The 72,089-nt window shown below is 41.0% G+C and overlaps 4 protein-coding genes and 1 long non-coding RNA gene across 6 annotated transcripts; 1 reads left to right on the top strand and 4 right to left on the bottom strand.

The window, feature by feature from the left end:
- Nucleotides 1–11,028: 11,028 nt before the first annotated feature.
- On the bottom strand, nt 11,029–12,922 carry LOC131681306 (short/branched chain specific acyl-CoA dehydrogenase, mitochondrial). Its single transcript, XM_058962040.1, has one exon. It carries the CDS (start codon nt 12,809–12,811, stop codon nt 11,543–11,545), a length of 1,269 nt encoding a protein of 422 aa, XP_058818023.1. The 5' UTR covers nt 12,812–12,922; the 3' UTR covers nt 11,029–11,542.
- An 11,394-nt stretch (nt 12,923–24,316) lies between these two features.
- LOC131681305 (ovarian-specific serine/threonine-protein kinase Lok) lies at nt 24,317–52,549 on the bottom strand. 2 transcript variants are annotated; one of them, XM_058962038.1, is made up of 5 exons: nt 51,783–52,549; nt 51,268–51,425; nt 50,438–50,806; nt 50,201–50,381; nt 24,317–25,644 (listed from the first exon to the last, which is right to left on the bottom strand). In XM_058962038.1, exons 1-5 carry the CDS (start codon nt 51,973–51,975, stop codon nt 25,070–25,072), a joined length of 1,476 nt encoding a protein of 491 aa, XP_058818021.1. In that variant the 5' UTR covers nt 51,976–52,549; the 3' UTR covers nt 24,317–25,069. The 2 variants fall into 2 exon arrangements, with proteins under 2 accessions (XP_058818021.1, XP_058818022.1); XM_058962039.1 differs by having other exon boundaries at nt 51,834–52,545.
- Nucleotides 52,550–53,807: 1,258 nt separating this feature from the next.
- On the bottom strand, nt 53,808–54,580 carry LOC131681319 (sodium-dependent phosphate transporter 1-A-like). Its single transcript, XM_058962062.1, has one exon. It carries the CDS (start codon nt 54,463–54,465, stop codon nt 53,950–53,952), a length of 516 nt encoding a protein of 171 aa, XP_058818045.1. The 5' UTR covers nt 54,466–54,580; the 3' UTR covers nt 53,808–53,949.
- An 800-nt stretch (nt 54,581–55,380) lies between these two features.
- On the bottom strand, nt 55,381–56,375 carry LOC131681322 (uncharacterized). The gene is made up of 3 exons (XR_009303897.1): nt 56,291–56,375; nt 55,526–56,238; nt 55,381–55,473 (listed from the first exon to the last, which is right to left on the bottom strand). It is a non-coding gene; the product is annotated as an uncharacterized LOC131681322 (long non-coding RNA).
- Nucleotides 56,376–60,176: 3,801 nt separating this feature from the next.
- LOC131681313 (GATA zinc finger domain-containing protein 10) lies at nt 60,177–62,086 on the top strand. The gene is made up of 3 exons (XM_058962054.1): nt 60,177–60,432; nt 60,831–61,174; nt 61,553–62,086. Exons 1-3 carry the CDS (start codon nt 60,376–60,378, stop codon nt 62,025–62,027), a joined length of 876 nt encoding a protein of 291 aa, XP_058818037.1. The 5' UTR covers nt 60,177–60,375; the 3' UTR covers nt 62,028–62,086.
- The last annotated feature ends 10,003 nt before the right edge of the window (nt 62,087–72,089 follow it).

Genomic DNA, 72,089 nt, shown 5'->3' with positions numbered 1-72,089 from the left:
TTCGAATAAAGGGATTAAACGACGAGTATTACGAGGTGCGAGCGATGATCCTTTGTGGTTCACAGGCATCACCTAAGACAAGACGTGACAATAGGGGGGCCGTTTTTGTTCGAATTTTACGTCAGAATGGTCCAGCTCCTGATTGGTTGATTCTGAATTTTGGACCGTACGCAATGTTACTGCAGGGATATCGAAATGATGTTTGGTAGTGTTGCATTTACCGTATACGTAGTTGATTAACTCAAAGAGAATAGGGAAAGAGACGAATAGTGTGAAGCCAAAAATACCTTATAAAGCAGACCAATCGTGCAATGTAAATAAACATTACTCATGCCTGAGTTGGAGGAGATAAGTATTGTACATCTATTAAAAAAGAAATTTCAATTTTTCGTCAGAATTTGGTTCAATCGTGATTGTGAGGTGCATTCTAGAGTATATGTATGAGTAAAAACAAGCTTTAGAATTATTTCATCTCTTTGATTCGAAATGCGCATCGTTTGATGAACAAATCCAACGATCGACATACGGTTTGTTTTCAAAATATAATAGGAGTCATTTAAAGTGCTGCCTGTGGAAGCGGTTGCCAAAATTCTAGTGTTGAAATCATCATAAAGGGAGTGTTGCCGTTTTGACTGATTTTCACTCTTCGTCTCTTTTCCTATTCTCTTTGGATTAACTTAACAAAAATAAGACAGAAGCCACACAATAATCTGAAATTATTCAGAGAATAGCTTCATTAAACCTTACTAAACACTCATGACATGGAAAAACGATGCCCTCCATCAATATAGTGGATTCAAGATACAAAACATCGTCGGAATAAAATAAATTAATAATACTCCGTTTTCATTAATAAAAATAACACTGTTTGGAAGATTTCGGCAGGGTGAAAATAGGCGAAAAGAAGAATGCCGAAAAATAAGAAGCCGATTGTCACGTCTTGTCTTAGGGCATCACTAATAACGGAAAAGGTTAGTTTGAGTTGGTGCAGAGTATGAAAAAACACAAAACATAAAAAGGAACATAAGCATCTTCGATGCACCACTATCGAGGCGTAATACTAGAACCATCTTAAAGCAATTGTCTGTCAGAGGTTCTTTAGCAGTAATGCACGAAATATGCTAGATGTTTGCAATACCGTCAAACCCATCAACGTAGGGGAGGGTAAAATGTTGCCTGGGCGCCATCTTGTGACAAAATTACATGGAAAATTATTTTTGTACTTCTTAACTAGTATCCCATTTTACACGATCTCGATTCACCTTTTTGTTTCGTTAAGAAAATTCTCGAAATATACCTACTTTTTCGTGTCCTAAAGTGGTCTAACCCCTTAACCGCTGAATCAAACATCGCATTTTGCTCTCATTTGGTTTTGGGTGCTTGGAAATTGAAATCAAAGACGATCTTGGTATCATTTCTAATGATGCAGCGTATTTGCCTTTTCAACGAACGGGCGAGCAAACTAAATTCTTTGAAAGAAGACACAAAAACATTCACAATCGGGCAAAATTCTTTATAATCGGTGATTTTAATGTTTAACATCAAATCCTGGAATAATCCTCAAAGCAATTCCAACAGTAAATTACCTTTTTATGATTGCTCTGCTGGCTATTAATTTAGTTTTCACGTTTTAACCTTAGGGTCATTCACCTCTTTTTTGGTTAGAGAAATCTCTTTTGGAAAAATCTCTAACCCTATGTGCTGGGTTGGGGATCGAACCCAGGTGAGCTGCGTACAAGGTAATCGATTTACCAACTACGCTATGCTCGGCCCCTTTCTTCACACTTTTGTAAGACTTCGTTTTTTTTTCAGCGTGAAAAAACACTTTTTTGGGAATGTTTTAGAACTTTGCGTGAAGCGAATTTCGTAGCGTATCATTTTAATAACATGCTGTAGTTTTCCTAAGCAAAAATATCGACAAACGACTCGGTGACGAAGCTTTTTGTAGAACGTCTCTGGAAAAAAAACACGATTTGCGGTGTTACCTACCATTCAAAAACTACTTATCCGATTTATTTCAAACTTTGCATACACATTCTATGTTGAAAATGCCTAACCCCTACGTTGAGTTTTGGAGATAATTCTTCTCAAACAATTTACCACTATACTGGACATTATTCACCGTTTTAAATGATTATACTTACATTCTTCGAAAGAAAAAAATAAGCATGCAATGAACTATATATTTTTATCTCTGTTTGTTATCATCTAGACCACGCGCACACAAGCGAAGCATGCGGTGATTAGCGTGTGAAATTTTTTCACAAAATGACCTTGCAATTTGTCGATGCGTATGCTGGGCAGTTGAACACGTTATCGTAGGTTTATTTTTGCAAGCTGAGCGATGTTTTAAACAAATCAAATTATCCATCTTCACAAGCGTCCTTACAATCCTGTATAGAAATGCTACAGTTTTGGGGACTGTTTTATGCTGGACAGATTCGGTATTGGGATTACTATCGATTTTGACAATCAGTTGTTACATAAATGAGCGATCGAATATAAAAGTCGCAAGGACAGTAAATGTTTCGCAAAACTCGTTTTAAATATATTAGAATGTAGTAATCGGAAATAAACTCCAAGGGTAAAAATCGGACGAGATCCTTCAGCATAAGAATCGCTCCTTGCGAAATTCAGCAAGGATGCGTATAAAATATAAAATGTAAAAACCGGCTAAAATAAATAAATCGTACGCAAGAACATCCGGTTATAGTGGCGTTCAAGAATAATAGTCGATTTAAAAAGACTACTTTGTAATATTTTTTCTGGTTTTCATACTGAAGGTTTTTTATACGAGTCTTACAGAAGAAAGCCTAAATCCGATTTTTATGCTACTGTCATAAGTTAAACATTATAGTTTCTTCTATGTTATTATAGTATTCATTTTTTGTTTGAACATTTTTAGGCTTGACAAACTGACAATCGACAGTGTTAAATCAGGTGTTTGTCACACCAGCGACTATAATATCCTTCTACTGTCAGCCGACCAGTCCCAACCCGCGAATAACTACCGTAGTCATAAAGCTAATTTTCCTTGCGTCCACCTTGTCCTACATTAAATAATCAATCACCAAGCCGAACCGGTTACGGTTGAACAACTGGAAGCTCTTCTTGGTTCACTTAACGCAGTACATATATTAAGATTAGAATGCTGAGAGATTGCCATGAGGGTGGTTCCGTATGAAATTATTAGACGATCTCCGAATTGAAACTATATTGTCACCATTTTTTTCTGCTCAATTATAAAATATTGCGAAAAAAACATTTTTTGTTAGGTTGGATTTTTGTGTTTCGACTTCATCTCGTCAGTAACTAGCACCAACTGGGAGTCTAGTTAGACGATATATTCAAACTAGTACCCAAATAACAACTAGTTAGACACAAAAAATCCAAACAGTTCACACGACACATGTGAACGCCGAAAGCAACTGGCTTATCCCGAGTGATGTGCCGGGAAGCAATTACAGAATCTTCCGGAAATTGCTGACGAGAAAGCGAAAACGAACTCTTGCTATGGTGTGTTTGGTAGAACAACTTTATGCAAAAAAATCAGCATCTCTGAAACCTCGGGATATGAAAGAATGGAATGGACTTTGCTTTTGCGACCAATATTACAATAATTCGTATGGGGGTCCAGATAAACTTTTTGTAGAAATTTTTTTCCATAACAATATCCAAAATTTTTACGTGCCATAATGGAAGTTTAAATTGTTTAGTTCGTAATTAATTGCCCCTTTTTAAATATTTGGCATTTTTGCGAAAAAAAATAATGCAATACTAAACACTAGGAGCAGTGACCATTAGAGTGGGACATGGTTATATGAGAAAAAAAATCGCTCCGAGTAACTTTTTGGGTCCCATTTAGCTCCCAGAACAACTCTGCAAATTTTTAGTTCGATCGGTGAAACTATATTTTTGCGCCCACGGTTTAAAGTTTACATGGGATTTCGAATGGGGAAAACGTCTTTTGTAAATTATATCTTCCAAGAGTCACCCGTTACCTCCTAAAAATAAATAGATGTCTGATTTTTATAGGAAATTTGTCAAGGAAACAAAGTCTAGAAGACCACGAAACGATCTGATGCTTGTGGAAAAAGTTTTTAAGCAAAAACCGATTGATGCCCTGAAGATTAATGAAAATTTTACTTTTCATAGCATCACTGCTGCTGACCGTCGAATTATAAACAAAATCTTTAATTTTCTCTTATTATGTACAAAAGAAGACTTAATTTATCCCTCAAAACTCTCGCGAAGTGGCCAAACAGTATAGAAAAATGATTAAGACACATTAACCCTTTCATGCCCAACTTTTTTCTAGTGCATGTAGGGTTTCAAAACTATTTTTCCTTGAAAACGGTGGGGTCAAGAAACAAGAAAAGCCTATTTTCATAAAGATAGGTGCTTCCATGGCAGTGCTAGAAGCTGGTCAATTTTTACCTTCAAATGCACAATACAATTCTCCTAGAATAATTACAATAGTCCAATTACGTGGAAAACGTAAACAACTAGAGTCAAAATTGCTAAGTTTCATCAGTTTTCATTAATATTGCACCATAACGAAGATATATGAAAAAATCATTTTCCGTCGTCAACGCAAACTGTCTCTGGCAGCACTGCTCCATCGGAATCCAATAAGACTAATTGCAATAATTTCAGTTCTAGAGCTGATCCTTGTAACTGTTAATACTCAAATTAAAGGCAATAATCACATTAATGAGTCTTACTTGTTTTTGTAAGCAAATCTCGATTCAATCAAAAGTTATAGCTGTTTAAAAACGTTGTTGTCCACAAACAACATGGGCATGAATGGGTTAAGAGAAGATCAAAACAAAATTGCATATAATATTATTGGATATATTGGACAACCAACAACAGTGGTGCTAGAAAAAATGAATATTTTATCAATCGTCAGAGCATCAATTGGTTTCAGCTTAATAACTTTTTTCTCAAACGTCAGATCGTTTCGTAGTTTTCGAGACTTTGTTTCTGTGTTAAATTTCCTACAAAAGCCACATAACGGTTTATTTTTAGGAAGCAGTGGGCGTTTCTTGAGGAATTATTTTGTGAAAGGTTATTTTCCCATGCAAAATCACATGTAAACTTTAAACAGCAGTGGGCGCAAAAATATAGTTTCAGGGATCAAGCTAAGAATTTGCACAGATGTTCTAGGACCCAAATGGTACCCAAAAAGTGGCTCGAAACTGGAATCTATTTTTTGTCCCACCCTAGTGACCATGTGATGACGAACAGTATGATTTGTTTATAGCTTTAGAGATAGTAAACCGCAAAGCTTCTGCCTGTTAACATCTGGTTTCACTGAAAACTGCGAATATGCGTTTGAACAAACACCAACAAATCATGCACTAACCAGCATGCGCACCGCGCTATTGCAAGGTCAATGTGACAATTTTCACACGCTTTCCACCACGCGCTTCGCTTGTGTGCACCGCGAGTAATCAAATATCGAAAAATATAGAGTTCATTGTATTCTTATCATTTTTCAGTGAAGAAAGACTGTATAATTCTTCTTAAACGGTGTCCATTTTTTGTACGAAATCTTTCTGGGTAACAAATAAAAGGTTATGACTTGAAACCGCCTTTAAAAGTTTGCAGTTGTAGTACTACACGTTAAAATCTGTTTTGTTCAACTGCAACGTGATATTTAGATGCAGGTGGGTAAATGATGGCACTTAGTGTTTATGCGATGAATCTAACATCAAACGTGACATCCGAACCATCTGTTCTTTCTGCCATACCATTCGATCCGTTAAATCTTGCAAAAGGTAAATTGTCCAGAAAAATAATGAATTTTGGAAAACTCAACCCCCCCCCCCCCCCCTCATGAATCGAGTCCTAGTCCCATCAGGAGTGCTTGCTCCAGATGTAAATCAAATTGGACAAGTCTAATTACCGGACCAATGTTCTTGAAGTTTGTATGGAAATTTTCAAAAATTTTAATAAAGAAAATCCACTAGCTCACATTTTCACCGATAGGTGCCACTGTATGCATCAGATTATTAATACAAATGAAAATTAGAAAGATAGCTTAATTGGATACAACTTTGTCGAAGACCGCAAGTCAATCCAGCCCTGTTAACAGAAATTATCAAACTTTTAACGAAGTGGTATTTGAAGCAAGCACTCCTAGTGGGACTAGAAATCGACTCAGGGGTGGGCCGATGGCTGTCATTTTTTTTCCTGTCACTATTGTTCATGCTTTTAGTGAGCTGTACACTATCAAAAATATTGACAGTAAACCAAATATTGATCAATATTTTGATGATTTTATGGCATCTTCAATTTTTTTATTCCATTGATCAAATCGGATTGATATATTGAAACAGCCTTGTAAATTTTTTATTGATGATACTCTTGTCTCGTATAGGGTCAACACCTGCAAATAATCCAATTCATCAATCCATTCACTAGTGAATGCGTCCCATTTAGGATTATTTGATACTTTTGAGGTTTCCACGCCCGTTTTCATTCAGGTTATCGGTGAGTTGTTTTGCCGCAAAAATATAAAACTTCTACGTACATGATGAACCAGAGGTGTCAAGTACGCTCTAGCCTTAGGTGATTTAGTTGGCGTACGGCGTCATTGAGTAAGGATTTAGGTGCTCAAACCCTACTTTGAATGTTGTTTTGTCGTCGCACTGATTATATATGGATTGTAGTCGTTCGTTCGTTACGTTTCGGTTCTCTTATTAGAGTAATAGGTATGATAGTATTTCATATTTTTCCACTCTCCGTATGATCCACTTCATGATGTCTTGGCAATCAGATGCTGTAATTGATATTGATCTTCCATTTACTATAAGGAAGCAAATTCTTTTTATCCTGTCGTCGTTGTTCGTCTTCTCTTCTCTGGCCCTAATACGATTGCTGTTACTCCGATGGTGGAATTAAGTAGAGCACTCTAGTTAGAGTGTGGCCAAGAGGCCATGACGTATCCAAACGAACATGAAATTTGACGTATACACAATAGAAATGCGTCAGATTTCTGCTCTTTTGGATACGTCAAACGCGTCTTGGCCGCACTCTAACTAGAGTGCTCTAGAATTAAGTCCCCTTCTGAATGTCTTTCTCAGCATACAATCCTCTTAAAAAACAATGTATTTCTCTAGTTTTTAAAACTCATTTTAATAATATGTCCTGTTAAAAATCCTATACTGTATTACTAAGCTTAAAACATATCTCTAGTTATAAGGTTCGCATGATTAGTTTTGAGGGATTCCATGAGAAACCGGAAAGAGATTATAATTACTAGAGGTCGCATGTCGCTGTTAACACTGAAAATTTATCATCTCGCTCTTACATATGCTAGGCCCATTAGTTTGACACATATTGCCCCAGGTACACACATGTCAAAGTAATGGGATACAATATCCTAGAGCGAGACCCCATGTTTCGGTCCGTGAATACATGGAGACAGTAGCGCTTTGCTCCCTCTAGTAGTTATAATCTCTTTTAAACCGGCCGACCACAAAATATGACCATCGTCGATTCGAACGAAACTTTGAAGTTGTGTTCGGTTTATGAATCTCCAATATTTTCTCTGACAATTGCAATATGTTGATAGAAGAGCAATTTTTCAAAAGGGCGTAAATATTTGTACGCGCATTAATTTCAATTTTTTTTTGTTGGATTACTGTATTTTATACAGTAAAACTTTCTAAGAACGAGTTTCAGCGAATGAATATTTATGTGCGAAAAAATATACACTGAAAAAAATGTTGTGTCACGAAAACAAAAATTTGTGTTAAAAATATAAATTGCAAAAAAAATCAGTTTTTTTTCTATTTTTTTATATTTTAGAAACAAAAACCTAAAGAGAAAAGAAATATTTTGAATGTGATTGTATTGTATGATGGAGAACTTATCGGTAAACAAGATTTTCTAACAATCAGCCTCGTTCTGCATTACGACAGATCGCTTTTTCGAACGAATGTGGTTTGCATTCTCAATAACGACAGCCAAATCAAACGGGAGCCTGATTCGATCGAAGCACATTCGTTCGAAAAATCAATCCGTCGTAATGCAGAATAAGGTAATAAAATAACAAAACTGTAATTTTATTGCAGAATATAATTCTTAGTCTTATTTTAAATAAAAATGTATTCAACAAAAATCTTCCAAAATGCGATAGTTTTCGAGATATTTGAAAATTTGTTCCAACAAAAACAGTTAATTCGTGCGATTATGCACTTTTTGAAAGTTATTCGCGTTACCCCATCATAAAATGTCAAAAATCTAATGTTTATCGTTTTAAAGACGTAAAAGAAACTTTTTCAGTGTATTCAGATCATGGAGAAGCTTTCACTAAAAAAGTTTTCCCAACAACAACTTTTGCCATATTTTTATAATTTATACCATTTGCAGTAAAAAATACAATTTTCTTTTTGAATATAATTTTAAACGCTATTTTAAATCAAAATGCTAACAACAAAAATTTTCTGAAATGTAGTAGTTTTCGAGATATTTTAAATTTTGTTTAAACAACACAATTATTTTGTTTTATTACGACCTTTTCAGAAGTTATTCGCGTTTCTCCATCAACAATAATAAGTTTTTCAAAAGGCCCATAAAATTTCCTGTAACTTGTAAACCATTTGAAAGCTATACGAAAACAACCAAAATATGATCGAACTTGGGTGAAGTGCCTATTTTCACCATACTAAGCAAGGTGTCTCACTAATTCATTAATTTCTTGGCCTACAAGCAATGGAATGCGTAAAAATTGACATCAGCCGTTTTGCTTCGTTGTTAAGAACCAAGATAATAACACAAATGCGCCGAAAACAGTGAAATGCTCGTGTTTGAGCGCAACGAAAACTCGAATCTAGTGCCCCTATTGTTGCGCTACCATTTGACTTAATGCAGAGGTTTTCAACCTTTTTCGTCCCATGTACCCCTTCCCGAATATTGATCCCCATGATGTACCCCTTTCTGAAAATTGTTTACCATCATTACCCTGTAGGGCTGCTACCCCTCCGGGTTTGACCTGGAGACTCCAGTTTTCGATGATCTCATTGCCTCCGGGTTTTGCATCTATTTCTCCGAGTATAGTGATAAGATGAATAATTTTAAATCAATATGTTCAAATGAGTTCCTTCGGTGTTAATGTTGACTGCTCCAGAAGCGGACTTTAACTGTTGGCCAGGTAGAAAAGATTTGCTACTTTGTTGGAACCTTCCTAGCGACTGTGATGACGAATATCCGAATGTTTTGTGCCCAGCAAAAATTTCGGAAGACACCGCAGTGTGCTTCACAGATGCTACCGCTTTCCTGCCTGCTTCACGGTACTTAGCTGTGGCAGAGAGCAATGGTTGTTCGGCTGCTCCTCCACAGCGTGAGTGGCCGGTGCTTTTAGATATTTGTCGTTAGCCAGGGATGTGAAATTTCACACCTATCTAAGTGGACAATACGGTTTGCAAACGCGATAAATTTACAGCTAATAAGAAAAGCTCAAAGTAGTGATGTGCATCACTCTTTGCCAAAACAAAACAACAAACGGTCAATGTGAGTCAATTTTGGAGATTGATATTTCGACGAGTTACAAAAAGAATGAGAGTTTATACTTGTCTAATTTAAACTCAGCAGATAGGTCAGATAGGTTCAAAGTGATTCTATAAAAACCTATCCCAGGTCAGTAAAAATTTCAGGGTGAAAACCTTACCAAAGGTGGTAACCCTATTACCCTGTAAAAAAAGATTTTTAATTGGATGAATGCCACAATTTTACAGTAAGAAACCCCTTCCAGGGCACTCTCAGTAAGCATCTCAATTCTTGTCATACTGAAACAATATATAAAGACAAATACCCGACGGGAATGCTTGAATAACAAGTTAAAATTTGTCCCAATTTACCCCTGGGGGTGAATTCACCCCTGGTTGAAAACCACCGACTTAATGCGTTGAACAAAGATGGCAGACACTGCTCTAATCAACGGCTTCAAATGGGTAGCGTGATAATAGAAACATGGCGAAAATGGGCTCGTCACCCTATATAGTTTAATCATAAGACCCTATGGTTGAATAGTATTTTGAATGTTTTCGTATAGCTTTCAAATGGTTTGCAATATCACCTTGATGTCAAAGAGAAAGTTACAGGAAATGTTTTTTCCTCATCAACTAAAGCAGAACTTTTCTTGCAGAACATCACTCAAGACTAGAAGTTTACTCAGAAACACATTTTCTTTTCGTTTTTGGAGCTAGCGTCATTCTTGCGCTAGTTTAATTCGGTCACTAAGTTAGTGTCGGATTCTGATGAGACGAAATCGAGAAAATGCAAAATCAAATCCAGATGGGTTGAGTGAAAAAAATGGCCGCAATATTGACATTTTAAGTTCTTAGCCCGTTTATTTAAAAAAAAAATACTACGTATGGCCTACTTGACCGATTTCAATCACCAATGAAATTGTCGTAAGACAAAACTGTTTGTGATTTTTTTCGATCGGAAAAGTTATTCTTTTGTGTATTTTTTTAACAATTGCTTATAAAAAACAGGAAATAAAAATCCACGCATACTATTTATAGCACCTAACGTTGCCGCGCATAGCAGATTGAAAGCGTAGAAAGCTTGCATTCCCACGACACCGCTTGGAGCAATATGTCTGATGCAGATTTTATCGCATTTTCAAGCGATAATGAATGGAAGCGCGACCATCAAACGTGGTAGACACTTATTCAGCCTATAACTTTAAATTCAAAGCGATGACATAGAAATATTTAGACATCAATCGATTGCAATTAATGGGCTCCAATTTATGGAAGAGATTCCAAAAAAAAAAAAATTCACGATGCCTGTCTGGGTTTGATTTTGCAATTCAAAATACTACTGAAAGATTGTATCTTCCATTAAAATTGTAATTTCGCCTAATTTGGGTAGCCCATTTGAGAAATTTTGAACCAATTTAAAAAAAAAACATACAAATTTACCGAACCTCTTCCACATCGAAAAATTTCTCGATCCGGTGTACGAATGGATATTTCTTTTTCGTGGAGTAGGAAACTTGCGGTCAAACTATTAGGTGAATTATAATAGGTTCATTATTTATTGACACATCTCGATCGTATACACTTAATAAAAATACAGCACGATCAATGTGCTCATATAGCTAGCGCAAAATTATTTGCATTTTTCACGTTGACTCAAATATTATACTGTATTTTGTTTGCAAAGTTTTATTCAAACATCTAAACCTATCAGGTGAAGGCAACAATATCTAAAAACACAGAAAAGTTCAATTTAAATGCATGATTTTTGATTGCACATTTTATGCGCAATATCTCATTCTCCTTTTCACATTCAATTCAACCTATCTTAAACCAGGTCCTGTTCTACTTCTTATTTATCACTCTTTTATCAGCTTCCTTTTCGAATCATCCGATCGTAGGGGTGTGTATGTGTGTGTGTATGAGTTCACTGTTCCGAAGGAGGCTGGGTTATGCAACGCGACTGATAAAGTGCCGCCAGTTACATAACACTCTGGAAGACTTTTTTTGGCGAGCCTGAGAATTTGGCGCACAGGGAAGACATTTTATGACTCATATTCTTTCCTCATGACCTTGGCGATGGTGCTAAGCTGCATGTTGGTAGTACCCTCGTAGATGGCACCGATCTTACAATCACGGTAGAATTTCTCCTGTGGGAAGTCCTTGGTGAATCCGACTCCTCCCATCCAATCGATACACTTGACCGTGGTACGCTGGGCCACCTCCGAAGCGTAGGTCTTTGCCATGGCCGCTTGCTTCAGGAAAGGAACTTTTGCTTCTTGCAGGCGGGCTGCATTATAGACTAACAAACGTGCAGCTTCAATTTCCATCGCAATTGTCGCGATCTGGTGCTGCATGCTTTGGAAGGAATAAACATCCGATCCGAACTGATTGCGCTCGAGTAAATATGGGATTGTTGCGTCGAAGCAGCCCTGGGCACATCCTAGCATTTGAGCTCCGATACCGATACGACCTTCATTCAGGAAACCGGCAGCATACTGATACCCTTTACCCAACTCACCCAGGATGTTCTCTTCGGGCACACGAACATTGTCCAAATGTAGCTGACAGGTTCCCGAAGCACATATGCCTAGTTTATTCTCTCGCTTGCCAACAGTGAAGCCTTCTGTGTCCCGCTCAACGATGAACGTTGTTATGCCACGATAACCTGCCGATGGGTTAGCATTGGCCATGATTAGAAACACTCCAGACATATCGGAATTGGAAATCCACATTTTGTTGCCATTTAGAATATAGTGATTGCCGTCTTTCTTGGCCGTGGTCTTGAGGGAGAAAGCATCCGATCCAGCCGAAGGTTCCGAAAGTCCAAAGCTACCACTGTACTCCTGTGATAATTTCGGCAAATATTTCTTTTTCTGCTCCTCAGTTCCAAGCTTGATCATCAGCGAATTCACTAATGTGTTGTGAATATCAACTAAAGCAGCAACAGACGGATCAACCTTGGACAGTTCCTCGACAACTAGCATCATCGTCATGAAGTTACATCCACTTCCACCGTATTCTTCGGCCACTTCCACGCCCATCAGTCCGTTGTCGAAAACGGCCTTAATCACACTAGGATCAAATTTGTGCTCTTCATCCATCTTCTTGACTAGTGGAGCAATTTGTTCCTGTGCCAGCTTGGCAACTGTCTCCTTCATCACCATCTCATCTTCAGTCAAGAAGGTAAGCGGAGCCGTTGGACCCTGCGCCGTACCAAATGAACTCGAGGACAGCTTTGCCGCAGGTTGCACAAAGCTCTTCCGACAAACTGCCACCGAGCGGAGGGTACTTTTCAGCAAATTATGCATCATGGTGAGGCGATTTGGTGGACGGAAAGAACACGCTTTAGCAGACTATCAACGATCTTCGAACTGATCACTGCCAGACTCGTAAATCAACTAAAGTGGAAAACTGGAAACGAGGTACCAGTTAACTACCAGTTATGTGTGCTGACCTAAACATGTAGATTGTGGGCACCGGTATTTCTCAAAAGTGTGGGTATAAAACGACGGTGCAAATATTTCGGGTTACTAACCCAAACCGTCTACAGGGTGGAGAGAGATAGCGATACTAGTATGTGATAGCTATTTGTACGATATGTACATAGCAAAATATGTTTGAAAATAAACCAATCATTTGTGATAATAATAACGATAACACTGCGTGTCAAGTGATCTGTTCTTAAAATATGAATTAATATCCTTCATATCATCAAACATAATTTGATATGCAAATTTTATATAATTTTCTTAAAATATCACAATGTTACCGTACCGCAACCTAGACCAGCGGCGCGCGTTTTAGAATCAGGCAAAGTATTTATCAACTACTACAAAGTAATTCCTCATCGCGGGCGATCTGTATACGAAACAGAAAGCGGCTGATGATGTGATTCTAACGAGCTCCACCTTCTGGCAGTAATGTGTGTAGTGGAGAAGCAGAAGGCCCGGCTGTTGTTGCATGGTATGACGTGGACACGCGAAAGCACCCCATACATTCATTTTTGCGCGCGATCTTTTTTTGGAGTACACTTGCCGGTGTTCGAGTGATAAGATAATAGAAAAAATACATTTTAACTCGTGTCTAAAGTGCTCAATCATAACTCATGTCGCGTCCAAATGGGAAAAAACACCACCCGGTACACATATCAATACAATAGAATAAAAAATAGAAATGTATTTGTCTCAAACGTGCTCGCGCCTCAATGTAGCGGAACATAATATATGAAAGATATTTTAACCGATGGCCTTCAAAAGTCAACTTCGATAAATAGGGTATTGTGCCTATTATAGCAGTAGAACCTATTGCTACCCTATGTCGCACCTCTTGCTTAACCATAGAACGTTGCACTTGCGTTTTCCACCCTAGAACGTTGCACTGGGGTATAAATGTATCCAACGCTTTGATCGCAATTTTCGCAGCTAAAAATGCAAACAAAAGAAATGTGTAGTACGTCATTTTCTTCGTTATTTAATTGCGAAAACAGCTGTGTAAGTGAAAGTACGGAATTTATTAAATCAATGATACATAAATTGGTTTGAACAATAAAAAAGTGAAAAAATCGCGGTTTTGACTTTTTTCACAAAAATTACTATAACTTTGCGAATTTTCAACCGATTTCAAGAAAATCAAATGTTTCTAAAAGTTGAAATAAAGACGCCGGCGTCGGCGGTAAAACATGATGATGAGTTATGTTCTACCATAGACCATGCGGTAGACTTGGGTGAAACGCCCAACTCCTACTCTGCAGAAGGCAAAAAAATTCTTCACAATTCCTTTCGGATCATGCCCATATGAGCCTGCCTAGTTCTAGTTTTCCGTTCTAAGTTTATAACTGATTCGCTCTAGAATACCTATCCGTCTTTCAATTTCATTGCTTTCGTTTCTCTTAGTCTCAAATTTGCCGAAAATAGCCAACAAAATCGATACAGTAGAACCTTGCGGCAATTAAAACATAGTAACGCATATTATACTTGCGAAAATTCAACAATAAAAATCAGAACGATTTTTTTCTACTTCAAAATTAAATTAAATTAATTGAATGAATGATTAAAAACGTTTTAATAATACTAATTGTTACTAACGTAGTAAAACAACTCGTATTTAAACTGGTATTGTCACGAGTCACACACTAACGAAACACTGCTTCCACGAAAGCTATAAGCAAACTGGCTATACCACCTTTTCCTAGAGCACTCTAGTTAGAGTGCGGTCAAGACGCGTTTGACGTATCCAACCGAGCAGAAACCTTACGTATTTCTATTGTGAAAACGTCAAATTTCATGATCGTTTGGATACGTCATGGTATCTTGGCCACACTCTAACTAGAGTGCTCTACCTTTTCCTACTCTTACTAGGAACTCTAAATTAAATTATGGTTAGGGTCCCAGGTCGAAAAATGCCGAATTATCGTCTTCACACGGCTCCAAAGAAAAGGCGTGGGGTACATTTGTACACCAGTGCAACGTTCTAAAAACCAAGTATACGAGTAATTGGCAACATCAATATTCATAATAGCAAAAGCAAATTCATGATAGCAAAAGCTTATTCATGGATTCGTTACCGAACGCTCTTTCGTTACAGTCGAGTTTGTTGTTGTAACATTACCTTGAGTTAGGCGATATCGGTGAACCCGAGCAAATACTCTTTACGCTGGAGTATCGCGTCTACATTCCTTCTCGTGATGTGGAGATCGACAGTGTGATAAATGATGCGGGTCTAACTGTCGATGATCTGATGAATGATGCGGTTGGCCGCTTTAAGGACCCTAACCTTCAATCAGTTAAGATTTTGGAGTGCAAGTAATCGCACTCAAAATCCATCGAAGATGGGAATTACTATCCATCAGACTCGTTTCGCGTAACCTTCGCCGGATCTGCACTTCCGAGCTACGTTGAAGTGGGAGGAGCTCGTCTACCTGTGCGTCTATTTGTACCGCGGGTCATGAATTGTTCCAATTGCAAGCAGCTAGGTCACATGGCCACCTACTTAGCAACAAGCAACGGTACGGTAAATGTGGGGAACGCAATGTGGATGATACTTGCAGTAAGCCCGCTAAGAAGTGTGTTTACTGTGGAGAGAATCCGCATGCACTTTTGACATGCCCTACGTACAAACTTCGCGCGGGTAAACTGAAGCGATCCGCCAAAGATCGCTCCAGACGCTCTTACGCTGAAATGCTTCAAAGAGCTGTTACACTTATCTCCGAAAACCAATTCGCTCTCTTGCCAACTGACGATAACGCCTCTAACGACCCTTGCGAGGGGCATTCTTTGGCACCGCTTGGAAACTCTAGGAAAAGACCTAATCCAAACTCACCTGATCTTCCTCGTAAGGGTCCTAGGTTATCCCAAACAAGGGTTCAAAATAAAAATAATTCATCATCTGGAAGTGTTGCTACAAATTCGAAGATAGTACCTCCTGGTTTTGGGAAATTGAGATACAACCAGGAGTTCCCAGCACTCCCCGGGGCACCAAAAATCCCAAGTGCTCCCATTTTACAGTCAGAAACTCAACCTAAAACGAGATTCTTTAAATTATCTGACATTGTGGACTAGATATTCACAGCTTTCAACATTACCGATCCTCTGAAAAGCATGCTGGTTGCTACTCTACCAATAGTAAGAACATTTTTAAAACGGCAATGGCCTCTCCTTGCAGCGATCATATCCTTCGATGGCTAACTTCCTAAACGGAATCACGAATCTGATCACTTTTTTACAGTGGGACTGCAGAAGTATTATCCCCAAAATTGATTCATTAAAACACTTGTTAGATTACATTACTTGTGATGCCTTTTCCCTATGTGAAACATGGCTTACTTCTAAAATAAACCTCAACTTCCACGATTTTAACATTATCCACTTGGATCGAGAAGACTCATATGGAGGGGTACTTTTAGGGATCAAAAAGTGCTACTCCTTCAATCGAATCAATCTCCCTTCGACGCTAGGCATTGAAGTTGTCGCTTGTCAACAAACAACAATCAAAGGCAAAGATCTTTGCATTACTTCTATTTACATTCCTCCTAGGGCCATGATGGGATATCGAAGACTCTCCAACGTGATTGAACACCTTCCCTCGCCCCGCCTGCTTCTTGGAGAATTTAACTCTCACGGTACAGAGTGGGGATGTCTGTACGACAATAATCGATCCTCGACAATTCAAAACCTTTGTGACAACTTCAATATGACAATTCTGAATACAGGGGAAATGACACGGATTCCTAGACCACCAGCGCAAGCAAGTGCACTGGACATATCTCTATGCTCGACATCACTACGGTTAGATTGCAAGTGGAAGGTAATATCTGATCCCCACGGTAGTGACCACCTGCCGATTGTAATTGCAATCACCACTCGTTCAAGGCCTTCGGAACCAATCAATGTTTCCTATGACCTCATACGAAACATTGATTGGAAGAGCTACGCTGCTGAGATATCCAAAACTATTGATTCTACTTCCCCCGTAGGAAGAGTATAAGTTTTTGTCCAACTCGATTCTCGATATCGCGATTCAAACTCAGACGAAACGAGTACCCGACGGGAACACCCAAAAACGTTCTCCAAACCCGTGGTGGGACAAAGAGTGCTCAGACGTGTACGCGGAGAAGGCTGCCGCGTATAAAGCCTTCCGGAACGACGGGTTAGTCGCTAGTTATCGTGTGTACGCGATATTAGAAAAGCGAATGAAAAATTTAATAAAAGCCAAGAAACGCAGTTACTAGTACCAGTTTGTCGACGGGTTAACAAGAGAAACATCGATGAGCACTCTTTGGGGGACGGCCCGACGTATGCGAAACCGAAACAGTACTAACGAGAGCGTGGAATATTCAAACCGTTGGATATTCGATTTCGCCAAGAATGTTGGTTTGGATTCCGACCCGTCTTTCACCAATTTTAAATAACTTTTTGCTAAACCTGTTGTCTGAAAAACAAATGCATTTCTCGCATGGTGATTTATCGACATCACGATTTAGGTACATGGGCCTTCCCCAGGGCTCATGTCTAAGCCCTCTTCTCTACAATGTTTACGTGAATGACATTGACGAATGTCTTGTCAATTCCTGCACGCTAAGGCAACTTGCAGATGATGGTGTGGTCTCTATTACAGGTCCCAAGGCCGTCGACTTGCAAGGACCACTGCAAAATACCTTGGACAATTTGTCTGCTTGGGCTCTCCAGCCGGCTATCGAGTTCTCTACGGAGAAAACTGAGCTAGTCGTATTTTCTAGAAAGCGTGAACCAGTGAAACTACAGCTTCAGTTAATGGATAAAACTATTGCTCAGGTTTCAACATTCAAATATCTCGGGGTCTGGTTCGACTCTAAAGGTACCTGTGGATGTCACATTAGGTATCTGAAACAGAAGTGCCAACAAAGGATCAACTTTCTCCATACAATAACCGGAACATGGTGGGGTGCACACCCAGGTGACCTAATCAGGCTGTACCAAACAGCGATATTATCAGTGATGGAGTACGGATGTTTCTGCTTTCACTCCGTTGCGAGCATACATTTCATCAAACTAGAGAGAATCCAGTATCGCCGTTTGCGTATTGCCTTGGGTTGCATGCACTCGACCCATACGATGAGTTTAGAAGTGCTGGCGGGCGTCCTTCCACTAAAAAATCGATTTTGGGACCTCAAGTATCGATTGCTCATTCGATGCGATATTTTGAACGCATTGGTGATTACAAATTTCGAAAGGCTTGTCGAGCTTAATTCTCAGACCCGATTCATGTCCTTGTACTTCGATTACATGGCACAGAACATCAATTTATCTTCGTATAACGTTAACCGTGCTCATTTCTTAGATACTTCTGCTCCAACTGTATTTTTCGACACATCTATGAAGGAAGAGATTTGTGGAATCCCGGATCACATTCGCCCACAAGTGCTCCCAAATATTTTCTATAATAAATAACATCAAGTCAACTGCGGCAAAATGTTCTACACTGACGGATCAATTCTCGACGGGTCCACAGATTTCGGTATCTTCAACGAAAATCTTGCTGCCTCATTCAAACTCAATGATCCTGCTTCAATTTACGTCGCAGAATTAGCTGCCATTCAGTATACTCTCGGGATCATTGACACCCTGCCCGCAGACCATTACTTCATCGTTTCGGACAGTCTCAGCTCCATGGAGGCCATCCGTGCGGCGAAGCCTGGAAAGCACTCACCGTATTTCCTGGGGAAAATACGGGAATATCTGAGTGCTTTATCTGAAAAATCTTACCAGATTACCTTGGTTTGGGTCCCATCACATTGTTCTATTGCGGGCAATGAGAAGGCGGACTCTTTGGCCAAACTGGGCGCACTAGAAGGCGACACTTACGAAAGACCAATTTGCTTCAATGAATTTTTCAGTATCTCTCGTCAGAGGACGCTCGAAAGTTGGCAAACTTCATGGAGCAATGGGTATCTGGGACGATGGCTACATTACATTATTCCGAAGGTATCAACGAATGCTTGGTTTAAGGGCTTGGATGTGAACCGGGACTTTATTCGTACGATGTCAAGGCTCATGTCTAACCATTACTCGTTTGATGCGCATCTCCGTCGTATAGGGCTTGCTGACAGTAATCATTGTGTTTGTGAGAACCGCTATCACGACATCGAGCATGTTGTTTGGCTGTGCGCAGAGTACCGTGTTGTCAGGTCCCAACTAATAGATTCCCTTCGGGCCCGAGGTAGATCACCCTATGTGCCAGTCTGGGACGTCCTGGCAAGCCGTGACCATCCCTATATTTTTCTTATCTATATCTTTTTGAAAACTATTGATGTCCAAGTTTAATACATTTTCCCCTCTCTCATTCACAGTAGAATCTCACCAACCTATCCCTGTATCTACAATATGGCATTGCTTCACGAGTCTTAGGTGCATACCCTTCTTGATAACCGTCTATCCAGAACATCATGACATACCTCACATGCAGATGATATAGAGAACATCATGACAGCATCGGAGTGCCAATAATCATCCGAAATATCGACCCTCCCCTCGCCCCTGCGATTACAGGCTGGAAACTACAACACTACAACAAAGTGTGCATATCCGCCACAATGATCAATCAGCAAACGACGATGTCAATTACACAATATGTATCCCACTTCCTACCTTTTTCCTTTACTTACATAAGAGGGGAGCAAGCCGCCCCTAAATACGGCTTTCCCTTCCCCCACTAACATGTGACATGTAATTAAAAAAAATGAAGTATCGGCCTTGTTAAGCTACAGCATTTGGGCCTAAATAAACGTATTAAAGTTAAAAAAAATAAACAAATACTATTGAGTAAATGAATTTATATTAGATACACAAAGAAATAAATATTACATGCATCTGAACTACTTTTGGGTGTTTGGTGATGCGGTTCGCGTGTATTGGACTTCTTCAAAAACTACGTGTTTCAGTTGATTATGTTGAGCTAGTTGAGCATTAGTGACTGAACAGTATGTTTAAGAAAAGGTTCCATCCATAAGAGATTATCATCACTGTTTCTGAAAACTGCGACTCTGATTCGTTATAGACGAGTGTTACTTGCCATCTTCACGATCATGAACGACAGTTCGAGCGAGTCTCTTATAGATGACAGTCCATTGATCTGAATCAAATGCCCAAGACCAAATGAGACTTCGACCAGCTGAACCAATATGTCCTCCCATTCGAAAGTAGAAAAATCCATAACAGCTGTCCGCTAAAACACTCGATCTTATGATTATTAGTCATGAGATTCAGAGATCAAAGAACCAGCATTCGCTCGGATCTCCCACTCTTATCCACTACCCAACAGTATGCGCCCTCAGCCTCATCACCGAAGCCCAGGGTTTCTTCCATAGCATCTGAACTGTACACCGAAAATTAAGTATCAGATTCGCGGTCCGCGCGCGATCATCCAAGAACACACGCGAATATGCGAATGGACACATGGTTGAAAAATAGAATTTCACACAAATTTTACATATACGTCAGCACACGTGACATCCGAATACACACGCGATCGAACACGTTAATGTACAAACGCTTGAGCCCTTTGCGATGATACACTCATTCTTGAAGTCCCTACGCCCGCACATATCTGAACCGTACAATGAACATTACATTCAGAATCGCGGCCCGCTGCAATTGGCCTTAAGCAGTGTTTTGGTGTTTTCCCGTCTCGTCTGCATTTTTAACGGGGAGCCCTGCCGAGACCCTAGCTCTACAGGTGCAGTAGGACAACTCTTAAAAAACAAAAGAAAGGACACTTAGAATCATATTCTGTAATAGAATTACAGTTTTGTCTGCCAATATGTATGAAATTTGAAAAAATGTATAAAGTTGTCATTTCACAGCCCGCACTCTGGCAGATGTTCATCCGCCCATCTAGACACTGTCAAGATGAGGACCTACAAAGCCTAACTGTTCGTATGTGCTAGTCCGTTTAGCACACCAGTTTCTTTCAAAAGCAGGCGCCGGCTGTTAACCAGTCTCACAAGTTTCAGATACATTACATAGATAATAAACTAAGGCAGAAAATGAAAAGATAGTAGAGAGATTATGGGCTACTTAAACGAGACGTCGAGCAGCCATTTCAAACAGCCCCCAAGGGCCTTTATAAGCCCGTGCCGCGTCAGACACCAACCCTTTGAGGTGGTATGACTCACAATGATCATTCTGAATGGCTATAAAGGAGCTAATGAGAGATCATTTAAATTTAATTGGTGTTGTACTTTGCTGTAAATAATATACACCATAAATTAGCTATGTTACTAATGGGAGCGGGCCATTTGGCATAATGGACATTTGGCATAACGGTTATTTGGCATAATTTGGAGAATTGATCACACTAAAGGTCATTTGGCATAATTTTGAGAATTGATCATACTGAAGGTCATTTGGCATAACAGACATTTGGCATAGTTTTGCTAAGTGATCTCACTGCAAGTCATTTGGCATAACATACGAATGTGTAGTTTATCAGGTGAATGACCCATAAGGTTAAATCTGCTCTAAGCAATAATAATAATGTGTTACCTTTTACCTAATATTGATTATATTTCGAATGAAGCGGCGGCCCCTCGCAAGCAAACCTGTGATCCACTCGTTTGCCTATATTACTCAAACATAGTGGCTATAAATTAGTTTATAGTTTAGGACAGCAGGCGACTTGAAGCGATGTGGCGTAACCACATTAGTCGTAAATGTTGTTTTATTAATTGGTAACGAAGAATAATATAATTAATTTTGGTTCAAGTTCAAGTTTAGTACTATTGATAAACCAACTCATTTAAAGTCATTTGAATATTTAGGTAGTTGCCGTTATGCTCAAACATGTGATCAACATGTCAGCTGCTTACAACTGGATAACAAACTTTTCCTCGAACGATGAACATTATTGTCAACATACAATCAAAACACATAATACATACAAGAAAGGATACTCTCAAAAACATCCTGGTAATCAATTACTTTATCACTACATATACCTATGCTAAACGACTAATAATGCTAAATTAGTGTTTTCCTTAACCTAAAAATTGTACGGAAAGACCTTCAGCAGTAGCACGGCTTAAAATTATGCCGAAATGCCTGCCTTCTCGAACAGTTTTAAATTATGTGCTTCCCCTGTAGTTGAGAAAATGGTAAATGACCTCCAGTGTGATCACTTCTCAAAATTATGCCAAATGATCGTTATGCCAAATGACCTGCACTGCCGCTAAAAGCATAATTGTCCCATATGTATAGGGATTCCCATAGCACATGGGACAGTTATGCTTCTAGCGGTAGTGCAGTGTAATCAATTCTCAAGATTATGTCAAATAACCGTTATGCCAAATGACTTTATGCTAAATGGCCTTATGACAAATGACTTTATGCCAATTGACCCAGACCCGTTACTAATTACTAATTGCTAATGCCGTTTTCGCCCGCAGCCGCTGTGCTAGGTTCTGACCCACAACCGCCGTCAGATCTTATTTTTGCGGCGACCCAGATAGAGCGCGGACCAGTATAGCCCCAAGTTAAAACCTCATAAGTAAGAAAAGCAGCGTAATGGGTAATTAGGATTCCTAATAGTATCTACTTTCAGAATAGACCCAATATGCCCTCCTAGTGTCCTCGATGTACCACTATAGAGGCGTATTGCAATCCTTATAGTTTCCTTATAGTACATTTTTGGTGTAGATCCCGTCTAATCGGCATTTCTGCCCTAGGCCAAAAATGCGTGCCCCCCTCAACCCAAATTTTTAACTAGGACGGATTAGCGCATGGGCGCCATTTAAACACCTTTTTCCATATGAAGAATATCATTTGGTACTATTTGATAACATTATTATTATTATCATTGGTTATGCATTCTTACCTTTCCGTTTTCATAATTTACCTTGACGCTAGTATTTACCGGCTATTTTTCCACTTTCCACTTTATCATTCCTTGTTCTTTTGAGAGTATAGATTCCATTTTAGATTTCACCTTCTTTCTCTGTAAAGTACGAGTGGATTAGGACATTTGATGTTACATTAATCCCCGGTTATGTCGGCGTTCTCCGCCTGTCCTGGGTCAGTTGGTGCTTCCCTTTGTTATTTCTTTCTTCTTTGTTAGTCCTTTTTCCGTTCTGTTAGTGAGTTTCTTATGTGTCCACGATTTCATGGACTATTCCGCTCGTACATGAAAGATAGATTAGACGAAGATATCTCTAATGGCGATCTTATTTATGGGAATGTTAATGTGGATTCTTTTAGCCTTCCGGTGGGGGCGCTGAATTGTGCGACACTAGCAGGACATATTTTATTTCTCAGCTTTGTGGGATCGTATATTGCTTGAGGTGTCAACACATATGGTTGCGGGTCTTCGATCAGCGATATATACTGAGTACCATCATCTTTTTGTTCACTCTAAATAATCCCATGCATGAGTTTTTGAACATCTTTAAGCCTTCATTAAGCCTTAATAAATCCTTATCCGATTACTTGTCCGCTTCTCCAAAGAAAAAAAAGCTAAAACAATAGAGAAAGGGAAAAGGATAGTGTTATGGATAAATAAAGTTATTTTGGCCACTCAGTATGGTTCAACGGACATGAAACAGGAACATGGTTAGTCATATTTTGTGATACATACACACTTGAATATTAAGTATTTTTAATTATATTATAGTTTATTGACCCGAAGCAGTTGGCAAATTATGACAATGTAAACTAAACTGCTTTTAATGAGGTACATGTTTCCATTTCAAAGTCTTCGATTGATCCTTGACAGTGATTGCCATCGGCTCAGGCACTTTTGCGCGTCAAGCATTCACTGACTTACAATCGAATTGTGCCTCGACCAACCTGGCACAACGTGCCCATTCCCCTTACTGAGCAAAAGGGCAGGGACTATAGAGGCGTATTGCAATCAACATCTTAAAGGAACTTTTTGTTAAAGGTCAATATGAAGATTTTATTGTGCAATCCTCCGAGGTTTACTAGAAAACTAGTATGAATTGTTGAAAGCTGTTGTTTATGCACAGTATTTTCAAACCGATACACGATTTTGTTCTAGCAGGTTATCGTGATCAATAAAATTACGGATTAAAAGTATTACTTGATGATGTTCGCAATATTGTCAAGCCCATCAACCTAAGGGAAAGAAAATCAGTGGAATTTCAATTGATATAATACACAACCTTAAGCTGATTTGCAATCATTTCATGCAAACAACTAAATCGGAAATTATGCATAGAGAGGTTTCTCACCCCATATAACGGTGTTGCCCCTCCCTTATACAAATGATAGATTAAAGATGGACGACATTCCTTCCCCCTGGTAACAGTCATCATAATCACAATTTAATAATTGGTAATAACAAAGGTTTTGTTTATTCTTAAAAGATAAAAAAATATAAAACTGAGTAGCATTTCAACTAGTTTTTTTTACCGATATTCACTAGCCTGTACACATAACGGTTTATTAAACTCAATTCAAATTTATATCGAGAAATTTGAACGAATTACTCGTTCGTCAACTATAACGGATTCTTACATAATTCGACTCGTCCTTCAATTCGGCTCATAGGTGTTTCTACCTTATTGTATTTCTTTTCGCTTAAAAACTACACGTCGCATGCGGTAAACGCAATTATGGTTAACGCACTTGTCAGGTGATTGCTAAGGTACTCACGGATATCTATCTACTTTAATTATTAGAATACTAATACAGGCGAGTCTATGCTCAACCGGAATGATGTGTATTTTTCACCAACTGCTTTTGTTGGTCGGCTGACGTTGCTTACCCACCTGGCTGTTAGCGGTACACTCAATCAGATTAATGTTTGGCGTTAGAATTTGAACATTTGAAGGAAGTAGGATTGTTTTTTCATTAATAGAACAGAAATATATGTGAAATGTTAACAGAAAATGCGCATACAAAATAAGGTTTGGTCCCGTATTTTTGAGCAGTAAAGTTCGTTATTAGTTCATTTGCAGATTTATCAATCTACAATCAATATTTTTACACGAAGCTTGCTTTTTACCGAATATTCAACTTGAAATTTACTCGTTCGTTCACTCTTATACGTACCGGAACATCTCTATCAGATTCGGACCCTAGTCATTTCGTCCGTTGTCGTTTTTTCGGCGGCTCCGCGAATACCTTTTCATTATTATTTTCAATGTCTGACGAGGACGACTTCTTGCTTCCCGTCAATTTCATTTGCATTAATCGCTCCGCCTTTTCAATTACTTCGGCATCCCGCATCCAGGTACTTCTCAATATGTCGTCAATCGTAGGCCGAGTGTTAGGATCCACTGTCAGGATATCGTAGATAAGTTTTTTGGCAGTCGACGATACCGATTTCCACGAGTGGTGGCGAAATTGAAATTTGGCTCGCTTGATCTGTTCCACGGCAGGGCTTCCGTACTCGTCAGCGAAAGGCAGTGTGGCGCTAAGCATCGTGAACAAAACGACGCCGAGGCTCCAAATGTCTACTTTGCGGGTGTACGAGTCTCTTCCCCCGGTCATCAACACCTCAGGTGCAACATAGAGTGGTGTTCCGCATAATGTTTGCATTACCGAGTCTTTTCGTACGAACTTGCTTAACCCGAAGTCGGACACTTTGACCAGCGTTTCATCGTCGCTGTCCCGCAAAAGGATGTTATCCGGTTTCAAGTCACGATGGGTGATACCTGTGAAACAAATTAAAACACATGTATATTAGTTTTCTTTAATCAAAGAACCGAGCGCACCTATAGAATTTAGTGCGCCGCATAAAAAATTTCAAAGATGCACTTTTTTATTTTAGATGATTTTGTGAGATAAAACTTGGCAATTTATGGTATTTATGCGTTATTATCAGGTTGACCATGAAGACGAAGAATATTCCACTTCATACCCAAACAAAGGTGTGAATTGAACAATTTACCTAACAGATAATTATTTTCTTGACGAATTTTGAAATCAGTCGAACTATGAATTAAACAGTACATGATTCATATTGAGTTTCTATTCAAGGGCCTTCGTCGACATAGCTTGTCCAACTTTGCAATGCGATCGATTGGGTTGAATGCCGGACGACAGGTGGCTGTCAACGGTGAAAATCTTTTGAAAATCACCGAGGACATTGAAAATGTTGGGTCCATTGGCTTTATTCAATCTGTAGCGGCAAATCACTACCAACCTTCTTCCATATCGAAACACAAATAATGTTTAAGCCTCAAAAAGTCAGAGTCTCAGAGGCCCAGCGGGATACAATTCTCGTGTAAACTTGTAATTAGGAATGGCAATGATCGAACCTTTTCAAGCTATCCATTCTCTCACTGATTAAACGACAAAAACCGACCTTTTAACTTCAGTAGGTCTTAGGAATGGAATTTAGTGAAGTCACGATTTTAGCTTGCCTTTTAGTTTGTTTTAGCTACACCAACAAACACCAATAGTGGTTACTTAGACTAGTTACATTTAGGGATAGATAAAAACTTTTTTATCTCTTTATGGGCAGCTTTAGTTTCATACATGCTTGATCTGTCGGACGAAGACTTGAACACAAACAACGCAGATCCAAGGCCATCAGTGGAATGATAAGTTCTCATGAAAGCGTTTCAGATGCACTTCCTCCGGTTGCCATAAAATACATGTAATTATTGCGTGACTTTGCGTATATTGTGAGTGAAAGGTGTTAATTTTAGCGTTCGAGTCCAGGGGTGCAAGTTCTTACATATCACTAGTGGATGGGTGACATTTTTATTGATCGAGCTGAAGGCATGGATCTAGGCTGCATGGTCGCACGAACACCAGTCGTCGTAGGCTCACTCTTGGGACAGCGTTTGTAAATTTATAAGTGCTAAACCGTTCACTTAGTCCCCGGGGGTTTTTCGTGTTTGTGTGATAGCTGGCGTACATGTGCGTGGATGATCGCGAATGGCTCGAGCGTTTGTATGTTGAGGGTCGAGACCGTACAGCAGAAAATCATAAGGCCGAATTTACATAAGGCTTAATCTAAGTCTGAAAAATCAAAAGGCGATATTTCAAAAGGCAAACTTTTGACAAGGTGGGTTTTCATAAGGTAAACTTTCTGGAAGGCGAAATTTCAAAAGGCAAATTTTTCGTAAGGCGAACTTTTTAAAAGACGAAGTTTCAACAGGCAAACTGATCTTAAAATCTTGTTATTTATTGGCAAATCTTGTTAACAGGTCTCAGTTACTTATAAATTATAGAATCCATTTACCATTAGTTTACCATAGTTTTTTTTAACGGGCTGATAGAACTGCAGCTCATAGCTGAGGGTCCATCCCGCGAGACAAAATTTGCAAAATCGGACGAATTGGCAACTGTCTGTCAAGTAAACACCGGTCCTCGGGAGGACTAAATTTTGCGCCTATTTGTCACGAAGTATGTAACGTCAAGTCCTCTATTTTGTCTAATTCAAAATATCAAGCTCCTAACAACGCGTGTTAAATTATCAATATTTTTTTTCGGGAGTTGTCCAACTTAACGGCGCTGAATCCTACTGGTTAAAGACTCGACACGTCAATCGTTTGTTTACCATTTATCTGTCAGTATCATTCCAATCGAGCACGAGACCTGTCAATGGACCTCGTTCCAGAAGGATTCGAAACGATTTTTTCTTCGGATTGAGTGTTTTTGACAAGCCTCGTGCTCGATTGGAATGACACATATAAATAAGAAGAATAAGATAGAGATGGCGAGTCTTTATCCAGAGGAATTCAGCGTCTTTAGTCCAACTGGAGCTGTAGAGCTAGGCTCTGAAGGGCCCCCCGTCAGAATCATACACTACAATTGCAGACGAGACAGGCAATGGCGCCCTTTAAAACACTGCTTTAGGCCAGTTGTAGCGGGCAGTGATTCTGAATGTGATATTCATTGTACGGTTCAAGTATGTGCGGGCGTAGCAACCTCGCGATCGCGTGTATCATCGCGTAGGACTCGAGCATTTGTACGTTAACGTGTTCGATTGTGCGTGTGCGTTTGTATGTCGTGTGTGCTGACATGTATGTAACTTCGCGTGTATAAATTTTATATTAAAACCGCGTGCCTTTCGCATAGTTGTGTGTGTTCTAGAATGATCGCGCGCGGACCGTGAATCTGATACTTAATTTTTCATGTACGGTTCAGATTCTAGAAGAAAGTGGGTTCTTCCATATCACTAGAGTTCCCAGTCATGTCGCCTTGGAACGTGTTGTCTAGTGGATGAGTTTTATTTTTTGATTGGGATAACTGAATGTATGGACTTAAGTTGCTTGAATGGAGGGTACAAATTTCCGGACGTGATCGATTCATGATCGCACGCGTTTGCGGGTTCGCGTTTGTAGCTTCGTAAGTACTAAAACGTTCACATTATTACTGGAGTGTTATCAAGTTTGCGCAATCGCGGGCATAGGTGTGCGAAGATGATCGCGAAGGGCTTCAGCCATTGTATGTTTGTCGCGTGTGCTCGCGTGTATGTGACTTCACGTGTATAAATTCGACTTTGTAACCCAATTGTAACATATTCGCGTGTGTTCTTGGATGGCCACGCGAACCGTCATTCTGTTATATATTTTTCGGTGTACGGATCACATTCTGACAGGGAGTGAGTTACTTCATATCACTAGAGTTCCCGATCATGTCGCCATGGAACGAGTTGTCTAGTGGATATGGAGTTATTCTTTTCTTAATTTTTCAATTTTCTTTTTTTTGTTTCTTTTTTATTAATTGTCATGGACCTAGACTGTTGATACCGAGAATAGGCTTCCGGGCGTGCCCAATTCATGATCGCGCGAGCGCGGGAGTTCTTAGGTTGACGTTTGCGATTGCGTTTGTAAGTTTATGAGTGCTGAGACGTCCACCTTATCACCGGGGTGTTATCATGTTTGCGAGATCGTGGACGTAGGTTGCTTGGATAATCGCGAGGGGCTCTAACGTTTGTATGCTGACGTGATTTTGTAACATATTTGCGTGTGTTTCTGAATGGTCGCGCGAACCGTGAGTCTGATATTAATTTTCGGTGTACGGTTCAGATTCTAGCAGAGAGTGGGTTCCCTTATATCGCTAGGGTTCCTGGTCATGTCGCCATGAGACGTGTTGCCTAATAGGTATGAGCGTATTTTCTTAATTGGTCCAGCTGAAGGCATGGACCTAGGCTTCTGGGATCGAGGACATACTTTCGGATGTGACCGATTTTCGATCACGTGCGCGGGGGCTTTTTTGTTGTTTCACTTGAGACCGCGTTTGAGAATTTATGAGTGTTAAGACGCTCACTATCATCGAGATGTAATCATGTTTACGAGATCGCAGGCGTAGGTGTGCGTGGGTGGTCGTGAAGAGCTCAACGCGTCCGTCACCGATTGCAGGAGATATTTTTTCGTCGGGGAACTCCCCGCCGAGGTAGGCTAGCTACACCGTCGGGAACTACGCCGAGTAGCACCGAACGCGACAAACCACCAATATAGGGTCGTCGGGCATAAGTGAACCGGAAGCCACCCTCCAATCGGAATCACTGGATCGACCACAGCATCCAACTGGTCAACGTAGAGAGGAGAGCATGCAGAATATCATGCCGTGCAGGACTAATATGGCGGTTATGAGACCAGCGAAATCTAGCACGACTAGCTAGACCTGGAATCAAGTAAAGCGCTTGGCACGCCTCCCCGAGGAGTAATCATTTCAAATGGAATCCGGGTTATCAGGCAAATGGCGGATTTTTTGGTGGAGTTTAGAGGAGTAGGGTTCAGAGTTATCTTCTCTGTTCACAGTCTCTCACTCTGGCACACAATGGACGAAATCGGTAGTATGGTCTAACTACTGACCGTGTACTGGGTCGGCGCTTTACCACCAAGTAAAAAAAAATACACACACACATAGAGACATTTTTCCGATCTCGCCGAGCTGAGTCGCATGGTATAAAATATTCGGCCCTGCGGGCCTCGGCTAATAAGTCAAAATTCCTACTGATTACATAACCTTTATTGTGAGAAAGGTAAAAAGGTTTTCAGTAACTTTGTTTTTATTTTCACTGACATCATGAATGCTCCCCATATCCTTTAAAGACTAGTAATTAATAATCTAAAATAAAAATATGACCATTTTATGTCCTTTGTTTGCGCATGTGCATTGACGAGGATCTATCTTTCGATAAAATTCGCTTCAGGTGATGCCCCAAAAACTAAAAGGAGGCTGCATAAAAAGAATCTTAGAACTTTGAAAATCCGCTGAAAAAAACCGCATAACTTTGAAAATCCGCATAAAAAAGTCGCATAAAAAACCGCATAAAAAACTTCAGTGTACTCCAATGAACTCTCAATCATATTTCCTACTTAACTTGAAAAATGGTTCTGATCTACTTTCCTTCCTATGCTATTTGTTTACTTATATTTCAGTCAAATTCGTCACGCTTGCAACTCATCATCGTGACCGAACAATCGGGGTACTCTGAGCTATGACCGAAAATATTTGATTTCCAGGATACTCGTCTTCAGTCTCCTCGCATGCCCTCCAGTACGCACATCTTTCTTGATTGTATACAGTAAACGATTGCGAGGGTTGCGACTTCTTCCAGGTTCTCTGTTGATAACTTTGGTTTTTATCCGGCATTACTATGCAGCCCACTGTAGTCTGCCGTGTGTTATCAGCCTTCTAATATTGGCATGTTTGTATATTTAGTACAGCTTTTGGTTTATGTATCTACACCATTCTCCATTTGCTACTGTGCCGACAAGTATTGAACGCAGAATTCTTCAAACCCACCGAGCGCTCGATAGTCTGTTTCCTTCAACGCCCATATTTAATGGCCGTACAGAGCAACAGGGAGTGTCAGCGATTTGTATAGAGCAAGTAAACCATAGAAAGTATTATTCGTAGCTGTGATACGCTTTAGATTTCCACTTCGGAATCAACCCCCTTTGGACTGCCGCGCTCTCTACCAGTTACCATGTACTTCCTCTTGTCAGAGTTTACAGTCAGTCCGATTCTCTCAGCTTCTCTTGCACTGCTCTGTGATCAACGCCAATGATGTCGATGTCAACCGTGAAGCACGTGCGATCTCCCTTGACGATGGTTCCGTCCTTTTGCACATCAGATCTTTGTATCGCACCTTCAAGTGCTATGTTGAACAATAGATTAGAAAGTGTAGATTACAGAGTGTATCCAGCTAACGTCACAAACGAGTCGCATGTATTTCTGGCTATTTTTTACGTCCAGCGTCCGACAAATCAGCTGGATCAGTTTTGTCGGAAAACCATGTTCAAGAATTATCTGTCACAGTTCGATTCGTTTCACTGAATCGTACGCCGCCATTAAATCCAAAAATAAATTATGAATCCGTTTGTGTTCCTGCAATTTATCCAGAACTTGTCGCAGGGTAAACATTTGGTCCGTCGTTGATTGCTTCTCGAAACAAGCTTTGGTCTTCACCGACAAAGGACTCATGCCTACGGGCGCAGTTTTTGGGCTCTTCTTGAAGATAGGGCATTTGAGATCATCCAATCAATCCGAAAGCGTAGAGGATTGCTTCCTACAGCCGGTCACTCTAGTTTTCAGAAGTTGGACCAGGATTTCGTTCTTTCACACGTGCAACAAATAAGATAAAATAAGAGATGGGATACATACGTTGTTTTTGAGTGTGTTGATTTCTAGCTAGTGAAACTGGTGATGGTATCCGGATCCACGGAACGGAGCATAACGTCAGCAAAACCAACCCATCGAAACGTAAGTACGAGGTGAGAATAAGTATGGCGACCGGGCCCGCAAACAGTAAATATTTACATCAAAACATGGTTGAAAATAATAAACAAAGATGACAAAGTTAAGCGAGATTTTTTTCAATCAAAAAACTGCATTAGTGTTCGTAAGTCCAATTAGCAAGCGCTCGATGGGCGTTGTCACAGCAGCGTAAACAACTATTGCCAGAATAGGGACTGTTTGAAATTAAGAACAAGATCAATTGACCACTATTATGGCACATTTGTTTCACGATAAACAAATGAAAATGAGAGAAATCACAATTCAATATTAATTCTTCAAAACGAGCTAATGAGATTTTTGTAAACAAACTTATTTCGCTCATTATTCCGCTGCCGAGCTGAATTTCATGAAAAATACGCATGAATCAACATCTTTACTCTCGGTAGAATCAATTTCAATTGTTTTCTGTTTTATTATATTTCCTCTGCATAAACTTTATAAAGTGGCTAATAGATTTTGTAAAACAACTTTTGTTCAGCTTATTTATTTATTTATTAACAGATTAAGGCCGAAGTGGCCTGTGCCGTATACAAAAGATTCCTCCATTCCACTCGGTCCATGGCCGCGCGTCGCCAGCCACGCAGTCTGCGAAGGGTCCGCAAATCGTCTTCCACATGGTCGATCCATCGTGCTCGCTGCGCGCCACGTCTTCTTGTACCGGTCGGATTGCAATTGAGAACCGTTTTCACCGGGCTATTGTCCGACATTCTGGCTACGTGCCCGGCCCACCGTAGTCGTCCGATTTTCGCGGTATGACAGATGGGCGGCTCCCCCAACAGCTGATGCAACTCATGGTTCATTCGCCGTCTCCATGTGCCGTCTTCCATCTGCACTCCACCGTAGATGGTACGCGGCACTTTCCGTTCGAAGACACCAAGTGCGCGTTGGTCGTCCACGAGCATGGTCCAGGTCTCGTGCCCGTAGAGAACTACCGGTCTAATCAGCGTCTTGTAGATGGTCAACTTCGTACGACGGCGAACTCTGTTCGACCGAAGTGTCTTGCGGGGGCCAAAGTAAGCACGATATTCTGCCACGATGCGTCTAGGAATCTCTCTGCTGGTATCATTGTCGGCGGTCACCAGTGAGCCCAAGTACACGAACTCTTCAACCACCTCGATTTCGTCGCCACCGATGCAAACTCGAAGCGGGCGGTTCTCATTCTCTTCTCGTGAACCTCTTCCTATCATGTACTTTGTCTTCGACGTGTTGATAGCAAGTCCGACGCGCTTGGCTTCTCTTTTCAGTCTGATGTAGGCTTCCTCCATCTTCTCAAAGTTTCGTGCAATAATATCAACGTCATCGGCGAAGCCAAGTAGCTGAACGGACTTTGTGAAAATCGTACCACTCGTGTCGATCCCTGCTCTTCTTATTACACCTTCCAGCGCGATGTTGAATAACAGACACGAGAGACCATCACCTTGCCGTAACCCTCTGCGTGATTCGAAGGGACTCGAGAGCGTCCCTGAGACACGTACTACGCACATCACCCGATCCATCGTCGCCTTCACTAATCGCGTCAGTTTGTCCGGGAATCCATACTCGTGCATAATCTGCCATAGCTGATCTCGATCGATAGTGTCGTATGCGGCTTTGAAGTCGATGAACAAATGATGTGTGGGCGCATTGTACTCACGGCATTTCTGCAGTACTTGACGAAGAGCGAACACCTGGTCCATGGTAGATCGTTCGCTCATGAAACCCGCCTGGTACTGCCCCACGAACTCTCTTGCAATTGGTGATAGTCGACGGCATAGTATTTGGGAGAGTACCTTGTAGGCGGCGTTCAGCAGGGTGATTGCTCGGTAATTACAGCAATCCAGCTTGTTGCCCTTTTTGTAGATAGGACACACGACACCTTCCATCCACTCCTCCGGTAAAATCTCCTTGTTCGGTTTCGGAGGGAACGAAGACAATTTTCCGAGATGCACTAATATCCGTGTATTTAGATATTTTTATATCCTGCGAAAATACAGTTTGCTCTAAATATAGTTCAATGTGTATAATATTTACTCACGTTTAGTCAATCTTCCCGCTCTATGTTTCCCAACGATCGTGGATCCTGGCCTTGATCGTGATATCTATCTATGCGTACATTTCATTATTATTTCTGTATTTTTTAGATTAGTTATATAATTTTACCTGTAGTTTTGTAAGTAACTTAAATAGCTTTTAGGTTAGGTTTACCTTTAGCTTTAAGTTGTATATATAGTCTAAGAAATAATGCTTTTAGTTTATAAATTGTAGTTGGTAAGTTCATCTACTACCTGATCTTTAGGCTAAACTAGTTTTAAATAATTCATAACAACGAGATTAATAATAATTTTAATCGATGCTCCGATCAGCACAGCACTGCATGTGACCACTCTATATAACTTCTTTTTTCCTTTTATCTTCCTCCTTCTTTCCGTTTCTCTGACACTTCTCGCGTCGATCGATCGGCAATATCGATGTCGACCACCAGAGTAGTGCGACAGTAGGTGCGCTCGTCCGAGGGACGTCACACTCCCCCCCGGTATGGGGACCGTACACTTCGGTTCCTCTTACTCCAACTCGCGCCTAACGTCTAGCACCGCCAGCTTGACAGTCGGCCTTTCGTAGATTCCGTGCACGGTTTGCACAGTAGCTCTGCGAGTTTGTCCTCCACTGGTTACTACACCGATGACCCGTCCTTTAGGCCAACAGTTTCTAGGATGCTCATGATCCACGATGACGACAATGTCACCAACCTGAAGAGGTTTCGCCTTCTCATGCCATTTGGTGCGCCGCGTAATATCCGGAAGGTAGTCCTTGATCCAACGCTTCCAAAAAAGGTTGGCAAGCCATTGAGAAGTCGGATGTCCCCTACGTATTGTAGAAACGTCAGTATTAAGCAAGGTCAACGGTTTCGACCCATCAGAAGAACCCAACAGAAAGTGGTTGGGTGTTAGTGCAGCCTCCGCTTCGTCTTCGATAGGAACATGAGTAAGAGGGCGTGTGTTAAGTACCCCTTCAATCTCCGTCAGTGCGTTTCTTAACTCCTCGTCAGTGGGTTTCCGCATTCTCAAAACTTCAGCAAGGTTCCGTTTGACCGACTGGATGAGGCGCTCCCAACTTCCGCCCATGTGGGGTGATGCCGGTGGATTGAACTGCCATGCAGTAGTTGGTGTGACAAATTCACGCATCAACTGATTGTAGTCGATCGTCTGGTAGATGTCCTGCAGCGCCCGTTTGGCTCCTATGAAGTTAGTCCCTCTGTCACTATAGAAGCTGATAGGTGTACCTCTTCGTGCCGTGAAATTTCTCAGAGCCATAATGCAGGAACTTGTCGTCAAGGAGTGGGCTATCTCTATATGCACTGCCCTTATTGTCAGGCAGGTCAGCAGAACCCCCCATCTCTTTTCGACCCTGCGACCTACAGCCACCTCAATCGATCCAAAATAATCGACCCCTACATGCGCGAATGGTCTCGTGTATGCTGATAGTCTGGCTGCGGGTAGGTCTGCCATTTCCGGCGGTTGTGGAAGAACGTCGCGATTCTTACACCGCTGGCAGTTCTTGCGAATCGATATAAGTGCTTGTCTCAGGCGAAAAATACTGAATTTTTGCCGTACCTCGTTAACTACAACCTCGTAATTACGGTGTAGATACATTTCGTGGTAATGCACAAGGATTAACGAAGTGATCATGTGTTTCGGTGGCAGTATAACCGGATTCTTCGCATCGTTGTGGAGATATGCACACACCCCAGTTCTCCCTCGCATCCGCATGACACCACTGTCGTCTATAAATGGGCTTAGCTTGTAGAGAGAGCTTGCTTTCGAAATCCGCTTCACCGCATCTTTAGTCTCCAGCACTGCAATTTCGTCTTGGTAAACATCTCGTTGCGCTTGCCGAAAGTGGTATTCTTCCGCTCTGCGAAGTTCGTCCCGTGATAAGGGTCCACTGCAAAATAAATCCCTTTTGCGGTGACGTTGAACGTTCGCGCAGAAACGAAACACGTATGCTGTCACAGCAAGCAAACGTCGCCAATTGGAAAATCTGTTTACATCGATTGCCGCCTCAGGAGCTAGGAAGTGCAATAGCACACTAGGTCTCATTTCTTCATCCGTGATAAGGGATTTTTGTGGAAGTATAGGCCACTCCACTTCTGCCTGCCTCAGGAATGCGGAACCTTTAAACCACCTGCTTTCCGAAGATAAATCAGGATGCTCGCGCCACCTGGTCCCGTCATCAGCCACATTGTATCGTGTTGGAACCCATCTCCATTCGACGATATCCGTAGACTCCAAAATTTCGCTGACTCTCGATCCGACGAAGGCACTATACCGTTTGTGATCGGCTCGCAACCAACAAAGAACATTTCGCGAGTCTGTCCAGAACGTTCTTTTGGAGATCTTCATTTTAAGGCTTCTTGTAACGTTAGCTGCCAGTCTGCATCCAAGAACCGCAGCCTGCAGTTCCAAACGTGGAATGGATGTGCATTTTAACGGCGCCACCCGTGTATTGGCTGCAACCAAAGAGCACTCAATCTGATCATTATTCGCAAATCGCAAAAACACTACCGCTGCCATGGAACTTTCGCTGGCATCAACAAAAATGTGCAATTGAATCGCATCAGCTTCTGTCGCCTTTGTAAACTGCCGGTAACATCTCGGGATACGCAGCTTCTCCAACTCTGGCAGCAGACGCAGCCAGTCACGCCATCTCTCGTACAGATTGGTGGGGATAGCTACATCCCATTCCACATTAGCACGCCACACCTCTTGAAGCAAGATTTTTAGCAGGATCAAGAAATGATCAATGAGACCTAGAGGATCGTAAATGGTCATCAATGTCCGAAGTATCTCCCGTTTAGTAGGGCAGCGGCTTCCATCAAGCAAGGCTGACTCAAATCTCGCCCAGGAGATCTTATATTTGAATACATCGTCCTGCGTATCCCACCACATTCCGAGGATTTTCTGGTTCGACAGTTCAGCACATATGTTCAGATCCTTTTCCCTTGATTGCTGTTCGTGCATTCTGGCTAATACCAGCGGTGAGTTGGAAACCCAATTGCGAATTTCGAATCCACCCTGCTTGTGGATAAAGTGGACTGATTCAGCCAGCGCAACTGCTTCCTGCTCTGTTTCGACGCTTACGACCATATCATCCACATAGTATCCTTCCTTAATGACCGTCACTGCTTCTGGGTATTCGCCTTCGAACCTATCGGCATTTTTGTTCTTCACAAATTGCGCTGTGGCCGGGGAGCAGCTCGCCCCGAAGGTCATAACCTGCATGACGTAAGTGCTTGGTTCACCATGTTCTTCACTATCGCGCCAAAGAAAGCGCTGACACTGCTGGTCCTCGGCGATGATCCCCACCTGGTGGAACATCTCGCATATATCGGCACAGAGACCAATTCGATGCTCGCGAAACTGATACAGGATACCCACCAACGACGCTAACTGATCCGGACCAGTGAGGAGTGTCGAATTTAGGGAGGTTCCATATACTGACGCAGCAGCATCCCACACGATCCTGATCTTGCCAGGTTTGTTTGGGTTGTATACCGGAAAAATGGGCAGATACCATACCCGTTCGTACTTTCGTGAGAGTTCTTCTGTGGAAAGTTTACGGACGTAGTTTTTGGATTGGTAGTCCTTGATTTTTTCGTCCAATATTTTCGACAACTCTTTATCCTTCTCCAGGCGTTTCTCCAAGCATCTCCAACGGCGAATAGCATTTGTTTTGTTATCTGGCAATCGAACTTTATCAGAACGCCACAGCAACCCCGTTACATAACGTTCTCCATTGAAGTGTGTGCGGGATTTTAGTAAAGACATGGCTAGTTTGTCCTCCTTCGACAGTCGTTCAAATTGCGTCGGTATGACCACCGAATTTTCAAGGGAAAAGTAATCTTTAACCATCTGGTTTAGATGTATAACACTTTGTTGGTTACAGCTACAGACGTGGTAAGTATGACTGATATTGATGCAGTTCTTTGATGTCCAACCACCGTATACGGTCCAACCAAGGTTCGTTTTTACAGCAATAGGTTCACCCATCCTGCCTTCACGACTTTTTCGAACGAGCATAATATTGGCGTGTTTCAAACCGATTAGTATTCGCGGCCGAACATTGGAATAAGATTCCACAGGTACTCCACGCAGATAGCCGTGTTTCTCCGTTAGTTGAGTCATATCCAACGACTGGAAAGGTAGCTGCAATTCCTCGACTGTTCTTACATCTTGTAGTAACGTTCGCTTTCCTTCCTGTCCGCTTATTTCAACGTTGACACTGTGTGAACCAGATTCGTAACGATGAGTACCTGCAGTCCACTTAAGACAGAGTGGATGGGCCTTCCCAGAGAGCTTCAGATCTTCGGCAAGTTGCTGATCGATGAGCGTTAACTCTGATCCGTCATCTAAGAATGCGTGGCACTTCATCTGCACCCCGTTTCCAAATAGTGTTACCGGCAGGTAACGGAAGGAACCGGGGCCTGTACTGGACTGGTGCGTATTAACATTGCGTTCTTCATTCTGATTAGAAACACTAGTCGATGCAGATGTTTCAAGCAAATCTTTGTGGAGCAGAATGTGATGCTTAAAGGTACAGCCGTTCTTTCCACACTCCCCAGAATTGCAACCACCTCTATGCTGCCTAAGACACTTGCGGCAGAAGTTAAATCCACGAACTGTTGCCCATCTTGCTTCGTATGACAGCTCCAGGAAACGTTTGCATTTCCCCAGATATTTGCAATCCCCTCTGCATGCTGGACAGGGTTTATTTCCTTCGGTTCCCGGCTGACTGCTTTGAGTAGAATGAATGGATTGGTTCATATCTCTGCCATCCTCGGTAGGAGCTTCGGCGAGAGTGTTGACGTATCGCTCTTTCCGGATTTCTCGGGACTCCTGAGTCCTGCTAGATCGACACTGAGGCTCGAATACCACGTTCACGTCTTCTGCTAGGGTGTATATCCAACGACTGAATGTGGATAGTGTCACCTTCGTTTTAGTCCTTTTGTAGCGCACCCAATCCAGTTTAATTTGCGATGGTAGCTTCTTGACAAGTTCCCTCAACAGAGTCGTATCACACATATGCTCCTTTCCGCCACAAGTTTGTATTATGGCACAAAGGTTTTGCACCTCCAAGGCGTAGTCAACCAGCTTTTCCATCGCATCCGATTTGATGGGTGATATCGCAATAATCTTCTCCTTCAAATACTCGATAATCGTTTCCGGTCTACCGAATCGCAACTTCAGCGCACTGATCGCTTTTCCTACAGTTTCTGGTCGCATTAAGAAACTACGAACTGCATTAAACGCATCTCCTTTCAAGCAGTTTCTCAAACGAATCATGTTCTCGGCTGCTGTGTACCCACACATAGCCGTGGTATCTTCGTACGTTGATAGGAACATTGGCCATTCCTCTGGATTGCCGTTGAACTTGGGCAGCTCACGAGGAACAACTTGACGTGCAGCTACCTCACTTTTAGAAAGTCGTTTGTTGCTGCATAACGCTTGTCGCCGCTTTGACACTGATCGTGCACTAATCCCATATTCTTCTTCATCGGATTGCACTTCTTCGCCATCTGCATCATTGGCTTGTAGACAAGATGAACCCTCCGTATCGCAATCCGAATCACTGTCACTTTCAGACGTTTCTCTGTTGCTGGTGCCATCGGTTTCCACTTCCTTCTTCGTAGAGTGCTTTAGCCAATCTTGCACTTTGTTTTTATTGCTTTTTTCATGTTGATGGTCCCCTACGGATTCGTCGCTACTATCGAAATCAGCCATCTTCTTCAAAACATCAAACTTCTTCTTCGAAAACTCTCTCATAAGCCGCATCTCTTCTTGCATCAACATTTCCTCGACTTTAATCTTCCGCAGTTCCACATCCAAACGTGCTTTGATGGATTTTCGCGACGCTGCCGATGTCACTGAGTCCGCTCTACTCAACGTCCGACTTTTCGTCGGCTTCTCCAAATCTTTGCTTATGGTTTCTACGACTGGAACATTTTCGCCTTTCGCATCCGCACCACCAACATTACTTTTCCGCTCCGCCTTAGAGGTTACCTTCTTCGCCGTCTTTGCAGTTGTTGCCCGAACTGTTGTTTTCCGTGACGTTTTCGTCAATTTCTGCTTCGAGGTGTTCTTTCGTCGAGACTTGGTGCCTTTCTTTGCTTTCACGGTAGCGCATTTCAAGCATATCCAGCTGCACTCCTCGACGTTCTCAGAAACACCCGCACATGAGAAATGATTCCACACATCACACGTATCGCACTGCACCATATGATCGTCATCCGGCTTATTACACAATGTACAGCTATTAACCGACGGTTTGGTCTTATGCTCTGTGTCCGAAAGGTGTACAGATGTGGGGGTGGACGTTACGACAACCGCACCAGAGGTGCCTTTGGCTTTGCTAGCAGCATCCATACCGGGATCCGACATCGCTCGTTGGTAAACGATATAAAAAGTTGTTTCGGAGGGAACGAAGACAATTTTCCGAGATGCACTAATATCCGTGTATTTAGATATTTTTATATCCTGCGAAAATAGTTTGCTCTAAATATAGTTCAATGTGTATAATATTTACTCACGTTTAGTCAATCTTCCCGCTCTATGTTTCCCAACGATCGTGGATCCTGGCCTTGATCGTGATGTCTATCTATGCGTACATTTCATTATTATTTCTGTATTTTTTAGATTAGTTATATAATTTTACCTGTAGTTTTGTAAGTAACTTAAATAGCTTTTAGGTTAGGTTTACCTTTAGCTTTAAGTTGTATATATAGTCTAAGAAATAATGCTTTTAGTTTATAAATTGTAGTTGGTAAGTTCATCTACTACCTGATCTTTAGGCTAAACTAGTTTTAAATAATTCATAACAACGAGATTAATAATAATTTTAATCGATGCTCCGATCAGCACAGCACTGCATGTGACCACTCTATATAACTTCTTTTTTCCTTTTATCTTCCTCCTTCTTTCCGTTTCTCTGACACTTCTCGCGTCGATCGATCGGCAATATCGATGTCGACCACCAGAGTAGTGCGACAGTAGGTGCGCTCGTCCGAGGGACGTCACACTCCTCCTCCCAAATATTGGTAATCACCCAGTGCAGCGCTTTAGCCAGTGGCTCGCCACCGTGTTTTAGGCTCGCTTGGTATTTGGTCAACCCCAGCGGCTTTATTATTTTTGAGCCGGCTGATCTCCTCCTGGATTTCTTGGAGATCCGGAGCCGGTGGTGTAATGTCTTCCGCGTGTGCTCCCAGGTACGTTACCGTGCCATCCTCGTCGTCTGCTGCATCGCCGTTCAGGTGTTCTTCGTAGTGCTGCCGCCACCTCTGGATCACCTCACACTGGTCCGTGAGAAGATTCCCGTTTGTATCTCTGCACATGTCGGCCTGTGGTACGTGGCCCATGCGCGAGGGGTTGAACTTCTCGTAGAATTTCCGTGTGTCTTTAGTGCGGTACAGCTGCTCCATCGCTTCGCGATCTCAGTCTTCCTGCTGGCGCTTTTTGGTCCGGAAAACCGAGTTCTGCCTGTTCCGTGCCTGTTTATACCGCGCCTCGTTCGCCCTCGTGCGGTGTTGCAGCATTCTCGCCCATGCTGCATTCTTCTCTTCGACTAACTGCTCGCATTCGCCGTCGTACTAGTCGCTTCTTCGGTCCGGGCCCACCGTACCTAGTGCAGTGGCTGCGGTGCTACCTATGGCGGATCGGATATCTCTCCAGCCATCTTCAAGGGCAACTGCGCCTAGCTGCTCTTCCGTTGGTAGTGCCACTTCCAGCTGCTGCGCGTATTCTTGAGCCACTCTGCCATCTTGTAGCCGCTCGATGTTTAGCCGCGGCGTTCGGCTTCGACGAGAGCTATGTCGAAAGTTTTGAGCGTAAGCATACTGCAACCAGGTGGTGGTCCGAATCTATATTCGCACTGCGATAAGTGCGGACGTTTGTGATGTTTGTGATGTCGATTAGAACGTGGCCGATTTGATTTTTTGTTACTTGGTCCGGTGATCTTCAGGTGACTTTGTGGATATCTTTGCGAGGGAAGAAGGTGATTCGAATTACCATTCCACGGGAGGCTGCGAAGTTCACACATCGTTGGCCGTTGTCATTTGATACGGGATGCAGGCTGTTAGGCCCGATCACCGGTCTGTACATTGCCTCCCTTCCTACCTGTGCGTTCATGTCGCCGATGACAACGTTCACGTCTCGCAGAGGGCAACCGTCGTATGTCTGCTCCAGCTGCATGTAGAACGCTTCTTTCTCGTCGTCGGGTCTCCCTTCGTGTGGGCAGTGCACGTTGATGATGCCGTAGTTGAAGAAGCGGCCTTTGATCCTCAACTTGCGCTTTTGTTCAGCTGATTCCTCTTATTTTGCCACAATTTCAGCGTAAAAAAAACTTGTGCGATGGCTATTACAAAGGGTTGCGATGTAGATTAACGTGTATTTTCCATGTAATTTGTCTCTGCAACGTAGCGATAAGCGAGTTAAAATTGTTTAAAAATGATCTCTTTAACCCTTTTCATGATTTAATATTGAATCCTTCTACATGCAATACAGTCACTGAGTTCCATATTAATTGACTTTAATATCAATTAAAAACAATCTAGTGGTAATAACGTCTAGTGTGAAAATTTTAATGTTTCATTGGAATCATTACAAGAGAAGCTTAATTTCAAAGCTTCAACATGCCTATTTTGAACCAATTCATTTTATCATCCGATATTGATGCGCATAATTCAATCTTTCTTTTCGCTCAAACACAAGCGTTTCTAAAATTTGTAATTATTGTTTGTAAAAAATAAATAAAAGATACTGTTAACAATTAATGCGGATCGCATCGATTACAGACCGGCAATTTAAAGAAATAATGCGCACCTTCCGTAATAAGATGAAAATAGGCACATCACTCAACATTTATATTATTAGGGTTTTCGATTGATGGCACTGACACCGCGCCAGTGTTTTGCACTGGCACGGTGCCAATGGAACGCTCCAACGCAAATCGAGTGCACTCTTGAATGTGTGCGTGTAGTTTGTCGAGCTGTCATTCAACAGCTGATGTTTGTTTATTTACAAAATAAAGCACTTAAATAAGAAATAAGTGTTGCTTTAAGCGGATTAATCATTAGGTACAGTCGGAAAATTTATCAAAATGTGTAGATATTGTTATACGGCGCAGTCAAACGGTGGACAACCAGAGTGCAGACCCTAATATGTTGATCAAAAAGGTTTTGAACAATTTGATTCATTGTGGTACCAACTTATACGGGAAAATAAACAAATCCCACACCGAACAACATTTAGAGTTGTGTCTCTTAATGCGCGGTTAATTGGGCCGCTTGAAAGGAATTCGACAAAACGATTTCCGTAGATCATATAATTATCGCAACGTTGCGCTAGTGACCGATTAGTCTGCAATTCTCTATACGGCACTAGTGAGCACACGCAGCACATAATATAATGGCATATGTCAATATTCTGTTAATTGAAAGATATGATCTTTTCAGAAAAGTTTTTCAGTAGGTCAAGATCAACCCGTATACCTATGGATTATTTTTGGAATTAACTTGCAGGGCAACGCTAGTGACTCAATTTGACGATATACATCAGTAGATCAAATGCTGCACGTAAATGAATAAATCATTTTTAGATTCGTCCACTAGGCTGCGCTAAAGTACATAATAGCCTAGCGTAGTATTTGGAAAATTATGTTCTATCCTTGGTTCTATCTCAAAGGTTTTATGGTTTAGGTCGATGTTGTTCTCAATAAGGTTCTTGGGGATGGAAGAAGATTCATTCGGATTTCATCCGCTGGGCGGCGCTAGTGAACATGCAATTTCTTTTATTTTTTGGATTTCAATATCATGATAATTAAGAATGATGTGTTCGGCATAGTTCTTTTGTAGGCTAAGGACTGCCCGAAGGTTAGTCTAGTTTACTCCTACTATGCGGCGCTAGTGAAGGGTTCCCTTAACCGATTTTCCGACTCCACACTCATATTTGCTTCAGATAGTTTTTCTTTTACTAGATTGTGTATGGACATTCCCAAGCAAATCAACCAAAGGTCCGAAATACCCAACCATGGTCCGATTCTGACCATCCTATTTTATATTTTTTTGTTCTCTGCATACTCCTTGAGGTTCATGATACCAAGTGCAATGTTGTATTGAGTTCAATGAATGCCACAGGTACTCTACGAACGTCTCATGGTTATCCTAGAACTCCCAGAAATAAAGGAATATTGTATACACTCCTTGAGGTTTAGGGAATTCAATATTAAATTGATTGCAACGATTGCTATAAGTCATCCATGAACGTTTTTGTGTTCAGTTTTATAATCGTAAACAGTGATCTCTTAGTTGTTATATATTCATGGATGCCCAGTTGAAAGAACTTGTTTTTTTTTCAAGTTTTCCAAAAACTATGGAGGTAAAGGCTTATGGTCTATAAGCCTATAATACAGAATAAAAGAGTTACAAGCCTTCGTAACCGAGCGCTCCTTCGTTACACACGCGCGATGTTTGTTGTAACATTACCTTGATTTAGGCGATATCAGTGAAGGTGTTTATCCCAGCAAGGGCAGGAGTATAAACATTATAAACGTTAAATTGTGTCAAGCAGTTCAGTGTAGTGCGGTGTTAAACAGTTTTATTACCTGAAAGACGGCTTTGCTTAGACGAGCTATACCAGATAAAGGTCACGCGGGTGACGCATAAAACAAACGAAGGATCAATTCACCTACCAGCTCGTCAGGAACCAACTGGTGAAGTGTTTCGTTTTTTACGTTTCTTATCGATTTTTTTTTATTTTTGCGTTTGATTTTTTTATTTTTATTTAAGTTAAACAGTGCGGTCGAGCGTGTTGCTCCCGCAACAAAATGGATCAAGGAGAAGGATCTCCCTCCAAAGGTGAATCTTTTGGGGAAGAGGAACACCTATTTGAGTCGGAGACAGAAGTTGTTACCTCCAACTCATCTTCCCCACTTCCCCCAAATATATCACAGCACCGCCCCCCCCGAATCAACGTTTACCAGGATGGATCCGCTGGTCCTTGGATGGTATGGTTAAACAGCATAACTGCTGCGCGAGAGCTGACAAAACGTTACTCGGCCGTAACCGAGATTAAAAAGTTACAGTCAGATAAACTGCGCGCAGTCGCTACTGCATTGAAACCGGTCAATGATATCGTTAGTAATAGCCTCTTTACAATGGTGTATCGCGTTTACATTCCTCCTCGTGATGTGAAGATTGACGTTGTGGTAAGTGATGTGGGTCTAACTGTCGATGATCTAATGAATGATGAGGTTGGCCGCTTTAATGACCCTAACTTTCAATCAGTTAAGATTTTGGAGTGCAAGCATTTGCAATCAAAGTACATCGAAGATGGGAATTAAAATCCATCAGACTGGTTTCGCGTAGCCTTCGCCGGATCTGCACTTACGAGCTACGTTGAAGTAGGAGGAGCTCGTCTATCTGTGCGTCTGTTTGTACCACGGGTCATGAATTGTTCCAATTGCAAGCAGCTAGGTCATACGGCCACCTACTGTAGTAACAAGCAACGGTGCGGTAAATGTGGGGAACGCTATGCAGAAGATACTTGCAGTAGGTCCGCTAAGAAGTGTGTTTACTGTGGGGAGAATCCGTATGCACTTTTGAAATGCCCAACGTACAAACTTCGCGCGGATGACCTGAAGCGATCCGTCAAAGATCGCTCCAGACGCTCTTACGCAGAAATGCTATCCAAAATCGATTCGACACAGGTACTTCCCTCGGAGGAAGAGTATAAGTTTTTATCCAACTCGATTCTCGATACCGAGATTCAAACTCAGACGAAACGAGTACCCGACATGAACACCCAAAAACGTTCTCCCAACCCGTGTGGGACAAAGAGTACTCAGACGTGTACGCGGAGAAGGCTGCCGCGTATAAAGCCTTACTGAACGACGGGTTGATCAATAGCTTTCGACTCTACACGATATTAGAAAAGCGAATGAAAAGTTTAATGAAAGCCAAGAAACGCAGTTACTGGCGCCGCTTTGTCGGCGGGTTAACAAGAGAAACATCGAAACATTTGGGGCACGGCCCGACGTATTCGAAACCGAAGCAGTACTAACGAGAGCGTGGAATATTCAAACAGTTTGATATTCGATTTCGCCAAGAAGGTTTGTCCGGATCCCGCCCCGGCACAGAAAATCTACCGCGCCACGTCGCCTCACAATACTGCGAACGAAACACCGTTTTCGATGGTGGAGTTCTCACTTGCTTACTTATCATTTAACAATAAAGCCCCCGGGGCCAAACAGAATTATATTCAACTTGTTGAAGAATCTACCAGACTCTGCCAAGAGACGCTTGTTGAATTTATTTAGAAAGTTTCTTGAGGGTAACATTGGACACATGATTGGAGACAAGTGAGTGTCATCGCCATCCAAAAACTAGGAAAACCAGCCTCCGACCACAACTCGTATCGACCGATTACAATGCTATCGTGTATCCGGAAGTCATTCGAGAAAATGATCTTGTTTCGCCTCGACAATTAGGTCGAAGCAAATGGCTTCCCTAATAAAAAATATTATACACGAACTTTAACTCATATAGTGCAACGATTCCACATATTGTTTGGATGATACCCTGAACTGTTCGTTAGGCTCTTGAATCATAAGATGTTTATTAGGGTTACTGTTAGATACATAGTTTGGCTTTTGCAAAGGCAAAGGGACGAACGATCGCCTTGCGTTGCTCTCAACAGAAATTAAAATGACATATCAGTATTCTTGGATATCACGAGGGCTTACGATTCAGTTTTCATCAACATTCTTTATGATAAGTCTTTCACCAATTTTAAATAACTTTTTGCTAAACCTGTTATCTGAAAAACACACGCATTTCTCGCATGGTGATTTATCGACATCACGATTTAGCTACATTCGCCTTCCCCAGGGCTCATGTCTAAACCTTCTCCTATACAATTTTTACGTGAATGACATTGACAAATGTCTTGTCAATTCCTGCACGCTAAGTCAGCTTGCAGATGACGGTGTGGTCTCTATTACAGGTCCCAAAGCCGTCGACTTGCACGGACCACTGCAGATACCTTGGACAATTTGTCTGCTTGGGCTCTCCAGCTGGGTATCGAGTTCTCTACGGAGAAAACTGAGCTAGTCGTATTTTCTCAGAAGCGTGAACCAGCGAAACTACAGCTTCAGTTAATGGATAAAACTATTGCTCAGGTTTCAACATTCAAATATCTCGGGGTCTGGTTCGACTCTAAAGGAACCTGGGGATGTCACATTAGGTATCTGAAACAGAAGTGCCAACAAAGGTACAACTTTCTCCGTACAATAACCGGAACATGATGGGATGCCTATCCGCAGGAAACCTAATCAGGCTGTACCAAACAACGATACTATCAGTGATGGAGTACGGATGTTTCTGCTTTCCGCTCCGTTGCGAACATACATTTCATCAAACTAGAGAGAATCCGGTATCGCTGTTCGCGCATTGCCTTGGGTTGCATACAATCGACCCATACGATGAGTCTCGAAGTGCTGGCGGGCGTCCTTCCGCTAAAAAATCGATTCTGGGACCTCTCATTCTCATTTAAAATATCTCATTCTCATTGCTCATTCGATGCGATATTTTAAACTTATTGATGATTGCAAATTGCGAAAGGCTTGTCCAACTTAATTCTCAGACCCGATTCATGTCCTTGTACTTCGATTACATGGCACAGAACATCAATTCATCTTTGTATAACGTTAACCGTGCTCATCTCTTAGATACTTCTGATCCAACTGTATTTTTCGACACATCCATGAAGAAAGAGGTTCGTGGCATCCCGGATCACATTCGCCCACAAGTGGTCCCAAATATTTTCTATAATAAATACCATCAAGTCGATTGCGGCAAAATGTTCTACACTAACGGATCAATTCTCGACGGGTCCACAGGCTTCTGTATATTCAACGAAAATCTTTCTGCCTCATTCAAACTCAATAATCCTGCTTCAATTTACGTCGCAGAATTAGCTGCCATTAATTATCTTCTCGGGATCATTGACACCCTGCCCGCATACCATTACTACATCGTTTCGGACAGTCTCATTTCCATTGAGGCCATCAGTGCAGCGAAGTCTGGAAAGAACTCACCGTATTTCCTGGGGAAAATCCGGGAATATCTGAGTGCTTTATCTGAAAAATCTTACCAGACTACCTTGGTTTGGGTCCCGTCACATTGCTCTATTGCGGGCAATGAGAAGGCGGACTCTTTAGCCAAGGTGTGCGCATTGGAAGGCGACTAATGCGCCCATCCTACTTTCCGATTTATCCTACTTTCCGGTTAAGACATCGACGGTTTATAAGTTTCTCAGAACATTACAAATCCGACATTCAATAATAATAAATATATAAATGCGGATTCTACTCGCCAGCAATTCGTTTCGCCATAGGCAGATATAACTCAACACGTGTAGGGCTACTTCAGGTTCGAAAAAATTGAAACCACCCGACCATCTCTAACCTATCTCATTTGTCGAGCTATTAGGCCCTCACATCAGTCCGATCCTCGTTCACCTCTTCAATGCGATAATCGATAGTCGCAGGTTTCCGCAAATCTGAAAAACGGCCTTCATAGCCGATTCCGAAATCTGTCAATCACGTCGAGCCAAAAGACTATCGACCAATTAGTGTCCTCCCAGCCATCTCTAAAATATTCGAGAAAATTCTGCTCGACCAGATCTATAGCTTTCTGGACTACCGTCAACTACACTGCCGTGATACGCATAACAGTCCCATTTGCTATGGATTTCCTATGCAGGTGAGACTGTTATGCATATCTTGGCAGTACAGCTGCTTGCCAAACATCAATCAGGATATCAAAAACGTCATAGTACTAGCACCGCCCTAACAAAAGTCGTACACGATATCTATATCAACCTAGACAAAGGCAACTGTACTGTGATGGTTCTTGTCGACCTGTCGCTTGCTTTCAACTGCGTAAGTCACCGGATACTCCGCAAAAAGCTAGAAGAGTTTGGTTTCTATGCTGATGCATGCGACCTGTTGACATCATACATGAAGCACCGTACTCAGCTTGTCAAAGAAGATAGGAAGAAGTCAGCGGAGAGAGTACTTACAGACGAACTCCCCAAGGATTCTACCTCAGTGCACTGTTATTTTCCCTATATATTAATAGCATGCCTGAAATTCTACGCTGCGAATACCACCTGTACGCCGACGACATGAAAATCTACATTTCCGGCCCGGTGCAATATGTAGAAAATATGATCAATATATTAAATGCTGATCTCAACGCAATCGAACAGTGAACAGCGAGCAACAAACTTTTCCCTAACCCACGCGAAACCCAGGCTGTAATCTTCTACAAACAAGGTAACATCACACCCCAAAGCAAGATCTCATTTTGCGGAGAGATTATCCCGCTGTCCAAAGAAGTCACCAATCTAGGGTTAAAAATGGACAGCAACTTAAAATGGGCAACACAGGTGAATAATATCACAAAGAAAGTATTCGGCACATTAAGGACTTTCCGCCGCTTCGCATCTGTCCTTTCGACACCCACACGCAAGAAGCTGATGCTAGCAGTCATCATACCTTATCTCACATACGGTGACACGGTATGTTCCAGGTTTATCAACTCAGCTCAAAGAATTACAAAGATGCTTTAAAGTCGGGTTCTACGAATAGTACCCCGGACATATCCTGGAACATCTTCAGAAAAGCGTCTCGGAGCGCACAAGCTTATTCCACATCCCAATGAACACAGCCAGCAGCAGAAAAAGTGTGCTGATTTACGGAGCCCTTAGCTGGAACGCACTTCCAATTGAAATAATTAACCGACAATAACCTGCTTCAAGAAATCACTAAACGAGATTTGAAAAGGCTATCAAAAACCAGAGAATATTGACGTGTATATTAGTCCTTCCATTTGTAAAATATGTAATGTTATTTTTCCTTGACCTGAAAAACAATTAACACTAATAAAATTACAAATAACAAAAACTAAAATTTTCGAGAAAAAAGCGTTCTTCACGTATAATTTTTCAATGATCCACATCGAATGTCAACAAGAACATCTGTTAGCGGCCACGGCTGGGTTGTTTTGACGTTTGCGTTGTTGGTGTTAGTGAGTGCACTGGCTCCACCGACAAAATTTTCGGTGCCAAATATCTGCCCCGAAATTGCACTGGAATTGCACTTTTTTATTGCAGTTCCAATCAATGGAACATGGTGTCGGTGTTTTGACAACACTTCTGCAAGAAAAGTGCAATTTCAGTGCAGAAAACTACACCAGTTCTTTCAATCGAAAACTCTATATGAGAATCTATCTGATCAATGAACTCTAATCGGTTCTACCTGAGCCGAGTTTCGAAAGAAGGTTGCGTAAAAGGGAAATGCAAACACAATGAGATATATACCATTCTTTGTTCGATCAAATATATCCCAAAGCAGGTTTAGGATGTATTTAACATAATCCAGGTAGCAGGTAGAACGCTTCTGTCGAACACTTACCTTTCGCATGCAAATATTTCACTGCATGACATATTTGAAGGAAGTAGAGCTTAGCGGTTTTCTCAGAAAGGCCCTTCTTGCTGAGAATGCGTCCCAACAACTCGCCACCCTTCATGTACTCCAGTACCATGTAAACTGAATCTGGAGTATTAACAATATCGTGCATCTTGATGACACAAGGCTGTAAAGTAAAAAAAAGTGAACAGATGCACACACCGTTAGTCGAAGGACACTTACGTGTTCCAAATTTTTCATTATGTTGACCTCATTCATAACGCGCTGAGGATCGTTCAACACCTTAGGCCTGCTACTTTCGGCTAAACCGTTCTTCTTGACGTGTTTTATTGCATATGGCGTACAGGACTTGGTATCGTAGACTAGATGAACTACACCACAAGCTCCGGATCCTAATTTCCGACCCACATAGTATGTGTCACTGATAGCTTTAGGCAGATCTTTTAAATCATTTTGTGCAAATTGATCTTTATATACAAAGGCTCTAAACATGGGATGGGATAAGCCAATGATGTCATCATTTTTGATGATCATCTGCTTGCCGAGCCCAATGAGATTACCATTTACGAATGTGCCGTTGCGGGATTTGTCCTGGAGAAACAAAAAATAAGTTCAATTCAACAAGATATCGTCTAGGAATATATTGGAAAGGTTTTATCGATGTGTATTAATAAATAATTAATTAATAAATTCAACATGATCTAAAAAATCGAAGTGCATATTAATCGAATCACATTAAATGTGAAATTTTCATCGTAAGAGAATATCATGTAAACCATAGAAAACAAAACTATTTTATTCAGCTAATAATTGTAATTTAATTTGTAATTTGTTTTATTGGTTACGAAAATCTATCAGTACAGGACTGTATATCACACAAAGGATATAATATGTAAAAGATGGAACTTTTTTGACTTGCGGATGGTTAAAAAACGATCATTGCAAACGAACAACAGAAAACATAAATGAAAATTGCAAACCTTTTTAGTTTTACCACACAGTCCTTCCGACTTTTATTTTAACAAAAATCCCAATATTGCTCATCTACTTACCACGATGTACGTTGGGTTCTGCAAATCGACTATGTCCTTTTGCAAACAAAACTGCACTTTTGAGATACGCGCTAGTATCTTCTTCGGCAAGCAATCATTGCCAACGCACAGATCATTGTCCTCGCCTCTGCCGACATGGAAAGATTCATTGCATAGATCTGAGAATTGTAAATCATGTTATTATTTAATTTCAAGTTCGTCTAAAATGCGGTGCATGATTTCAATTAATCTTGGCCCTTTCTTTGACCAGTTGGATATTGATAAACAAAATTAGCATTTACATGGATCTTTTTTGAACTCGGGGTCGGCTACCTTAAAGCAGTGCTTTTTGAAACGAAATTCAGCAGCAAATGAATCCAAGCTTGATTGCTATAGGACCGGCTACACCGGTGTAGTGATCAAAACAAAAATTGTAAAACGAATATTAAAATCAAATTTAACATTTTCTCGGAAAAGAAAGGGTTGCAATCTAGTTTAATATCACCATAATATTGTGAAAAACTTAAATCATGTACCATAGCTGCAGGAAGCAGCTCTGGAAATAAGTGGAAGTGGATTTTTAGTACCGAGCGTTTTGATCTTTAAATTCTTTCCGTACAGTCTGCCCCAAATAACGTTTTCCACCGGTTGACTTTCAATCTGGCTCCAGAGACCGGACTGTTGCGTTGTCACCTGAGTTTGCGTATCTGGTTCGGTATTGCTTGCCATCTTGTCGTTAGTCCGGGCCGCGCAGTAAAACTTCTAACCGTTAACTCATCAAACTTAAAAATATACACTCTTGGCTAACTAGATCGTTTAACAAAAACGTTTAGACATTACATTACACGACCACGCACTATTTTTTTGTAAACGGCACAACTGAAATCAATGAGACGCGATTTCTATCTGCGCAGATTTCTTAAGAATTGAGACGAGCTTTTGAACAAAACAAATCGCATGCATTGAAAAAAAAAAAACATCCGAACTTAACGAAAACGATGAAAAGTTTGTAAATAGAATATAAAAGATATTTTATCGAACAAGATTCCGTGTTTTAATAAGGCATTCCTTCACTTTTCATTACACTTTATATTACACCTCGCATTAAACTATTAGCACGGCAACAAGAAACACTGAATTGTTTCAGCGAAACACTCCTCGCGGTTGCACGACAATCTTCTACCCTTGATTTAACGATTAGCAAGGAGGTCCTGGAAACTGGATTGAACGAGCGAACTATTTTGGAAATTTGGTTGGCGGTAAACTTGGTAACGGTACTCACTATCTAGTTCGACGATATCGACTACACGGTTAAATAAAACAACCTGCAGAATAAGTTCTTTTAACTTACTTTTGAGTTGTGCCTCGCTTTCGCACTTATTACGCCTAATTTCTTCACTTGGATGAAAACCAGTTTTCGTTGAAAACCGGTTTTCGGCTAATTGGTTACCAGCAACTTGAAAACTGGTTTTCTGCGAAAACCGGTTTTCATCCAGTGAAGAAATTGGCCGTTAGTGTTGTCAAAAACAAAAAGAGAGATTCGACTCAGTCGAGGTCTTCCGTGGAGGAAGGTACTTTTGAGTTGTTTGGGGTGAACTCAAAATTAGGTAAATTCAACTTAAATTTGAGTATAAAAAACCTATCAATGAGTTGTAATTTTTGCCGTAGTTAAATGGAAACTATCTTCAACACGGTTTACCTAATTTTAAGTTCCCCCACGATACCACGAGATTGAGTCAAAGGAACTCAATTTTAGGTAGTTTTTCGTTTCCGTGTATATAGCAAAACCATTTCCCACTGAGACGTCCAAAAAATTGTTTCAAAATCGTTCAACACGGGTCCAACGATGGACGTTCGTTGAACGGTTATTTGGACGTTGTCCAAATTGGTCCAACGAACGTCCTTCATTGGACGATTTTGAAACCAACCGTTCTTAGAGGGTTGTGCCGCAAATACACGCTAATTTGAAACATTCCGCCGAAAGAAAAAAGAAAGTAAGCTTTACTACCCAGTAAACGAAAAGGCGACTAGACGAGGCTATTGAATCTTTGTTTTAGTCATGGTTTTAGTGGCGCGAAATTGCAAATTCAGTTCCCTATTTCTGGTTGAATCGGGTCATTAAGCTATATATAGTTTTCCAATCCATTCGATAAATTTTAGGTCCAATATACATAATATAACCACAGACAACAGACATCCATGATCGAACAAAAATATTTAAAAAACGTGTGTAAACATTTCAAGTAATATACGACAAACATTAGCGCCGCCACACCAACCTATCCCAACTATCCGTCAAATCCATTCCGGAACCGGTTCGAAATCTTGAATGGATTCAGTATGGAATCTTGCTCAAAGAAAACAACTGATTCCGAGTCTATCGGTTGATGTATTTGAGCTGGAATTGATGCTGGAAGTCCGAACCGGTTCCGGACTAGTTTGACTGGGTAGAGGAATAGCCGCTGTCAATTCTGTCGAACTCGGCCACAAAAAACATGACAGTAGCGCACCTGGTTTGGATACCCCAACTATCTTCGAAACCGTTAGAGATTTTACACAAGTTGAATGCTGAAGATGGACGTCTGTTCTCTGTGATATAACATTATTTAAAAAAAAATTCGTTGTGATACGTAAAAACGATTTTTTTGTTTTGTAAAATAAATCTTCTGTAAACATAGATAACCATACCAAATACAAATGAATTCAGTGCGTGTGACTTTCTTCTGATTCAGAATCTCGTTCTTCTGCCAAGGCACGACAAAACGCTGCGCGAGTACAGTAACCATACAGTCCTACGGAAACACTAATAACTACCGGCATCCAAGTTGGGATGTTATCCATGTAGAGCAGCTTCGGTCCATCGTGCACAATACTGAATACGTTAACTACCATGTGTGGCTCCGTAGGCAATGATAACAGCCCAGGCTTGAGTGGGTTTCTGGCTTTCAAAATGAATCTACGAATGAACCAGAACATCACGCTTATCATACCGCTGAGCACAAGTGAAATGAACCACGATCCGACGATCGTTCCGAGTGTGCTACACTTGAGTCCTTGCATTCCACGGGCGACCAGACTGAAACCGATAGTCGAACCTACGATGCTATGCGTTCCGGAAATCGACTGATTGAAGAAAGTTGCTACCAGCAGCCACAGGGCGGAACTGGCCAGCGCTGATAGGCAACCCAACATCAACACAACCTCGGTGCCTTTGTACATTTAATGTCGAAAATGCAAACGAATAACATCGCGAGAAAGAAAAACTTTAAATTCACGTAAATAAAAAAAACGAAAAACAGAAATATCACTAGGATACAATAATAAACAGCTTGGCGTTCTGCGTTGCCAGTTTCAATAATAATACTGTCACTTTGACATTGTACCTTTCCAGGTACAGGGTAGCGTAAAACGAGTCCTTGAAAAATCATCAGAGCATTCCGTATTAACATATTTGTATTTGACCATACATAGGAAAACTGCGGTTGTTTACTACTCTATCAAAACAACACCCAAAATTTAAAAAAAACTATATGCATTGGATGGTGTTTATGTCAAATAAAAATAACCCTGCGGGAAAACAGGGAAAACATGTATTCATTTTTTTCTGACAAAGAATCATTTGTCGTGAAATTCGATATGTCAAATGCTTCTGATAGTGTCAAATCAAGACTGTCAATATATTTATTTAAAATTTAAATTGTATTTTCACGTTTCCTGAGTTGGAAAAAAACATTGTTGTAATCACGAAAATCAGCTTTATCGATGTATGTAATAAAAAAAAAGATATTTTTTTTCTCATTTAATGACCCGATTTACTGAAACCAACGTTAAATTCCATCATCTCTCCCATTAATTCACTTCCCAACTGACTGAAATTTCATGCAGAATTCCAACTCACTGAAAATCATGCTTGAGTGCAGAGGAAATATAAATTCTTCCATCAACCAAACCATTCATTTGTTATTATGTGAACAGTTTGAAGGCAAACTGTTATAGTTTGGTATAGTTTACATTTTCGAGCCCAAGTGAACTGCGTAATCTATATCTTGTGCACTTTTGTACGATGATCCCGCTCAGAGCTAGCATAGAAACAAAATTCAGTTTGTGTCTGAAACCAAACATATGCGAACCGCTGTTGCGTCTCGCAACTGACCGGGACGTCATTTCTGATTCTATAACACCGTTTCGTAATAGAACATTTTATTTAAAACGAATGTTATAAATTTCCTGGAAATTAATACACATTAGCTTATATATTATTGATCACATTCAGGCTTACATTTAGTGCGAATCCATCCCGGCCAACGCTGTTTACGATCTAACGGAAATTTGACAGCGTAGGCCTGTTGATAGATTAGAGCAAGATCAAGATTAGTGAACCAAGAGGTGCGCGCATTATGCGCAACATTCCCCCCCAGTACAATGAAGTTGGTGGGCTTTATTTTACTATCACTACACCGATTGATTCACGACCATGGTTGCACAACACTTAAAGCTCATTTGGAACTAATCAATCTTACACATAGGATATTTAAACAAAACAAGTGTTCATAGGTGGTGAAGATTTCGTTTGTTGGAAAGTTCCGCGTTTCGCTTAAACTGGCTGCTTTGTTGCTGCTCCAGACGACACACACATTTTGGAATTCTACGCATATAGCGTACCCAGTTCGTTTTCGGTAGTCCAAGCAGCTCTAGTTGCCTCCAGCCGACTTTCACAACGATCGAGTTTCTTCCACCCTTGTTGAACGACTTCTATGTCCCGATAAAGGTTTCACTTTCGCTAATATCTACGGCCATCGCTGGTAGCTATTGTTTTGCTGCTGACGCTGATTTCTCCATGCCAACGCAGCCTTTTGTTTGCTACCGTCGATCTAGTGTGCCACAAATGAAATTTATAATGTTGCGTCTCGCAACTGACCGGGACGTCATTTCTGATTCTATAACACCGTTTCGTAATAGAACATTTTATTTAAAACGAATGTTATAAATTTCCTGGAAATTAATACACATTAGCTTATATATTATTGATCACATTCAGGCTTACATTTAGTGCGAATCCATCCCGGCCAACGCTGTTTACGATCTAACGGAAATTTGACAGCGTAGGCCTGTTGATAGATTAGAGCAAGATCAAGATTAGTGAACCAAGAGGTGCGCGCATTATGCGCTGTATCGAAAGAACGAATGACGCACAGTGAAGTATTCAATACACCTAAGCTGATCAAAATTATTTTAAAGGTTTTTTTCTTAACGAAACACTTATAACTTAATAAAAAGTGTATTATACACTGGTAAAAAGTATACATTTTTATTATGTGAAACTATATAATAATTTGCAATGGTGTTTCAACTATAATTCTTATAGTTGTTGGTAATTAACATCCATGCCTTCATGGTTGATCGCGCAAACTAATTATTATCGAATCGTCCCTCGGCAGCGACATAGAGTAAGAGAGAGAGAGAGAGAGAAGAGAGAGAGAGAGAGAGAGAGAGAGAGAGAGAGCAATCAGTTATAATATACGCTTTGAACTATATGCACGCAATCTTTAATTTGATCCGCGAAAACTACCCATGTGCCAATTCAACAGCTATCGAATAAAACATTTTGATCCCTCGAGCCGGATGTAATCCGACGAGATGGTAGATGTGCGGAATATAGTGATGGTTTTCTCGCGGAATATGGTGAAACGTAGTTGATTCGATTTTGCACCAAGTGCAAAAAGTACGCCATCTTGCCAACGACGCGACGCGTAATGCGGAAGCGAATCCTTTGAATCGTGTTCGGTGCACGATTAAACCTGAAACGACAAGAACAATCAGCGAATTACCTGTGCAAATAAATAATAAACATTAATTCCATGTGTGAAAACGAAGAAACTCCCAAAGTGTTACGAATCAGAACCCCTAAAAACGAGGGGCAAGCACTAGCTGGTTTGAGTGCGTCGTATTGAAAATACCAGCGTATTTTGAATATAATTAAAGTAAGTAATGAAGGTATTTAAAAATTCTGCTGTTGTACTTAATAAGGTACTTAATGTAATTAATATCGATGTGTACGTACTTAAAATATTGTTGATGGTAATTAAAATATTTTGCGTATTTAAAGTACGAAGATGCTGTACTTAAAATCGTTTCAGTAATTCAAGTACAATGAATTTGATACGTACTTTTGGAATCTTTGCGGTACTTAATGTACTTTATGGCACTTAAAGTAACTAATTATGTAAGACTTTTGGCACTTCGTCGTATTGAAGATTTAGTGCTTGCCCCTCGCCTAAAAATCTACTGGACGCTTTGACTGGAGCGGGAACAAGTCTTGCCCCTGTAGCGCTCCAAAAAGCGGCGCAGGTAAAGCGAGAAAACGACAAGAAAATGGCGCAGAGAATGGAAAATGTCGTCGATCGGCGTGATTTGATATTGTAGAAGCTTCTGAGAATTCGGGAAGGAGTAAAGAATAAGGACGTGAACTCCATACTGGTTAAAACTGCAGTCGCAAACCATCGGCCGGTGCAACGAAGATTCGGAGAAAATTTATCTGTAGATCTGCAATATTGCACCACGCGAACAACGGGATGAGCATACGGCAGAATATTACCGCTGTGAAGAGCTGTTAAACTCGCTGTATATCACGATCTAGACGAAATTGGATGAAAGGAAGAATGCCGAAGCGAATCAAGCGCTGCTCAGTGTAAACGCAGCTCCATTCCACCCTCAACCTTCGATGGCTGTGAACTCATCCGCACCACACTTGCAGGTGCCGCTGCCAACATTTGATGGAAATCTCGAGAACTGGTATGCCTTCAAATGCATGTTCCAGACGATTATGCGAAGATATCCTGATGAATCACCCGCGATTAAACTGTATCATCTCAAAAACTCTCTCATCGGCAACGCAGCAGGTAAAATCGACCAGGATGTGATCAATAATAACAATTACGATGCTGCATGGAAAATGCTAGAAGATGCATACGAAGATGAGCGACTCATAATTGATACGCACATTGATGCGCTACTTAGCCTGCCAAAGATGACGGGTGAATCAGGTGAAGAATTACGGAAGTTAATCGATACATGTTCCAAGCACGTCGACGCACTCAAAAACCGGAATTTACCTGTTGACGGTTTGGCTGAGATGATTCTTGTCAATTTAGTTGCAAGTTTGTGGGCTTGGTTTGACTATTTAAGACAAACTTTAACCCATTAGTAAAGACAATTATACGAGAAATTTTTGTTAAAAAATTTCTGACTTGTGCTCGTACCCACGGAGTATTTTTAAATGTACGGGATGTTTGTACCTCCCAGTTAAACCAATAGGAATTTTTGATGATTTCTGCCTGTATCTTACTTAAATCATTCAACTGATTCTGAGTTCGTTTGCTTTGAGTTCGCATTCCGAAGAAAAGTAAACAATCTTGCTTAAATAACATACGCCTTGTTCAAAGTCCTTATATAGCAAGGTCCTAGCATGCGTAAAAACGAAAACTGCCTCTGCGCTCGTATGTGTCACAGTTTCTATGAGCGAATGGTATCGTCTACGTCATCAATACCACGTTTTATAGGCTGTCTGTCTCTGTTCACTACCGCTAACAGTTTTGACGCATGCTAGGACCTTGTGTAGAGGGACTTTGCGCCTTGTTATAATAAAAACTAATATAATATACTGAATTAGTTATATCCACCATGAAATTAATGTAATTTTTGTACGGCTTGTATTCACAGTGTACTACTTGATGAATTCCCACACTACTTTTACAGTAAACGGCAAGTTACGGCGGGTAGCCTAGAACAAAGTTTCAATAGCCTACCGATCGCTAGCATCCAGTTTAACCCGCCTAGCCGCCTTTTGGTTTACTGGGTTGGATTGTAATCGGCGCATTGAAAAATGTTTCCGGCAATACGTATTTTTGTGTATTATCGCATTTTCGGCGCATTGAAAAAATCTTCCGCCTGTAACGTATTTTCAGTGTAGTGGTGTATTGTCAACGTATTAAATGTATTAAGGTGTATTAACTCGTATATTTTTTCAATCGTATATTTTCAATTCACTTTGAATGGGGAGTGAACTGCCCCTCGCGCCCCGCTAACCTGTACATTACTCTCTCGCTCTGCCTATCCTATCAATTGAGGTTTGATTAATGTACTGTTGCATTTGACCGTTGAGTCAATATTTATGTCGACTTCGTCAGCGTGCACAGGCTAATTGTACACTAATGTCGTTTTCGGTTGAGAACCTAAAAAATAACCCGGGTTAGTTGCTTCAAACAGACGTTTTTAATGAAACTGAGTTGGGTTCTCGCAAAACAGCGGTGGTGTGAGCGAACCCGAAATATATTTCAGGTTAGAACCCAACCCGATTTTCATTCTGTGGCGCATAACCTAGGTTCGAAACTGGCTTCAAACAAACGGTTTGAGAGCAGTTAGGTCAGAAACTGAGTTAATTTCTGCCTCAAGCGAAAACAACATAACTAGAATCGGTTGAGTAGCTGGAGCTAGAATACGAATTAGAACCAGCAAGCATTCCGGCTCAACTTTTCTTGTAGCATCAATGTACTTATGATGCAGTCCTTCATGCCTCCAAAATCTACAACAGAAAAACAATGAAAATCGATGTTTTTCATTTCAGGATGTATGGGAAAAGATGAATTTTTTTATTGTTACATCCCATAACGACCCCCCCTTTTCCATGTAAAAATCGAGTTTACAATGAAATTGGATGTAGAAACAACAAATGTGATTATATTTCCTTTGTAAATTTTCCAGAATAACATTGTTTTTCGTTGTAATGTAACAATAAAAATGCTGTAATACTGTTGTGCATTTCTATTCGGGTACTTCAAAAGTCGGTAAAGAGGTGAACTAGTTTTCGGAATCCCTTCGCTCTTTATTTTTGCACCCCTGATTATAGTGTTAAGTTGACAGCCAGACGTCATTGCAGTTTGATGTTCCTTGTCACTCGTTTCAATTTTTCTCGGTGTGCATCTTTGGAAATTCCTTCGTTTAGAAATTTTTCTCATATTATTATTCACCAAAAAGAAGGATCAAAATCAATATTTACTGTAGTTGAAATTGTTAAAATTATCGATCTGAAAGCAGCAGGACCGGCAGAAACAGTTGACTGGAGATAGCAAAATGTCTAGCAAAGGCCTGGATCTCGTCGACAGCTGGGAAGAAATCGACGAAGATCGAGTAAGTGGACCAAACTTCATTGCCAACAGTGTCACATTGAGTAGCGTAATCATGCATTTTCGCAGTTCTAGTTAAGTGGAATGTAGTGATAATGTACCCTTTGGGGTTATCCTGAAATGGTAAAATTTGTAGATATTTCTGTGCGCAGGTAGTCGTGATTTTCCACACCAAATTGCGACCTTGTTTTATACGTTCACCAGAAATTGACCCTTTCGAAACCGTCGATTTTTTTTTAATAGAAACTCAGAGTAATTGTAATTTATTAGTTAATCGCACGGTAACCTGTTGGTTTTACCATTACTCAGGTCAAGAATAGGACCATTCCTGTGGGATAATGGCTTCACCAGTTGAATAGGTTAATTATGAATATATAATAAGGAAAGCATGTTTGTCCACAGTTGGCTTCAAGATTAAGCAAACTTGCTAATGAAGACTCGGTGAAACCTGGCGAAACATCCACGATCGGTGAAATCGACAGCACTGGACGAACTGACAGTAGCAGTTTATCCGTTATGCTGGAGGAAGAACTCCGTCCACGAATGATTCTGCAGAGACCACAGATGCAAATTCTTCGACGGCCTCAATCGACTGTGCTGGAGGAAAAGACGACCGCTGAGAGTAAACCCAAGGCTCAAATTAAATCATTCGATCAGCGAAAACAGGAGTACGCAGAAGCTCGTTTGCGAATATTAGGTTCAGCCCATGACGAGGAGGAACAGCAGCAGAATCAACCGGTGGAACAGTGAGTATCACACAGATGGTCGAACCTAAATTTCGGAAGGGTATATAGAACATTGGACAATGCTACACATTGTAAGCATAAAACTAGAGTGTGGAGGTTCTTGGTTATAAGATTCGTTGAAAATTTTCTCATAATAAGTCGACCAGCATAAACTATCGGATAAAGAAAAGAACTCAATTAAGAGATTGTTTCTTTATCCGTTTCTTAACTATTACTTCTAAGAACCCCCGTCGGAATCTTACGCTCAAAGTTCATGGTCGGCTTGCACAGTTTAATAGAATTAAAGCGTTTTACGAAGCGTGGTCTTTCCTTCCGATTTTTACTTCTGGCCTTTCATATATTCTGTTCCCCCATTTATTACAATTTGAAAAATTTCAGGCCAAGGAAAAGCGCCCCAATCCCGAATGGCTTTCGAATAAGTAACAATCCTAACAATAACAATATGAGCGGACAAATTCGGCCCCAAAGTTCATTCCGACCTCCTCCGGGGAACTATCACATTCAGCAGCATCCTGGTCCCTACTATCAACCACATTCTTCCGGCGGTGGACGGAATCAACTTCCACCGGAGCCGGGCAATCATCACTACTATCACCACCAACACGCACCCCATCCTGGTCCAGGAGCGTACACCTTTCAGCAGCAGCAGCAGCAGCAACTCCACCAGCAAGCTCAACATCATCAGAAGCAGCAGCTGATGTCTTTCGGAATGCCTCCACAATCGTCATCGATCAGTAACTACCATCACGGTGTACCTGTATCAGCATATGGCGGCGCACTCAGTAGTAATAACAATGTTCTGAGAATGCCAGCCGGACCTGACGGTTCCCACGGGTTTACGATGCGACGGTAGCTAGTTTATTAAACGCGATGCTAATAAATAGGTTCTAATGGATGATTTCGCTTCAAGAATTCTTAACTTTTTTTGATATTGCTTACGATTACACTTTACTGAAGAAATACAAAGTTCTGATGCAAAAGGTTGACCTAGCAGAAAATTTTCTGTTCACACACGGATACAATCGGTTACGGGAAAAACAAAATCTATTGAAAACTACTCAAAATTCCTTCAAAGCCATGTCAACGTACGTACAATGCTTGCAGACATTTCAACCGATTATTTAAATTAGCCGTGAAGGCCAACTGTTTTACTGTATGATAAAGGTGCGAAACATTAAAAAAATATAAGATTTTACTATACAATCTGCATGTATCAGAAGACTTTGTATACACAAAAAAACGAATAACTAACGTTCGGTGAATCCGAAGAATTCCTGCCATAATGTACATGTTATTTGATCGCTTCCGAATTCGGAAATCGTTCATTATAACTACTAATCTAAACAGCAAAATATGGAAAAGTGGGTACCATACTACAATCGGTGAAATGCGTCCAACGTTGGGTGAACTTTATGGAACAATCGTGCTTGAGCGAAATGAAAGTTCGAATTGAGTGCCCCAATTTTATATTTTAGCGAATGTGTTGGACAATTGACATCAAATGGATAGCGTCAGAAGTTTGCATACGCAAATAACCTTTATACCTATTAGAATTGATTCGTTTAATTCGTGTAATCTCATCATTTCTCTGGTCGGAAGGAAAAGATCAGGAGACGGAAGGAAGTAGAATTGAAAGGATGGTAAAATAACAGCCAAAAGCTCGAAAAGCAATTCCGTTGCTGCTCAGCAGTTGCATATCAGATGATACGAGGTCGTAGTTGAATTCACAACGATCTCATGAAAATAGCTCAGCGCGCTGAATACTTGCGATGTGATAACTGAGTTTGCACCGGGCACGGTTGTTTTAGAAACGCCTTTGTTTGGCGACAAGTTTGTAGATTTCTCCAATAATTGAGATGCTCTGACGAAGACCAGGAACGGTTTTTTCTCTTATCCAACTTGCCGAAATTGGCAGTCGCTGCACCTGTTATGGGCAATTCGTCAGCTTATTTATTGCCAGGAATAAAGGGCGAACACGAAATTATTGCGACACCGAAAATGTCATGCCAATTTTCTTATAATGTTTAAAATCAAACCAAAATTTTAGGGTAGTTTTATACATATATTTACTTCAAAAATCAAAAAAGTTAATCGATGGAGCCTTGAGTGTAAAATTGAACGCATTTTCGCTTGATGCCCTCCATCAAAGTCTTCACAGTGTCATCCGGTACCAGTTTCTCAGTTTTTTTTTCATTTTCTTAACATGTCCTTCTCGTCTTTGACTGTCTTCTTGCTCTTCCGAAGTTCCCGCTTCATCATTGCCCAGTACTGCTCCACCGGGCGCAGCTCCGGACAGTTTGGCGGATTCATGTCCTTTGGAATAAAATGGACAGAATTGGCCTCATACCACTCCAGGACACTTAGAATAGTGGCATGATGCCAAACCTGGCCAAAATAGCGGAGCTTTGTCGTGCTGCTGCAAGAACGGCAAAAGGCGCTTCTCGAGGCGCTCAGATTTGTAGATCTCGCCATTTAATGTGCCCTTTGTCACGAAAGGCTCACTCCTCAGTCCGCAAGAGCAGATGGCCTGCCAAATGAGATATTTGGAGGCGAACTTCGACATTTTCTTCTTCTTAAATTTGTCGTCCACATAGAACTTGCTCTTGCCGGTGAAAAACTCCAACCCCGGAATTTGCTTAAAATCAGCTTTTATATACGTTTCGTCGTCCATCACAGAGCAGCCATATTTTGTCAGCATCTTCTCCTAAAGCTTCCGTGCCCGAGTTTTAGCCGTCGATTGTTGCCGATCATCGCGGTTGGGGAAGTTCTGTACCTTGTATGTATGTAGTCCAGCTCTCTTTGCATTCTGGACGTAGCTCTGCGACATGCCGATCTTTTTAGCCAAATCACGGCTTGAGACGTTGGGATTTGCTTTAAACATCCGCTTCACCTTTCCCTCCGTCTTTTTGTTCTCCGGTCCCGGTTTTCTTCCAGCTCCTTTGCCGTGGTTCAACGTCAACCGCTCCTGGAACCGTTCTGCCGGTGCGACAGGTCAGGAAATTCCAGGTGTTTGGAAAGAATTTGTTCTCTTGACTCGCGTTGGTCCACCTCCATTTTCGTTGAATCGAAAAACACGACTTCGAGTTTGACAGCATGTAAACAATACACATCAATGTGAAAGTGTGCAAAATTTAGTTGATTTTTACCCAATGGTAAAAAAGATATGCCCTGTTGAATGTGTCGCAATAATTTCGTGTTCGCCCTTTACCGGACTGTCCGGGAACCTAGACAAGGTGGATAGTGTTGACAATGATTGGTTATTCGATTTGGGTACCGCACGCGATCACTAGCTTGGACCGTGATTTGTCTGAGCTAAGGGCCTTGTTTGCAGCCTAGCATTAGGGTGACCATACGTCCTGGTTTCCCAGAACATGTTCTGGTTTTGACATTAAAAATGTCTTACTCCACTATCTGGGGCTAGGTGTCATTCTAAAATCTAAACTATCTCCCATGTAACGAAACTATGTAAGGTTTGCACGCTTATAACTCCGATATTACTAGATGGATTTTAATCATTCATACACCAACCGATTCAGAAACACCTAACTTAAATATTGGTAATAATTTAATATCTCCCCAATAAAAGTAGACTTTTAAAAATTGGTAAAATTAAAAAGTTCACGAAAAACGGGAAAATTACCATTCGTGATGCAGATTTCTCAGACACAGCCGTCATTAGAGGGTAGGTTAGTGGCTCAATCACAAACGAAAAGTCATAAATAGAAGCAACGCATGTCCGTTTAAATCAGTTGTTGCTCTTATCCCATATGAGCAACATCGTCTCCGGGCGATGCAATAAGCGCTATCGATTTTCGGCAACGTTGGCATTCGCACACACTCGCACCTAAGTGACTAAACCATATACGGTTAGTTTATAAATAGAGGTGACGCGTACCCGTTTGAATCAGTTTTTGTTCTTATGTCGAACGGGTAAGATCATGGCTGCAGCGTCTAGGCACTACACTAAGCGGTAGACGCTATGCATTTTCGGCAGCGGTGGCCGTGTGCGGATTTTTCGGGTACCAGCACGGTGTCACAGAATGATTTGCAAAGTGGGTGGGTGGGGTGGTTTGGATTTAATTCAATACGGTGTGTGCTGCTTAAGAGTGTTGCGTTTGAAAAAAATATATTTATTTTTATGCATGCGTGTGCGTTGTAACTTGTTAATCCATGTTTACGGCGCTTTGTAGCTGCGTAGGGTAAAGAGCCTATTGGTTTTCATGTTTCATATTTCGGTTATATGTTTTTTATGAGTAAGGCATCTGACAACGTGCTTCTGTAGTTATTGCACTGTTCAGCAGCGTAGTATTTTATATAGGAGAGTACACTCAGGTTTTTTTACGCGGATTTTGAAATTTACGCGGTTTTCATTAACGCGTTTTTTTAAAATTTTACGCGGTTTTCATTTACACGGCCTGTATCCCCTGCGTGAAAAATCTGAGTGTAATTGCATCGGAAACAATCACATTCCCAGCAGAACTTTTTGTTTTCTAATTTCAAATACTTTTGTTTCGTACTGCACACAACGGAAAATTTTAAAACAGAACTTACCGTCCCAGCAGCAGTTTAAGCGGGTGTTCTTTTTCGATTCAAATTCAAGCCATGTCTTAAGCGTTACTGGACTTAAAATTGTTTTCCCAGTTTATCCAGTCAGAATATCTGTCCTACCCTATGTATTTAAAACACAGTTCTAATTGCGTTTTAAAGTATACAACAAATAGAACGGTTGGGTATACAATTTTAATTTTAAAATAAATCTGTTTTAAATTATGAAACAAACCGCTGTACTGAAGATAAATTATGTCAGTCCTATTACCACATAAAACGCCTATATAACATAAAACGCTGCAGAATTGGTTTAATTATACAATGTTTACACTACAGAGTTATAACACGTTTTAATAATTAGCAACAAGAAAAATGTCACCAAGATAGCATAAAAACCCGTTTTAATTGGTAGTGCGAACGTTGTATAACAATGTAATTTATCAAATAATTTCATTTGTTCAATCACTAATCGATCAAGAACTACTTAATCTTAAGATTGTTTACTTAAGCTCATTAGTACATTATTGAAAATTTAAATGGAAAATGAAATTTCATATTTCATGGAGAATCTGTATATTTCCGTTGGCGGGCGTGGGCTTCCTCATCACAGCTCTCAATATGGAACTTTTCTTTTGAATATATTTTCTGGACAGACCAGCCTATTTTTACTAGATGGATCAGCCAAATAATGCCAATCACCTAGTGAGATACTTGATTAATTAATAGATTACCGTTAAAAGACCTTCAATAAATTATGTTTTGACGGGGAGGGTATATAGCAAATTGTAACATATGAAAACAGGCGAGTGAACAAGAGCGTGAGTCGATATGTGTGATAGATAAAATTCATTTGCACGCTCTTGAAAAAAGCTACATTTTTAATGTCATCGTGGTCGTGTCCTGTACACAACCCTTTCATTTTTTCACTGACTGTTCACTGATACCATCCTGGGAAGTCGAGGAAAAGGCTTGATTTGTCCTAGTTTTTCTCCTATAAGCCTAATAACAGGTGTACAATAAAAATGAGTTTTTTCAGTCATGTTGTTGGAAAACAAAAACACATTCTTCAACGAAATCAGAATATTAGCGAAGGGGCGCTGGTCAGCCGTACGACGCAACTTAGTCACGATGCTCTTACAAGAGCACTGGACGGCACTGACGTCCTTCTTCCGGATACAATTCCGGATCCTGGTGGTCAACTGCTTCGTATCCTTGACTCGCCAATTATTTTTATACACTAAAGCACAGAGGGAGCCGAAAAAACCCCAATGGGACGGCACTGGGGCAAGTTAGTCGGGTTTCTTTCTTTCGGAACGTACGGTATTTTTTCTGCTCAAGATACTCCAGCGTCTTCTTGGCGTAATGGGAAGACGTATTGCCCGGCCAGAAAACGTACTTCCCAATCGCATGATGCTCTTTTAAGAACGGCAGAAGAACTTTCTCAAGACACTCTTCCTGGTACACTTGTTGATTGATGGCCGGACCGCTCGGCTTGAACCACGGTTTTAAATCCCTCTGTCCGATATGGCGATGTACAGCATAATATTTCTTTCAAATTTATGCTTAAACTTATATTTTACTTCGGGGTGTGTGGCCAACTTGTCGCTGGAATAGTAGCTGTCATTTCCTGGAATGTGGGTGTTCGAGAGTAGCACGAACGACGTCTCGCGGTAGTTGTTCGTCATCCACCGGCACTGCGATTTCACGATCGCTATCTTCTCATCCGTGTCGTCGGGGGACCGAGTGTTCTTCCGACAGATGATGTCCTCCATCTTGAGGGCTCGGTGAATCAAGGCCGGCATCACGCAAACTCGTTTCGCCCGAACAGCTTTTTCAATACTTCCTTCTTCTTCTTCGTCGGCGGCCGCTACCGGCCTTCCGCTCCATGCTCAGGGATGCCAGGATCTAGTAAACTGTACTCACGGGCACGTTTTCGTCTCGAAAGTGGTCTACCGTAAACTTTTTTCCACGATGGCCAAGTGTTTCGTAAAACCGCACAACACGCTCGCTGAGTACTTGCTGTTTCGACGCCATCTTCGATTGAACTGACAGCACCCGAGCGAAAAGAAACTTGTCTCCTATATATAGGGAGTTCAGAGAGCAATTCTCTTGGAGAGAAGAGAATTTACGCTCTTTTCTTTAATTACAGAAAGGTATTGAAATCATTCTCATTTTTTATTGAACACCCGTTATATTTCTAATTATTGAGTTTTCGCTTTATTCACTCTGCTCCAGAGTACGACAAACAAAACTTAATACACTCGAATCTCTCAATTGTACAATCCGATGCCTTTTTTAATCTCTCGATAGTACCTCGTTATTTCTTTTTCCAACTTACTTTTTCTACATGGAAATTGAAAAGAGAAAGAGGCGTATCATATGAATGAGCTGTAGTCTGTTTGCAACAACATTTGGCAATCGAACAAATCGAACCGATTCCAGTAGTGGACCAAACTCTGGCCGCTATCAATGTCGATAAAACAATGATTCCGGGATCCGAAAAATTTCCTTTAGTACCTACCTCTAAGAAGACACATCGAAGTTTTGGCGATTCTGCTTCTTCTAGAGTTCTCTTGCAAGTGGCAGTTTTTCGTTTTACTGGAAATCAATTTCATAAAAAGTAAAATGACGAAACAACAATAACTGTCGTGGCATAACCTTATTGAGCGCTCTCTCGAGCTGGTAATTATATGGAACCCCTTTAGGATCAATACCAGTTCCTAATCAGTCTACTTTTCCATCTCAATCGGATCGGAAGCTACAATCGCGCTGCTTGTTAACAGTGCAGTGAATCAAACGAACGTTTCTACATACAGTCTGCTGTCTATATGTACCGCGCCAGTAAAGCAATCGAAAAATAAGAGTTGTCCCAAGCCAGTGTGGAAAATAATACACCGTTACTTTCATTGATGCCGTATCGATCGTTTATTTGAAAATGAATTTTTAAATTTTTAAGTTGAAACTCAGCAGCAAAATTTGAACAGTGGACGTTTGTCCAATCCGCCCTTGTGTTCGCGAAGTGGAACAATTAATTAAGTCAATACGGTACTGATAACATTTAAAACCTTGGTCATGGCGAAAAGTTTGGCTATGGGACACAACATGCAAGATGTCGTTGCGCATGACAATGTTAGAATCAAGATACCCGTTTAGATTGACGATGATAAGACTGGTGTGCGTCTGCATGATCTATCCCAGCGTACAACCAACAAATTCATTAATGATGTCGAAATACGTAACGGTGAAAGTTTGAAATCTGGAGAAACTTTTTTCCAGGTATATCCAATGGTGTTCGTATCGTGAGAAGCAAATCTCAAATCACGCTGTGCACGTATGAAGGACAGATCCCTACGTGCCAAACCATGTGCGAAAGCCTCTAATGAAACAACATCAACTGCGAGCAAACCCAACAACATTAACTAAATCACCAACAACCGGAGTTGCAACTCAGCCACCAACGAATGCTGGAACAACAGAATCTACACACAGCGTGTCCGATCATTGTGATGCTGCTTACCAATCAACTGCCAGCAGCCCCGACAATAAAGTAAATAACAAAAAATACGGATACACGATCTTGACCCGTTGGTCCCACAAACGACTCAAACCAGGTAATCGCGAAAACCCATACAACATCAAGAGGACAGCATGGACGAAAACTATAAACCGAGTGAAAGCGGACTAAGTGATTTACATGGCTTCGCGCATTTCATGGCTGGACGGTGAACACCGACTAACAAAGTCAAGTATACTACATAACAGGGAGTATTGAAAGTCGCGCTCAAACTGATACTACCAACACCAACCTATCCACCGGTTTTGATATAGCAATCGATAAAATGGAGAAATTTGGAATCAACGGTAGGTTTTGCAACTGTTTCGATCCTAGCTCTCAGATCGAGAGAAAATGGTTGTCATTCGAGATTGCCAGATATAGCGCAGGGAAGCTACTTGGGATCGTTGATGTTTCTGCTTTGCTTCAATGATGTGTATTTAGTGCTGAAAACTCCTCGCCTGTTCCTGACCAGACGATCTCATAATAATTTGTCACATTTGCTCAATTCAGGACATCCGATTTCTTCAACAACAGCATGAAACTTTCGCTGGTAGTGGTGTAGCAAGAACTGCGCGTGTGTGTGTAAATCCTAAAAAGCACGGCGATCGAATTCCCACGAAAAATTTTCTGGTAGAGCTCTTGCTCCCAGACCAACAGAACTTTTTAACTGCCGAAGCTCTGCCTGCCCGACCCAAGATCTCCTGTGGAGAAGGCACAGTCGATTGATAGGTAACGGGGGGATTCAGTTCCCTTTCGATTGTCCTGGTTTTTTACTCGCCTCATATGGCCGCCCTAACTATCATTGCAGAAGTTTTTGACATTGCCGGAGAAGCTCTGTTGAAGGGCCGATTGTACCTCGCACACCACCCCGAAGATTTCTGCTTGGAATACAGTACAGTATCTACTACAGTATCAGAATGAGATTGTTCCGCTATCCGACAGTAGATACCAGCACGTCTCTCCATCAGAGAACCGTCAGTGTAACAGAGAACTTGCATTTGTTGTTGTCTCTCCATACAGCCAGACAACCAATCCTCTCGAGAGGGAATCTTCACATGGGATGTCCTGTAAGGAATATTAAATGTGACTAAACTAAACTTGCTGAGAGCAATAATATCTTCACCCCATGTAACCATTTGTGACCACAATCGTGTATGACTGGTAGCAAGATCAACATGGTTACTGTTCCTAAGTCCAGCAAGCTGCAGTCTGTATGCACATGATAGTTTTTTTTATTTACGTGACTAAAACCTTTCATTCGTCACGTATGCACATGATAGTGCTTCTTGTTCGAGGTGTATGTGTAATGGTTTGATATTTAGAAGGGCCTCAAGGGCAGCAGTCGGAGTTGTGGTGAAAGCACTAGTCGAAGTATTGAACGTACAATTGTCGTGTAGATCCAATAGATAATTTAGGTTTGAGACCCCAGGTCTTTCCATAAGCTCGTCTGCACTGCCCGAAGGCCATGCACACTATTAACACGACTAGGTTTTGTGAGTGGCTTCGATCGTATCTCGTTCATCGTCAAGTTACTGTTTGTATTGGCACTGCTCAGTCTGATTGCTTTTCGAACAGCTCTAGAGTTCCTCAAGGTAGTACACTCGGACCGCTGCTTTTTTCGCTGTTTATTAATGACGCTGCTGTAGTGGCTGTTCGGCCATCTATGGAAGCCGTCGTTCAATGTCAGCTTCCTTCTCCGAACAGCCTAGATAAGCCGTGTAGTGTCGGTAGTGGTTGTTTCAAGCGGCTAAGAATTACACTACGGACTACCTGTTCCGGTGGTAAAAACCCCCAAACAGGGAACCCCCATTCCATAGTGTCATGCGCCTCGTGCTATGGTTAAAATTATTGAGGGGGTTTAAAATATTCTCAATGACGAACGGAGCATGAGAAGTATGGGGGCGAAATTCCCAGTATGAAGCCCTTCCTGCATTCCTATGTCAGTGATGCATTGGTCTGTTCACTCCACACACCGAATTTTTTTCGCAGAGGTTTAGCAGAATCTGGGTCTTCAACGGTTTTAGGGATTTGCTAAGGTTTTCAGCTGATGGAAGTTCGCTGAAGTTTTGCAGGATTTCCGTCTTCAACTTTCGCTGAGTATGGACGAACCTGTCGTGTTGGCTGTGATCCACTAGGAGGCTGATAAGTATATTATCTTTCTCTGGCAAAAAAACAGCCTATGGGCCGTGTGGCATCCGGCGGGTTGAAGTATCTCAGCCAAGAATGGATCCACTGGGTTACTGCTCCAAGGTCGTAAGAGGTGACTGAAAGCAGAAATCCCTAAATCAAGATGTATCTCCGTGTCGAGGCTTTGAAAAACAACATTCTAGGAATATCTACACAAACGGGTAAGATAATATTTGACAACTCGGTGAATATGGCACGTGTGGCTATTCTGGTAAATATACCAACAACGAGAGGGTGGACTGATATTATAGTCGCTTCTGCTAACTTCCAAGGGGAATCAGATTAAGCCCCTCCACAGGAAGTTACTGAGTTTGTTGACTACTGTAGGAAAAGAAATAAGCAGTTCATTATTGGTTGCGATGCAAACGCTCATCATACAGTATGGGGAAGTAGTGATATCAACGAAAGGTGTAAGTGCCTTATAGAAATATATATATATATATATATATATATATATATATATATATATATATATATATATATATATATATATATATATATATATATATATATATATATATATATATATATATATATATATATATATATATATATATATATATATATATATATATATATATATATATATATATATATATATATATATATATATATATATATATA

The sequence above is a fragment of the Topomyia yanbarensis genome, chromosome 2, assembly GCF_030247195.1.
Source record: "Topomyia yanbarensis strain Yona2022 chromosome 2, ASM3024719v1, whole genome shotgun sequence".
Lineage (NCBI taxonomy): Eukaryota > Metazoa > Arthropoda > Insecta > Diptera > Culicidae > Topomyia > Topomyia yanbarensis.
Note: the sequence above shows the minus strand (reverse complement) of the source record. Positions and strands in the feature narration are given on the sequence as shown.

Excerpts from the sequence above, each read along its gene's own strand:
- LOC131681306 (XM_058962040.1), bottom strand. The coding sequence starts at position 12,811 with ATGATGCATAATTTGCTGAAAAGTACCCTCCGCTCGGTGGCAGTTTGT.
- LOC131681319 (XM_058962062.1), bottom strand. The coding sequence starts at position 54,465 with ATGTACAAAGGCACCGAGGTTGTGTTGATGTTGGGTTGCCTATCAGCG.
- LOC131681313 (XM_058962054.1), top strand. The coding sequence starts at position 60,376 with ATGTCTAGCAAAGGCCTGGATCTCGTCGACAGCTGGGAAGAAATCGAC. Across the intron at positions 60,433-60,830 it reads AAGAAATCGACGAAGATCGA|TTGGCTTCAAGATTAAGCAA; the intron begins GTAAGTGGACCA and ends GTTTGTCCACAG. Across the intron at positions 61,175-61,552 it reads CAGAATCAACCGGTGGAACA|GCCAAGGAAAAGCGCCCCAA; the intron begins GTGAGTATCACA and ends GAAAAATTTCAG.
- LOC131681305 (XM_058962038.1), bottom strand. The coding sequence starts at position 51,975 with ATGGCAAGCAATACCGAACCAGATACGCAAACTCAGGTGACAACGCAA. Across the intron at positions 51,426-51,782 it reads AGCTGCTTCCTGCAGCTATG|ATCTATGCAATGAATCTTTC; the intron begins GTACATGATTTA and ends TACAATTCTCAG. Across the intron at positions 50,382-50,437 it reads TAATGAAAAATTTGGAACAC|CCTTGTGTCATCAAGATGCA; the intron begins GTAAGTGTCCTT and ends TTTACTTTACAG.